Below are 72,089 nucleotides of genomic sequence, written 5' to 3'. Positions count from 1 at the left end.
TCCATTCATATCTTTTATAAGGCTCAGCTAAATTAACACTGGGCACTGAAAAGGCAAATCTTTTCATATCCTCCTTATCCAGAGGGATAGACTAGAAACAGTCCTTAATATCTATGACCCAAAGAGGCCATTCTGTAGGCATTTGAGTAGGAGATGGAAGTCCAGGCTGAAGAGTTCCCATAGTTTCCATCTGTTCATTCACCTTTCTTAAATCTGTTAACATCCTCCATTTTCCAGATTTCTATTTTACAACAAACACTGGGAAATTCCAAGGACTTAGAGAAGGTTGTAAGTGTCCTTGGTCAAGCTGGTCTTATACTATATCTAATAAGGGCCTACCTAAGGGCCACTGTTCTATCCAAACTGGTGTATCCATTTTCCATTGGATAGAAACAGGTAAAAGTGTTGGCAGACCTTCAACAGCAGCCCTGCTTAAAAAACCGAAGTACTCATTTTTAACCCTAATTGCTATAAAATGTCTCTTCCCCACAGATTGATGGGGATTTTTTCAACTACAAAAGGAGTAAAAACTCCTGTTTTGCTTTTAAAAGTCCATCTCATGGGCAGCACTAACTTCAGCTGCTGTTGATCTTCCTACGCCAGATGTGTAGGTGTCTGCTTTAATCTTTGGCCAGTGACTAGGCCAATTGGCACCTCTAATGACTGTACAATCTACACCTGTGTCTACCAATCCTTCTAATGGTAGGCCATTTATATTGATCGTGAGCATAGGTCAGTTGTTACAGCTGCTGTCCAGTATATTTCTGGATTTTCTTGTCTTGTTCTCCCACCCTGTTTTCTCACTCTGTCTCTATACCAACATTGAGCTTTCAGATGCCTTACTTTACCACACTGAAAGCATTGACAAGTCTCTCTGGAAGTCTCTTGCCAGAAGGGACCCTGTCTTCCCATGTTGGGATCTTGGGAAGGCTGCATGATAACCTGGCTATAAAAGGTATTTGTGCCCACTGTGGCACATCTTATGAACTCCTCTAAAGGAGCATCCTTGTGCAGTCCTAGTATAATTCTTCTGCAAACCTCATTAGCATTTTCCTTAGCAAGTTGCCTTATCAAAATGTCTGTTGATGCATTTTCACCATTAGTTCTTGTGATAGCAGTATGCAAACGTCCCACAAAGTCAGCAAAGGGTTCGTTTGGCCCTTGTGTTATTTTTGTGAAGGCCTCACCCTTGTCATCTTTATTGTGGAACAAAGCCCACGCTTTGATAGCATGAGCAGCAATTTGCTCATATGCTGCTATGGAATAATTAATCTGTACTGTGATGTCTGCATAGGGACCTACACCTGTTAGTAGGTCATAGGTGATTGAAGCATGAACTACACTTTGACTATTTTGTTGGGCTTGTATCCTACAGAGCTAACTAACTATACTCAGAAAGCAACAAGTAGTTTTGTCCAGGTTCTAGGCATACCCTTTCTATAGAGTTCCATTCATTAGGGGTCAAGATTTCAAAAGCCAAATTCTGTAATAACATCTTAACATAAGCTGATGTAGCCCCATAAAGAGTGCAAGCCTTTTTCAGGTTTTTGAGGATTTCTATGTCAAAAGAAGCATATCTTTGACTTTCTTGACCTAAGAATTAAACTGTTGTATTACAGGAAAAATGTGGTGTTGGATTTCTGCTACATCTCTCCCTTCCACTTTGGCCTTAATTAGTTCCTTTTGCAATCTAGTCATAGGAGCAGCTGGATGCTGGGGGGGAGGTGCTGGTGCTATCACTGCCCCCTCCCCACTACCCCTCCTCTCTCCATCCCAGAGGGTGAAGTTGATGGAGGAGAGTCAATTACCTGCTCCTTAGGTGAAGCTGCCCCAGATTCACCACACCCTTGAGCCTCACTTAAGTCTCCATGCCCTGTGGGGATATGGTCATTAATCTCTTCATTGTCTTCTTCCTTTATCTCAGGCTTCCCCATTTGGCTATTTCTAGAGGGTTTTTTCTTTCTTTTATTAATTATAGGGTTTTTTAGGGCCAACTGTATTATACTATATAAATAGAATGCCTCAATGGAAATTGAATGAGAACCATTTTCGTTATAATATGCAGAGAACTGTTGCCCAATTAATGTCCAATTATCTCAAGAGATTTGCTCTTCCTCTAAGAACCAAGGGGAGGTGCGTTTTAATGTACCCAGAAGTCTAGCTGTCTGCTCCCAAGTTATAAATAGCCCTTGCTCTTCTGTCAGCTTAAACATGCTTTCTATAGCGCCACTCCTGGGTGTGGTTGAAGAGGTTGGGGGGAGGGGGAATGGAGAATCTTTAGCTAGCATCTGTCCCATTTCAGCCAAAAAAAAAGATTACTAGTTTAGTAATAGCCTCTGCGTTATTGCTATGTGCTTGTGTAATACCTCCCATGCTGATGGGTTTGTGCATAAGAAGACCCTTCAGTCCAGAAACCCGCTAGCAACCCCCACTTCCCTTTGGTGCTTTTCATCTCCCTTCCTGAGATGTCAGGAAGGGCGTTATCATCTCCTTTTTAGTGCTTTCACCTCCCTTCCTGAGAAGTCAGGGGGGTCATGATCACCTCCTTTTGAGTGCTTTCACCTCCTTTCCTGAGAAGTCAGGGAGGGTGTGATCAGCTCCCCTTGGGGGCTCTGACCTCCCTGAGGAGTCTGGGATGGCATGACCACCTGTGTTCTAAAACAAAAGAAAGCAGGAGATGTAATGGGCTGAGGCTTGAGTTGATGCACTGAGGTCCCAAGCACGTGAGGCTAAATAGTTATTGGACCATACTCTATTAATATATATGCTTGGAGAAAGAATGGTCCCCATCCACTCTCTGTGCAAGTCCTGATGTGTTGTATAGGAAATGATGATTTTGGTGGGTGGAGGCAGAGGGGCAGGAAGAGAGGAAGGGAAAGATTGCTGGCTGGGTTCTGCTCTGGTGACTTCTGGTCTTGTGGCTTCTGGTCTAGCTGGCTTCTTGACATGGCTTCTGACATTGCTAATCTCCCTTTACCTCCGATTCCCTTTTACCTCCGATCCTTCTTCACCTCTACTGAGAATAAAGATTGAAGATTTTCCCTTAAGCTGAATTCCTAACTCCAGCTGATTTTTAAATACACGGTCATCACACAAGGCATGAAGGAAATAAGATTTGGCAACTGATTGGCTTGGTAGAGGAAGGGGAGATTGAAGAAAGAGTTGAGCATGAGACCAAGGTGGTGAACCTGGGTGACTAGTAGGGCAGTGGTATCCTTGACAGAAATAGGGAAGCTTAAAAGAGAAGCGGGTTTATGGAGGGAAATAATGACTCTGTTTTGGATGTCAATGAGTTTTAAATGCCTGTGTTATCAATTTTGAATGTCCAATAAATAGTTGATGATTCAGAGCTGGGGCTCAAGAAAAAAAGACTAAGGATGAATATACAGATCGGGAAATCATCTACATGAAAATAATTTAATCCAATGGAATTAATTAAAGCATTTAAGTGAGAAAATATAGAAAGAAAAGAATATGTAAGACAGAGCTTTGGGTGTAGAGGGCCAGAAGATAAAAATCCATTCCAGGTCTTAAATCTTACAGTAACTTGGCTCACCAAAATTCCCTTTTCTTATTGAAATAGCAGAGACTGCTTGTCAATATAATAAATTAATAATCTAGTGACTGAAACAAAATGCAAACACTACTTTTCAGATTAAAGGCAAACCTTTGAATTTAGGACAGGAAAAACAGCCTATAATAGAGACTAAAGGCATTTGGGAGAAAGATATTTGAGACAATGGTATGATAAACTTTCCCCTGATGTATATCTCAATTATTTGCATCTCTGTCTAAGTAAGCAAGATCTGGGGCTTAATCATTTACATCTCAGTAGATCTTGTTTGTTAGAGAAAACTATAGGAACGTCAAAGCATGTGCTTTGTATCAAGTCTATGAGCATTTGAGGTATATATATTTGTCTCTCTGATCAATAAACTTTGAAGAGTTCTAACTAAAATTCTTTTGCCTGGCCTCCTGACTGTCACACCGTTCATTCACTTCAAGAGTGTGACTCCAACATTTGGGTACACTCACAACTGGGAGATGTGAAGCAGATGATGAGGCAGCAAAGAATATTAAGAAGGCACAGTCAAGACAAATAGGGAAATTAAAACTATTTCTAGCCATATGAAAATATAATAATAATGAAAATCATTATTAATCAGAGAAATGCAAATTAAGCCAACTCTAAGATACCACTACACACCTGTCAGATTGACTAGAATGACAGGGAAAGATAACATGAAATGTTGGACGGGATGTGGGAAAACAGGGACACTGATACATTGTTGGTGGAATTGTGAACACATCCAGCCATTCTGGAGAGCAATTTGGAATTATGCTTAAAAAGTTATCAAACTGTGCATACCCTTTGATCCAGCAGTGTTTCTATTGGGCTTATACCCCAAAGAGATACTAAAGAAGGGAAAGGGACCTGTATGTGCCAAAATGTTTATGGCAGCCCTGTTTGAGGTGGCTAGAAGCTGGAAAATAAATGGATATCCATCAATTGCAGAATGGTTGGGTAAATTGTGGTATATGAATGTTATGGAATATTATTGTTCTGTAAGAAATGACCAGCAGGATGAATACAGAGAGGATTGGAGAGACTTACATGAACTGATGCTGAGTGAAATGAACAGAACCAGGAGATCATTATATACCTCAACAACGATACTGTATGAGGATGTATTCTGATGGAAGTGGATTTCTTCGACAAAGAGAAGATGTAACTCAGTTTCTATTGATCAAGGATGGACAGAAGCAGCTCCACCCAAAGAAAGAACACTAGGAAATGAATGTAAACTGCTTGCATTTTTGTTTTTCCTCCCGGGTTATTTATACCTTCTGAACCCAATTCTCCCTGAGCAACAAGAGAACTGTTCGGTTCTGCACATATATATTGTATCTAAGATATACTGTAACCTCTTTAACATGTATAGGACTGCTTGCCATCTGGGGGAGGGGGTGGAGGGAGGGAGGGGAAAAAATAAATCAAATCAAATTGCAAGGGATAATGTTGTAAAAAATTATCCTGGCATGGGTTCTGGCAATAAAAAGTTATAAAATAAATAAATAAATAAATAAATCAAATCAAATCAAAAAAAAAAAATTGCTACCACCTTACAGAACAAAATCTGAGGAGGAGCACCATTTTTTATTAGAATGAAATTCCAAACCATTTTTAGAATAAAAAAAGTTGAATTAGGTATCATTTCTAATTTTTCATATGTAATCCCTGATTCAGACTATCTCTTGATATGAAGGATTTCACTATGCTATGAAGAGCTCCCATTTCTCTGACTTGTTGCCTTCCCTAATATGAGACTTGGGAACTTTAGTATCTAGCTCTTTCCCAGAGTGGCCATATCTCCTCTTACAAGCAAGCTCACAAGGCTTCAAAGTTTAGAAAAGTTTTATTTACATAGTTAAGGACTCTTATTTGATTTCTGAGAGAAACTGAAATACCCCTTCCTTCTCCAATGGAATATCTTTCACTAGGGATCTGTAAAGTACTTTGCAATTCTTAAACCATAAACTGTTATCAGCTATTATTATTATTATAGTATCTGTGACTTATAATATTAGCCTGAATTAGATCCTAGCAAAGGGAAGATACTTCTCCAGCTCATTTTACAGATAAAGAAACTGAGATAACCAGGGTAAGTGACTTACCCTGGATCATACGGCTATTAAATATCTGAGGCTGGATTTGAACTCAGAAACATGAGTCTTCTTTACTATAAGCCCAGCACTTTATCCACTTCAACAATCTATCTGATTCTTGTTAAATTATATTCTCAGCAAATATCATGGGTCCTTTTTTTTATTATAGCTTTTTATTGACAGAACATATGCATGGGTAATTTTTCAACATTATCCCTTGCAATCATTTCTGTTCCAACTTTTCCCCTCCTTCCCTCCACCCCCTCTCCTAGATGGCAGGCAGTCTCATACATGTTAAATATGTTAAAGTATATCTTAAATACAATTTATGTGTATATATTTATACAGTTCTCTTGTTGAACAAGAAAAATCGGATTTATAAAGGTAAAAATAAACTGGGAAGAAACAAAAATGTAAGCAGTCCACATTCATTTCTCTGGGTGTAGCTGGTTCTGTTCATCACTGATCAATTGGAACTGAATTGGATATTTTCATTGCCAAAGATATCCACTTCCATCAGAATGGATCCTCTTATAGTATTATTGTTGAAGTATATAATGATCTCCTGGTTCTGCTCATTTCACTTAGCTTCACTTCATGTAAGTCTCTTCAAGCCTCTCTGTATTCATCCCTCTGGTCATTTCTTACAGAACAATAATATTCCCTAACATTCATATACCACAATTTACCCAACTATTCTCCAATTGATGGGCATCATTCAATTTCCAGTTTCTAGCCACTGCAAACAGGGCCGCCACAAACATTTTGGCACATACAGGTCCCTTTCCCTTCTTTAGTATTTCTTTGGGGTATAAACCCAGTAGTAGCATAGTTGGATCAAAGGGTATGCACAGTATGATAACTTTTTGAGCACAGTTCCAAATTATTCTCCAGAATGGTTGGATCCATTCACAACTCCACCAACAATGCATCAGTGTCCCAGTTCTCCCACATCCCCTCCAACATCCCGCATTATCTTCTCCTGTCATCTTAGCCAATCTGACAAGTGTGTAGTGGTATCTCAGAGTTGTCTTAATTTGCATTTCTCTGATCAATAGTGATTTGGAACTCCCTTTCATATGAGTAGAAATAGTTTCAATTTCATCATCTGAAAATTCTCTGTTCATATCCAATTTATCAATTGGAGAATGGTTTGATTTCTTATAAATTAGACTCAATTCTCTATATATTTTGGAAATGAGGCCTTTATCAGAATTTTTAACTGTAAAATGCTTTCCATGGGTCCTTCTTACTGTCTACTCCTATCTAATCTCAGAAGCTCAATCAGCTTTGCTGGTCTATACTCCATTTCACACACACACACATTGTTCCTTCTTGCTTCCAGCTGTGCTCTAGCAGATTGTGCCATAACCAGTTCTCAACAGCTGACCCTGGCAGGTTCACCTGAAGTTTAATCAACACTCAGTTCTTCATTCATTAAGGTTCAGATAGTATCTACTCTTTTGGAACTTCTGTTGTTTTGCAATAAGATCCCACAAGCCCAGCACCACTAAATACAAAGGACCTCTCCAGATGGCTCAGAAAATACCTCTTTCTAATCTAATCAAACTATTATTTTACATTCCATATTGACACATGCTGAGTCTGTAGCCAATTATTCCTTCCTGGACCATGTGTCTTATTCACATCAACACCTCTCAAGAGTCTTTTAGGGGTCTCTAGATCTTTTTCCAGTTACCTTTCCTTCTCCAGAAAATTGAACCTTTTTTTTTTTTTTTTTTTTTTTTTTTACAAATTCCTGCAGGCTCATTCTTGGAGATCTCAAAAAAAAAAAAAAAAACAAAGAAAAAAAAAACAGAAGGAAGAGCAGAATCATGATTCTCAACAGCCATTCTTAGTAAAGGAAGCTGCATTATTTCAGGGCATGTTGGGGTCCTCAGCTAGTGCAGACCTGCTGACACCAGCTGGAGTCTGAGCACTTACCCACAATTATCGTTGCCTCTACGACCTTTGGACGTCTCCAGATACAACAGAGTAGTCAGACACCATTTATGCAGTTCAGAGAAGCTTTATTGCTTGGTTACATCATCTTGTCCCTTCTTCCTCTCTCTCTCTCTCTCTGCGGTCCTGTACTTATTCCCCTCTCATCTTTGCTGCCAACGTGCCCCAACAACAAGTATGTGTTTAGCTTGTGTATCCAGAAGCCCAACTCCTGAGATGGTGGGGGTGATCTCGATCTGGTGTGTGCTCAATGCCTGTCCTGATGTGTCTACAGGGTGTGCCCTGTACCTGTAATCAGCCAGATAGAACATATACCCGAGGCCTCAACATCTATTCCCAAGAGTGAGCTGACTGAGATCCAACCAGCCAGAGACCACAAGGGTCAGGTTTGCACAAGACTTGTTTTTGCACAGATTTGTTGCCTATGCAAATGGAGCATTGTGTGCAAGGTACATGATGAAGGGTCACAAGATTAATGCAGACTCTTGTTATTCTGTTCCTTGTTGCTAAATTGTTGCTCTTGTTGCTAAATTCCCTAGCAAGGGCAGAGATTAACAATACATAAATGCCTCTAAACCCCCAGCATAGTGATTTTATTTGTTAATTGTTATATTTGTAGCATTTGGCCTTTTTATTACTTATTTTCATATTGTTTTTAATTGACCACAGCAAGATCAAAATATATTATCTGGCTGCCATGGTTTTAGCACATTTGTAAACAAGCAACAAGGATAAAATATATTAAACATTCCCATAAGCAAAATTGTATTTTAAAAATCACCCATCCTGAGTTTAAGGAAATAGTTGTTATGTATATTATAATTTGTAGTTTATAAAGCCCTTTACATGTATTATTTCATAGGACCTTTAATAGTAACAGTATAACAAAAGTAGGCAATAGTGTTATTCCCATTTTAAAGATGCTAAAACAAAAGTTCTGAAAATTTGAGTGATATCCCAAGACCCCTGAGAATCCCAGGATTCCCAAGACTCATAAACCCAGAGTCTACAGTGAAATGCAGATCATTTGCTTCCAAATCTCTCCTTTTCTATAATTGGGGCAGCTAGATGCCACAATGGCCTCAAAAATGGCTCCATTTCACATCCCCCATCAAGCCTTGCCTAATTGCTCTTTCCCATATTGATTTCTTTCTTTTCTGAAGCCCTCAGGAACTAATTATTTGTATCATTCTCTTGGCACTTAATAAATGCTATCATATATTGTTGACATTAGAGTCAATTGTTCTTCAATTGTTCAGCCATGTCTGACTCTTTGTGATCCCATTTGGAGTTCTCAGCAAAGATACCGAAGTGCTTTATCATTTCTTTCTCAGCTCATTTTCATATAGGGAAACTGAGGCAAACAGGATTAAGTGACTTTCCCAGGGTCATACAGCTACTAAGTGTCTTAGGTCACATTGGAACATATGAGGAATTGTTGAAGTAGCTGGAAATATTTAGGCTGGTGAAGAGAAGACAAAGACCACATGGCTCTAATATGGAGTTATCTTGCTAATAAGAGATTCAGAGATCAGCATTAGGACTATAAGGAGTAAGATTTTATATTAGTCTTTGGCTTTTATTTTAATGAGGTTTCTTGAATCAAAGGAAGTGCTGGAGGTCATTCCACAAAAGCTCCAAGTTCTCTGGATCAGAAGAATTGTCTTTGAAGGGAGACAGTAATGACAAAACAGAATTCAAACCTAGATTCTTTGACATGAGTCTCCAGAGTATCTCCTAAGTTTTTTCACTACATTTTCCTGTTACATTAGCTTGTGCTCAATAAATCAGCAGATTACATACACATTCAGTTGAAAAATGCCAACATTATCCAGCTAATATTAAGCATGAATGACTAAGAGGATGATGATAGCATCAACAGAAGTAGAGACTTTGGGAGGAGGAGTTGATTTCAGGAAAGAGTGTTTACCATTAGTCAGGCTGAGTTTTAAATACCATTGGGATACCAAGTCAAGACAAGTAAACAAGTAAAGTCAAGAAGCGTTTATTATGTGCCTACTCTATTCCAGGCACATAACTAAGCACTGAAGAAATAAAGAAAGGAAATAAATGCTCCCTGATCTCAAGGAGCTCCAAGTTTAATAAGAAAGAAGTTCCACACTGCTTTGTACAAACAAATTATGTGTAGAATGCTTTGAATGAATAATCACTGAGGGAAAGCACTAGATTAAAGAGAATTGGGAAAGTCAATTTACAGAAAGTGGAATTTTATCTGAGACTCTGAAGGAATCCAGGGAAGCTAAGAGGCAGGGAAGTTAAAAGGCTAGAGATGTGAGATGAAATGAACCCATTTGGGTGAGGAGCAGCAAAGAAGCCAGTATAAGAACATAAAGGAGGGAACTCACACATGGCAACCACTCATATGGAGATCAGAAAAAGCAACACAAGGACACTCTCAAGGTCTCTCTGAAGAACTTAGGAATCAATTGTGAGACATGATTGATGCTAGGAATACCCAGCATGGTGCATCTGCACCAAAAAAGGCATTGTGTTCTATGAGCAAAATTGAATTAGCTCAAAAGAAACTTGAGAATTCGCTACAAATATTCATGTGAACTATTTGTGTCCAACCTGTGGCAGAGCATTCTGAGCTCATATTGGTCTGATCAGCCACTATTGGACACACTGTACCTTGACTCCAATTTCGTGATATTTTGGTCCTCTGAGAATGAAGGACAATAACCAAAAGATGTGGAATAAAATAGGGTATAAAAAGACCTACACCTGGAAAAGTAGGAAGGGGCCAAGTAAAATTTTAAAAAGCAAGACCAGAGAATTTTATATTTGCTCCTGGAAATAATAGGAAGCCACTGAAGCTGACTGAATAGATCACACCTACACTTCAGGAAAATCAATTCAATAGCTGAAAAGAGAATCAATGGGAGTGTAAAGAGCACCGAAACAGTTCAGCTATGAAGCAATGATGGCTCCCATCAGGGTGGTGACAGTGCCAAGGAAAAGAAGCATGAATATTTGAGAGATGATATATGCATCAAAATGGAATGATGGAATTGAGTATTATATCTGAGAGACAGGTTTTATATCTGAGGGACAGACATAAAACTGCCATCTGTGTATGGCAGTTTCTTTGATAGTTATAGGAAAATTAGGAATAGGAAAAATTGGGGGGAGGATGAGGATAATTAATTTAGATTTGAATATGTTGAATTTAAGATGTCCATGAAACATGTAGTTCAAGATATCCAGTACTCAGTTACAGATGCAAAACTGGAATTCAGGAAAGATGTTATGACTGGACAAATGGATCTAAGTGTCATTTGCATGGAGATGATAATTAAAATCCATGGCAGCTGATGAGACCATCAAGCAAAATAATATAGAGGAAGAAGAGAAGAGAACTCAGAACAGAGCTTATGGGGGAGCTCATATTGGTCATGCTTGACCTGAAGGAAGATGCAACAAAAGATCAGATAGGTAGGAGAAGAACCAGGAGAGAACAGTATCATGAAAACCTAAAGAATAGATATTATACTCTCCCTTCAAAAAAAAAAGGTGGCAATGTTAAAAACTGCAGAAGTGTGGAAATAACACGTGGAAATGAAGTGATTGTTGGTAAGTTTGGAGAAATCAGGTTAAATTGAATGATTGTGAAGTTGGAAGCTAGATTGCAGAGATTTAAAAGAATGAGAAAAAAGGAAAAGGAGGCTTCTGTTGTAGATGACTTTCTCAAAGGATTTACCATAAAAAGATGGAGATATAAAACAATATAAAAATATTAAAAAAATATAAATATGGATGGACCAAGGAAGGTGTTTTGGATTGTTTTGGTTTGGTTTGGTTTTTGAGGATGATTATCTTTATAGGCAGTAGCAAAGCAGCCAGAGAGGTTGAACATAATTGAGAAGGTTGGGATGATGGAAGGGCCAATCTGATGGAGAAGACAGGTTGGAATGGAATCACTTATGTATGTAGAGAGGTTTGTCTTGGCAAGGACATGTGAGATAACAGTAAGCAATGGTGAAAGGTATCCAAGTGTTGTGAGAAGAAGGGGTTCTCTAAAAATGTCCAGATAGAGATATGTATCAAAGGATTGAAAATGTATAAGTATGACTGAAAAGAAAGAGTCACATAGGAAACAGAGATTTCAGAGTCATCCAAAAAGAGATAACCTGACATAGTATTTAGAGTCCTAAACATGGAGTCAGGAAAATATAGGTTTATACCCTGACTTCCACATTTATTAATAACTCTCATATCTCTCATATCCTCAATTTCTTCCTCTGTAAAAAATGATAATACTTGCATTCCTTGCTTTGAGAGGTTCACTAGTAAAGTAGATAAAAGGTTGGCCTTAGACTGAAGATAATCTAGATTTAAGCCATACTTCTGATACTCACTGTAAAATTATAGATAACGCACTTAACCTCTCACAGTCCCCAGACAATTACTTAAGATTATAAATTACAGAGTAATTGTCAATATGTATTATTGGAGGGCATTTTATGCTGGGAGTTAACATACACACACACACACACACACACACACACACACACTATAGGTGTGGACCAAAAAAAAAAAAAAAGAGAGAGATATACTCATTTCACAAGGTTTTTGTGAGATTCATATAAGATGATGTATGTAAATCACTTTGTAGGCTCTAAATCACCATATACATAATATTATTATTCACCTGAAGGTGGTATTTCAAAATATGAATAAATAAGCAAAAAAGGTGGTCAAAGAATATGAATAAATAGTTCTCAAAAAATTATAAACTTAGCAACCATATGAAAAAATCACTAACAAGAAGAAGAAATGCAAATCAAAAAAAAAGTGAAGTTTCACTTCACATACTTCAAATTGGTGAAGATAACAAAAAATGGGAATAATCAATATTGGAGAGGTTGTGGGAAGAAGGTGTATCAGAGCATGGAACTGTGAACTAGCACAGCTATTTTGGTAAGCAAATTGAAATTATGAAAATAAATGATTAAAATGGGCATAACCTTAAATGAAGAGATTCCACTACTAGACGTACTCCATGGAAACCATTGACAAGAAGAGTCTTCATATACACCAAAATACTTAGAGCAGCACTTTTGGGGATACCAAAGAATTTGAAAGAAAGTAGATGTGCTTCAATTAGGGAATACCTAACAAATTGTATTATTTAAATATAATGGATTATTGTACTGGAAGAAATGTCAGTGATAAATACAGGAAAGCATGGAAAGAGCTACATGAACTGATGCAAAGTTAAGTAAATAGAATTAAGAAGACAATATATATGATTATCACAATAATATAATTGGGAAGATCTACAGAAAAAAATCAAAATAATAAACATATTGTAATCTTTCATTTTCTATATCTCTCCATGAATTGTATGACTATGAAGATATAACTGGAGGGTTTTTAAAAAATCATTTACAAAAGCCTGGATGTTTTCTTCTCATTTTTCATCAAAGATATTCTCAATATCTTTATCCTTTTATAATATAATCATAAATATTATAAAGAGATTTAACAAAACAGCAATTTACCTCCCTAGTTATCTTTTCTTTTGTGTATTGTTGGAATCTTTACAAACTGTTATGGGCCAGAAGAAACAGCCTATTCAGTAGATGTGGTACAAAGAATTGCCACAGCTCAAATAAAATGTGCAGCTTCTAACATATTGATGCTCTTTAAGGAACTTCAAGAGCAAGTGAGAAAGCATCCAGGCAAGATTTATATCTTGCATGTCCACTCACATAGTGGACTTCCAGGTCCTATTTTTGATGGAAATTCAAAGGCAGATAGCCTTTAGTTAAAGGCTATGTTAGCTAGTACTCCTTTATTTCAGGAAGCCCAGGAATCCCATTCTAAATATCATCAAGCTGCTCGAACTTTGCGTTTACAATTTGGGATAACAAAAGAGGAAGCTAGGAGCATAGTAAAAAGCTATACAGTTTGCCTTCCTTTTCACCCTCCTATGCTCCCTCCAGGGAAGAATCCTTGTGGTTTGAGACCCAATGAAATCTGGCAAATGGATCTGACCCATTATAAATCTTTTGGTTGTCTGTCTTTTATCCACGTTGTGGTAAATACTTTTCAGGATTCACTTTTGCAATACCAGCAGCAAAAGAGACAGCCCGAGTAGTCACTGAATTCCTCATACAAGCATTAGCAATTATGGGTGTGCCACAAGAAATAAAAACAGATAATGGACCTGCATATATTTCCAAACATTTTGAACATTTTTGTGCACAGTATCAGATTTTACACACCTCTGGCATACCCTTTAATCCTCAAAGTCAGGCAATCGTAGAAAGAAGAAACAGAGACATTAAGACACTCCTCCAAAAACAAAAGAAAGGGGGAGCCACAGGTAACCCTAGAGAACTTCTAAATTTGGTTCTCTATACCATTAATTTTTGAATTTTTGATAAAGATGCACTGGCTCCAGCAGACAGGTTTTATAACCCACCAGAAGAGCAGTGTCCAGTGCAAGCAGCTCCACTATCTTTAGATAATTGCCAGGTGATGTGGAGAGATCCAGAAAGTGGTAAATAGAAGGGAATTAGATAGGTTAACTGCTTGGGGAAGAGGATTTGCTTGTATCTCCACAGGTGGAGAAGGAATCAGATGGGTGCCAATGAGCCATATTCGCCTTGTCCATCAGATAAAAACAGAAAAAGAGAAAAATCTGGAAGCAAAGGGGAAGACCTAAAAACAAAATCTTCAGAAATCATTGGATTTCCTAACACAAAATGAGACTCTTTCAGTTCTTGAAAACCAGCAAGAATCATTGGATTCCCTGAGATGAAAAATTGTTGATGAGACCGTTGCAGTACTTCAGAGCTTACAGGAATTATTGGATTCCTGGTACATGAATTAATGGACAGTGGATTCCTTTAGGACTATTTCTAGAACTTATAGACATGGATAAATTCTCATGTTGATTCATGTTATTTGTTACATTACTACTAGCCTGTGTTATATTGCTATGTACTTATGTAATTATGTGTAATGCCTCCCATATTGATGGATTTATGTATACCTTCTTTCATACCTGTTTCAAGTGAGCCCCTTTAGAAACCCACTAATCTGATTTGATTTTCTATTTCCTTTGGTGTTTTTATCTCCCTTCCTGAGATGTCAGGGAGGGCATGACCACTTTCTTTTTATGTTGTTTTCACTCCTTTTTTGAGCAGTCAGAGAAGGCATGATCACCTTCTATTGGGGGTTCTCACCTCCTTGAGAAGTCAGGGAGGTTATGACCACCTATGTTCTAAATCAAAAGAAAAGGGGAGATGTTGGAATCCTTATGAAGTGTTAAGAGACAATAATTATCTAATTTAGCATGGCTCAGTATGATTGATCTGATCTTAGAAGGAGATGTTATGGGCCAGAAGAAACAAGGTACTAAGTAGAACTAATAGATAATAATGCTTGTGTTTACACCTTTAGAGAGCTCATATAAGCAAGAAGTATTTAAGTACTCATTGGAGTTCACAAGTATGGGAGATTCACAAAAGTTAGCTTTGTAACTTTGTGAATTCACACCTCCCTTGAAGCTCTTAGGGCCAGAGAGCACTCTGGGAGAAAACCCATAATCCCATTCTCTCAGAGGAGGAGTTAATCTTTGGGAGATCATATATAAGAAGTGGACAGAGGCTCAGTCAGGGGAGTTGAGCTGAAAACATTGAGAGGGGAATGTCAAGTCAGTTCAGGAGAAGCCCACTCTTGGAGGCGCAACCAGATTCACTTCATCTCACACAGTTGTGGTGGCTGGGCTCCTGCACTTCCCCCACTGAGACCAACACTGGTCTGAATGGCTCTCCAGAAAGTTCCCCAGCTCCAGGCAAGGAGGTGCTGGCTGGAGGCTGAAGAAAACAGAGGCAAAACAAGGGACAATCTGCAAGAGCTCTTGGAACCAAGCAGAGAGATAGGCTTCTAAGAATCTAGCTATCCGGGCCCAAGAAAGAGACAAGACTTGGAAGGAGAAAATAAACATTTGCATTTTATCAGCTGGCTGCATTTGGGGTGATTATTAATTTTAACTGAAACTAAGGCTGCCTCCAGAAAATCTCCCCAAGAAACCTGCTCACAGAGAGAATCATATATATTTTAAAGAAGAAAAAAAAAAACAAAACACCACATTTTGGCGCCCTGCACGTGGGACTGACAGATCCCTCAGTAAATTTCAGTGGAAAAGCCTCCGATCCTGATTTCAGTGGAAAAGTCTCTGATCCTGATCCAGTGGAAAAGTCTTCTTGACCCAGAAATTAGGATGAATACAACAAAGAAATTTTGTTAAAAGAGTTAAAGTAGAATTTCAGCTAAGATGGGACAGATGTTTAGAAAACAGCCTTCTGTTTCTGTTCAAGGAAAATGTTTAGAGAGCATTGTCAAGATTGTGGAAAGCCAAGGTTTGATTATAATTTTGCAGCAGATCACTGAACTTTAGAAACTGCAAAGAAAATATGTCCTTGTTTCTTCTATTTACCACTGTTGGGATTTCCCCTCATAATCTGACAATTACATTGAAGCTGTTTGCAGTGGACACTGCCCTGTTGGGTTAAAAGACCTGTATTCTCCCCAACTGCCCCAACTGCCCCAACTGTATTCTCCCCAACTCCCCAAAAAAAATTGTTACCCTTTTATCACATATGCAGAAAGTGCCAAGATGATCTTATCAGTTGTTTCAATAAAATACCAACATAAAAGGACCCAGATGAGACTTGTAAATAATTAATATGTTATTACAGACTGTCTGGCTATTTTAGATTAACACCATATTAATGACTTGAATGTTGCCATAGAAACTCTTCTACAGATTAATGAGAAATGGTGGCATAAAAAACCAAGGTGAAGAACTGAAAAACAACAGAACTCGGAAGTAGACATATATTAACTTTCAAGTATCTGCCACATATAGATTACTATTATAGGTGCTGAGGGAGGTACAATGATAAATAAGACACTGTGTCTACCTTCATGGAGCATAATTTAGTAGTAGGATATGAAACATACATCATTTGTGTGACAGTTCTTATCAATACAATGATCCAAGTCAATCCCAAAGGATTCATGATGAAAAATGCTATACATCTCTACAGAAAAAAACAATGCTGTTTGAATACTGATCAAAACATATTATTTTTAAACTTTTTTCCTTCTTTCATTTTTTTGGTTTAAATTTTCTTCCACAAAATGCTTACTATGGAAATATCTTTTACATGATTGTACATATATAACATATCAGATTGCTTACCAACTCAAGGAGAGGGGAAAGAAGGAAGGGAGGGACAACATTTGGAATTCAAAACTTTAAGAAAAACTGAATGTTAAAGATTGTTTTACATGTAATTGGGAGAAAATATAAATTATTTTTAAAAGCAAAAGAAACATATCATTAGCAGAAGATGTCACAATATCAACACATAGATGTAGGAGTCTAGGAAATCCTAAGGATGCTACACATTATTCCATTTTCTTCTGGCATCAAGGGGGATCCCACTGCAGACTAACATAAAACAAGCACAATTTCTATTCTACCAGGGTCCTAGCAACACCCATCACTATTATCACCCCACAAACATACACAAACAGTCCCATCACACACACAAATACCCCATTCGTTTTTTAATTTGTTAGGAAGGTTCTATAATTGTCAGTGTAAGCCCATGCTACATGACTATGTTGTTTATAATTTTCCTGAAAGTCAATGAGTCCTCCATTCTCCAACCTTTCTAAATAAATGAGAGTTTACTATATATATCATGTATTTCAATGCCTCAGGGAGCTTCTATTTATTGTTTCACTGATTGCACAATCATAATCAACATTTATATGGGGATTTATAATTAGCAAAGCATTTTCCATATGCCATCTCACTTAATAACATAGCAAGTGTCAGAAGCAGGATTTGAATACAAGTCTCCCGTAATATCTGGTACTCTATTTACTCCATTACATGACTTTTTAACACACACTATTCTCACTAATTGTTTGTTCCCTTAGTTGCCTTATCAGTGGAGATGCCTTCTTTGGTCACCATTAGATGCTTATTTTTCATTCAACTAAAGAGAAGAAAAGACTTTCATTTGAAATTAAAAGCTGGATGAACATAACATGTCAGAAGATTATTTGATCAGTGCAGGAGTCTGAAGCCGCTCTATCTCCATGAATGCTATCATTTCCAATCCAGTTTAACCTTCAGTGATGTTACATATACTAACAGATGCTCTAAGGATCATTTTTCTGCCAGCTACAACATGATGTGTCGTTACCTTTGAAATGACAACATTAATGTAGAGAAGAAATTGATAAATTTCCCTTCCTTCCCCCCCAAAAAAATCTGGAGTTTGTACAATCATTTCAGTTGGGTCCAATGCTCTATGGTTCCATTTGGGATTACTTATACCTCAAGCTGGATTTGAACTCAGTTGAACTCCAAACTCAATGCTCAATCCAGTGCTATCTTGCTGCCAGTAGACTCTATATTTGAAACAAGAAAAACTAAAAGTCCTAATGATGGATCTCTCCCAAGCACATATTAGGGATAAATCAATGATCCTACCATAGTTCATTTTCCCATGATTAAAATCGGCATTTTCTCCACAAAGAGCTTGTACAGTCCTAGCTCTCCCCTCTGCCTCACCCTGCTCTGTTATAATTAAATGAAGGGCCTTCATCTAGGAGACATTACTAAAAAAATAACTTCACACCAAAATTCTAATTTATAGAATCATAAGATTTCAAGCTGAAAGAGATCTCAGAGGCCATCAAATAAATCAAATAAAAGGCCATCAAAAGACGCCTTTTATTGAGGAAGAGAAAGTTAAAGGAGTTGCCCAAAGACATTCAGCCAGTAACATTCTACAGCAAGATTTGAACTCAATTCTTCCCTTTCCAAGCCTAAGCACCCTACTATGTAGGTGATTCAAGTAGGTGTCTCTTAAAATGTTGGGATTGTTGTAAGATTTCCAATATTATATCAGTGTTGTGAATCAATGAATGGACTAACAAATGAAAAAATAAATGAAGAGTATTAAGTGCTTTCTATGTACAAAGTACTATGCCAGTGTTTTAAGTGCTAAGCATTAGAAACACAAATTGAAAAATTAAACAGTCAAAAGAATCTAGGGAATGATTTGTTCTATAAGGTTTTCCAATTTTGTGTCCTTTCCCTATAGCCAACTGTGGTTAACATCTAAGCTCTGATGGGTGGTGAGGGTGGAGAGTTAATATATATACATGTACTTTTATGCTTAATCTGCAACATTAATAGTTTCTTAAGTCTATACAATAAATAAATCAATAAACAAAGTCCCAATTTCTAGTGATTGATAATTTCCGGGGCACAAATGCTCCCACAGAAAATTTAACATTGGGCTCTCCTGATTAAATCTTAGTCTAGGAACTCCTGCCTATAATTTACTTTTTCTCCTTTGGCTAACCTCTGTGACTCCAAACTAGCCTGAACAGAAACAAAAAGAAAAAAAAACTTTTTTCCTTTCTGTCTCTCCCCATATTCTTTTCTCTGTTTGATCTTGCGTCTGGTAGCTAAGACTAGGCTCAGCCTACTCAAGGAATTATCTGGCTTTGTCTTCTTCTGAGATTAAGTCTTAGGCTACCCATATATTGTCATCCTTCTGACATGAATGGGGCCTCTGGGTATCCCTGAACTATGTTCAGTCACATCTGATTCTTTGTGACTCCTTGGACCATATTAACCATGATGTTTTCTTGGCAAGGATCCTGGAATAGTTTGCCATTTCCTTCTCCAGAAGAAATTATCTTCTACTCTGATCCTATCACTGGTCTTGGATAGTATTTCCTTGTGTTGGGCTGAATACTAGGCTCCTATAGACAATTCTTTTTAGGAGTTTAGCAGTAGAAGAGTTGAGAGATAAATCGCAAAGATAAAGGGTTAAAAGATCAAAAATAAGGGGAGGAGATATAGTTCTTCCCTATCACTACCTCAATGGATAGTCAGGGGATGTATTCACAGATAATGAGATTTTAACTGTTATCTTTTCATAAAACATAAATAACCTCTATAGTTCTGTCTATCTGGAGTGTGCCTTTGCTCTCTGTTAGATTTAGGGTCTCTTACTGGTTGAGTAGCTTTGCTTAAAAGCAATGTTTTTGGAGGAAGAGAGAGAAAGCCTTCTCCCCAGAAGCAATTCTCTCTCAGGCACTGGATTTCTGGTTTATTTCTGCTCTAGGCTTATTAGGCTCCCTGAAATTATTCATTTCCCTCCAAGACTTAGCTATTTCAAACTCTGTCAGGGTAAGGCTCACTTACTTATCTATTTTTACTTGACCAATGATGATGATGGTTTGATTTAATTATAGAGATGTACATAATTTTTATATACATAAAGAATGTTAATTGATTGATTAAATATTCTTCAATTAATTGATTAAAACTCGATTACCAGTTATCCTTTCCACATCACAACTTTCTCTATAATAGTTTCTACATATCAGAGCTTGGAATAGGAAATTAAATGGGAATTTTGGGAAAGTTTTGTGGAAGCCACAGATGACGCATAAAGGCCAGCAGATGATACAGAAAAAGTTTGGAAACTCATGAATTCATAAAATATGTGTGTAGTATTGTATAATATAAACATATTTTATCTTTTAATATCATAATAATTTAGACTTCTTCTCTGGTACAGAGGGCCAAAAAATTTTATATGTTCCAGATCACAAGAACAACACACCCCTAACCCCAATGATGTGAAAGGATTAAATATATCAGTTATACATCAGTTGAGCTAGAGAGTAGGGGGAAACCAAATCCTCCCTCTTAATAGCTTGAGGGCTAGAAGAGAAGAATTTGACCCAAACACAAACCCAAAATCCAGAAACTAAGACTGAAGATATGAATAAATAGGGGAAAAAAAGGTCAAAGCACAATGGAAAACAGACTAAATATACAATAAATTCATATAGAGCCAGGGGGTGGGGGGGAGAGGGAAATGTCCTGTCCATAAAAATATAAAAGTACCTGGAGAAAATTAGAGACACAAAATTGAATAGCTAAGGAGGAAAAAATAGCAATGAAAATTAATGCCTTAGAATAATAAATGTTGATAAATCTTATATAAAAATTGTGGTCCCTGAAAATTAGAATTGGTCAAACAGAAAATTAATCCATAAAAAAGAATATCAAAACAAAATCAACACTGGACTCACTTGGACCAAGTTAATCTGAGGAAATCTGAAACTAACAAAAACTTTTTGAAGAAGTGATTGCATTTTCTTTAACAACCCAAAAAGACCACCCATCAATAGCAAAAGCAATAATAAAAGCAGTTTTATTTCAAATTCAAGTTAAAGAACCCTTACCTTTTTTGCCCATTTGAGGAAAAACAAAATACCTCAAATGAAAAAAAAAATCTAGGAACAAGTGCTGTCTTAAATATTGATGACTTTTCATTTGATAAAACTTGAATATTTGTATCACATTTTAAGGTTTGCAAGATATTTTATGACTATTATCTCATTCTGATCTCATAGTAATTCTGAAAGGCAGATGTTATCATCTCCATTATACAGATGGAAAAGCTAAGGTAGGCAGAGGTATTAAACTATATCCTTGGCTTCAGTTCCAGGGCAGTCCCCTTGAAGTTCCCTTCAGTGAATTCGTTAAGCTTTGAGTCTTCTTTGTGATTCTGTTTCAAACTCTTCTGGCTTCCAGCTTCAAGAGAAAAAATGAAGTGGAAGCCAGTCCACTTCAGATTACTGAAAGAAAAGGTATTGAGAAAACATAAAAAGAGCAGGCAGTCTCTACCATGTCTCTACCCTCAACTTGTTGCACTTGGGACCTTAGGTAGTTTACCTGGGGTGAGATCCAGGATCCCCTTTCTTGATTCAGCTGAGTTATATTCCCAATGTGAGACAGTGCCTTCACTTTATGCTGTCTAGTATGTATTCCCATATGTTTATCTTCTCTGATTTCTGTTTTGCTATAATTTGGATAAAAGGCTTCTTTGCTATTTGGTGCATATGTGTTCATTGTGGAACTGGTATTAGGTGGGGGAGGGATCAAGCCTTGGATATAAAGATTGGAGTTCTCATTTCTCCAAAAAAAAAAATGACAACGTAATGAAAAATTAGTTCAAACCTGATTATAGATGAACAATACTTAGGTGAGCAGAGAGACATAATTCTACTCTGGGACCCCTTCTCTTTAAGGAAAGCAGAGTATTAGCCAGGAAGTATTCCACTTCCTACCCCCTAAGGTAGGAACAAAAGCTCCCTTGGAGAAGTGGGTAGAGAAGAAGCTAGAGATGTCCATTCTGCCTCCCTTTTTCTGAGCCAAACAATGACAACCTTCCTCTTGCTATAGGTGGGCCAGACTATACATATAAGGACCCTCTGTCTCTTGCTATGTGTAAATTTAGTTTTAATGTAACTGTTTGCTTTGTTAAAAGAAACCTCTCACCAAGTGAGAGTCAAGTAAAAATAATACAATATAAAAATAAAACATTAAACAACCAAAAATATCCTTAAAAATTTATAACTTATCTCTGTTTCCCTGAAAAGTATGAGATACCCTATGCACAATGTGAATTCGGTTAGAATAGTCTATTTATTCCTAAACAAAAATTAATGACAATCCTAGAAGAATCACAGCATGCATTGACAGAACAATTTTAAAAAGATTCAATGACATCCTTTTGTTGAAATCTGATGGGTAATTGTCAGTCAACAGTCAGCAAGCATTTATTAAATTTATTAAATACTATTTGCTGGATAATCCAATGGAGCTCACAGTCTATTGAGAGAGATAACATATAAACCAGTACACAAACCTAAATATCAACAAGACATACACAGGATAAATTAGAGATGATCTCAGAGAGAAGGCAGTGAGATTAAGGAAAACTGGAAAAGACTTCTTGCAAAAAGTGAAACTTTAGTTAAGACTTGAAAAAAGCCAGAAAAGCCAACATGTGGAGATGAGTATGGAGAGTCCCCTGATGAGGTACAGTCAGCAAAAATGCTCAGAATCAGCAAGAAACAACAAGGAAGTCATTGTCACACAGTATATGGAGGGAGGTGAGGTGTCAAAAGATTGGAAAAGGTCCAGGTTATGAAAGGCTTTGAAGCCAGAGAATTTTATGTTTAATATTAAAGGTATAGGAACCTACTAGAGTTAACTAAATGGAGGTCAAGAAGGGTTTGGGGGATAGAGAGGGTGGTCAGTGTCTAGTAAGGAAATTGCATTTAATAAAATGAAAATTAAATTTAAAAATAGGACAGTGAGGGGGTACAGCAGATAGAGTGCCAGGCTTGGGGCCAAGTACACTTATTTCCTTGAGTTCAACTGTGTTTGCATAAGTTTCCTCATCTGCAAAATGAGCTGGAGAAGGAAATGGAAAACCTCTTTTCTGACAATGTTGCTAAATTGATAAATTAAGAAAATAATATGGATATAGAATAGGGGCAGCTAGGTAGCACAATGGATGGAGTGCCAGGCCTAAGGTCAAGAAGATTCATCTTCCTGAGTTCAAATATAATCTCAGATACTAACTGTGTGACCCTGGGCAATTCACTTAACCCTGTTTGCCTCAATTTCTTCATCTACAAAATGAGCTGGAAAAGGAAATGAAAAACCATTCCGGGATCTTTTCCAAGAAAACTTCAAATGAGATCATAAAGAGTCAAATACAACTGATTGATAATTTAATAAATTTTTTCTTGATTTACTACCTCAAAAAATAAAGTGAGGAAATAAAGTCATTAGATCAAAATACAATAGGTTAGAACTAGATTCTGCTCTCAGTTTATAATGTAAAATCCTTTGGGCTAAGGGTAAAAGAGAGATTTTGCTAAAAGAAAAAAAAAAAAAAACACCCTATCTTTTACATTAACTTAGCAGAGGCCACCAAAACCAACCCTCTCCTTATTACTTGACAATTGGATGCTGCATTTTACACCAGCATAATTCTCACATTTGTTCTAGAGTTGATTATTGTTGCTGAAGATTAACAAATGACTTGCTGAAATTTAGGCCCCATTAACTCCACCTGTTCTGCTGTCATTTATTATGCTTGTCAACTCCCCTTCTCACCCTCTTTCCAAAAGCAATCATATTTGTCTGAAAAAAATTTATCCTTTAGAAACCTCTTTTGACAGCCACTTCATTTACACTTCCCTCCTTGCATTTTATCTTTGCCTAATTCTGTTATTTTCTGGAAAAAGAAAATCTAGCTACTACCACGATTGTGGGGGCTATAAAAACAACTCTAAAAGGGGCCCCTTTACCATACAGGGAAGATTTGTTCTAACTGAAGCTGTTATCAAACTACAAAAATTTATTTTCAGCTCTAAAAACCTCTGAAAGGCCAATTCTCCCAGAAAGGATTACTCTTTATGCAAGGACTTGAAGTTTCCACTTCATCACCACTAACATTTAGCTTGTAAAATGATCCAGGTTTATTGGAAACAAGAAAGTCACATTCTTAAAAATCTACATATTTTTAGTTTCCATTTCCCTTGCACTGGTAAATCAGAGTTGAGAGCACTTTATTTGAGGACATATTTACATGTTTCAGGAAGATATCTTAATTCTGAAGCTGACAAGGACCAAGAATGCATATTATATTGTCTTGGTCTTTTATCTTTAAAAAAAAAAAAAAAAACAGCTATTACTTCCCATCTTCTATTCCAGCAAAGGAATTAAGTTGTTGCAATATTAGTGATCCATTTTTATTAAAAACTACTTCTTAAAAGCCTTATGTTTCATGTCATGGTGATGGGAAGCAGAGAGCTAAAGGAAAATCCATTTTCCAGGTTTGCACCATGTTGGACTTGGGGAAGAAAGATTGAGGAATTTTTCCTATGGTCACAGACCTTAACATGTGTAGTGCAATATGAAAATGAAGAAAGATGGAGCAAAGAAAATGCCCAAGGATCTTGGAAGAACATCAAATGACTTTGACCTGATTCGTTACATAATTTACATCCTTGGCTGAATATCAAATAGCTGTTTGACCTGATTTATCACATAATTTACATTAACTTTTGCAATTTATGTGGTAGATGGTATTTAAGCTAAGTTTTGAAGATTAATGACTACAAAAGGGAGAGGTGAGGCAGATAAGTATTCCAGGCCTGTGGAAGACATGGAGACAGGAGGTGTAATGTCTTGGTGAAGAAAAGGAAGTAAATCAGTGTAGTTAGATTGCAGAGTATGAAGACTGAATAATTTTTTAAAGGATTAATAACAACTTAAAATTATGCTTAACATCTGCTGACATTATATATATATATATATATATATATGATATGATTTAATAACTGTTAGTGAACAGTGAAGAAGTAGTTAGTAAGTACCTACTAAGTGACAGGTTGAGATATACACGTATCCAAGGAGAATTAGCATCTCTGGTGTGGGGACTTTCCAAGCCTTTTTCAGGACTTCTCATCCATCTTTGGTGTCCATTTAGCACTCAACTCTCATCTGTTTAAACTTTATATAATACATAAACCTCACAGAAACTCAAAGAGGCAGTCACACTTTCCTCTAATTCTATTTGTTAAATCAACAATACAATTCTTTCTACGATGTTTTTAGGTTTGGGGATTTGTTTTTAACCAATTTTTTTATTTGAAAAAGGGAGTTAGAAAAGAAAGAGAAAAAATTAAACTTAATAGGAGGGAGGGAGGGAAGAAGGAAGGGAGGAAGGAAGAAGAAGGAAAGGAAAGGAGGAAGGAGGGAAAAGAAGTAAGGAAAAAGGGAAGGGAAGGAGGGAAAAGAAGGAAGAAGGGAAGGAAGGAGGGAAAAGAAATAAGGAAGGAAGGAAGGAAGAAAGGAAGGAAAGAAGGAAGGAAGGAAGGAAGGAAGGAAGGAAGGAAGGAAGGAAGGAAGGAAGGAAGGAAGGAAGGAAAGAAGGGAGGGAGGGAGGTAAAAAGGAAGAAAGAAAGGAAAAGAGAAAGGAATGAAGGAGGGTGGGAGGAATGAAAGAAGGAAGAGAAGGAAGGAAGGGAGAGAGAAAGGGAGGATGGAAGAAAGACAGGAAGAGAAGGAAGGACGGGAGGGAGGGAAGGAGGGTGGCAGAGAGAAGGAGGAAAGGGAGAGAGGGAAGCAGGAAGGAAGAAAAGGAGGGAGAGATGGAGGGAGGAAACACCCATATACATCAAAATATTTATAACAGTATCCTTGGAGCAGTAGCAAAGAAAAAAGATACCCATTGATTTGGGAATGACTAAGCAAATTGTGATTCATGGACATAATGAATATAATGTAGTATTACTATCATATAAGAATTGGCAAATGAAATGAATGAAATGAAATGTGTGAATGAAAGATGTGGAAAGACTTACAGAAAATGATGCAAAGAGAAATAAGCAGAACCATGAAAATAACACATACAATGATTACAAGAATATAAAAAACAACAAACATAAAACAATCAAAAGGAAATGTTGAAAAATTACAAAGAACAAGATATAAGAAAGCATTTCCCCCTATTCCTTTGCAGAGATTGGAGCAGGGAAATTTTTTGCTTCCTCATTTTCTTTTTCTTTAATTTTTTTGTTATAAAGTATGGCTCTTTTGTAAAAAGAAGGAAAAGGCATAGGGTCAAATTTAGGTAGTTAAAAAATAAACTCTAGTAATACAATTATATTTTTAAAAATAGAAAGTTACAGGTTGAATTTATTATATACTTAGAAAAGCAAGAAAGAGGCTATGTGATTATAATCAAATCATCTGTAAAAGAGGGGTTGTGAGAGCTGAAATAATATATTAAAGTATTTTGTAAATTAAAACAAAAATAAAAGCAAGCTTTATATAATGGTAAATTGTACATTATCTTTTTCTGTGATGCTTTTAAAAACAACAACCTTTCTACCATGCCTTGGATCACGCTATCTCCTCATCTCCTGCCTGTTGAAATTATTTTTCTATTTCAAGTGCCAGCTCTTTGTCCATAAATCCTTTTCTAATCTCTCTAAATAAAAATCATATATTCCTCCTCATATTTCTTACATAGCGTGCTACGTAAATCCTTTCATTTTCTTTGCTGATCCTACCTTCCATCATGGCTATGTGTGTACATTTCATGTCTTCTACCCAGACCTTTTTAAGAGTATAGAGCAGGGATTATGTCATTTTCCATCTTTTTCTCCAGTCTAGTACAATGTCTTACAAAATTAATAAATATTTATTGATTTGACTTGAACTGAACTCTCTGGTTCCTGTCCATGGACATCCTTCTATCCCAAGTCATTTAAGGGAGTTTTTTTTTTTTTTAATATATACATTCACATAAATTGTGCTCAGAAAATCAACTACTGTACCTTCGCTGTCATTATTCCTCTTGAAATAGCTATCAAAAGTAGCCTTCTATCCCCATAGCTCTACTTAATCCAACAAATTGTTTAGTGTCTATTTGAAATTGTCATCATTTATATAAATGGTGGATTTTGCAAGCTTGATCATGGTAAACTGGCCTATAAAATCTTGATGGTTTCTGTTATCATAAACATTATAAAAATAAGTTTGGCAGGTTTACAAATATTCCTAGAAATGAAGTAAATGTGCATGACTTTTCCTAATATCAGGCTTAGAGTGAGTTCTCCAGGTTTCAAGTTGCTTTCAGTTTTTGGTGATTAATGCATTTACAATAATAGCTAACCTTGCTCTGTACTGACTGGCAATGTGGAATTCATTGAGAGAGATTTTCCTATAGTTTTTGACTACCTGTTTCTAAAGCAAGTTTAACCCCAAATAGCTGGCACTGCTAGGAATTATAGCCTGTAAAACCTGAACTCCATCACTAAAATTTCAGACCAGTTTTACTCTCAATTTCCAAACATTCTACAAGGTACAATAAGTTTTATACCTATCAGTTTTAAAATAGATTCTCTTTTGGAACATTCCTAATTAATATTAGAAACTTAGATTTCCATGAGTTAGGATTTCTCATTCCAAATCTTCAACCAGACATGTAGACAAAAATCAGTTCATTAGTAAATAAGAAACCTAAGATTGCCTTTGAATTTACCCTCCTGAAATCAGAACTGGAGCAGATGGGTACCTGCTTCAGACACTTACTTACTAGCTATGTGGTCCTAACCAAGTTATTCAACCTTTCAATCTCAATTTCCTTATTCAAATGGACACAGTAATAGTACCTGTTTTATAGAGATTTTATGTAGAGAAAATGAGATATGTTTTGCATATCTTAAAATACTATTATTTATTAACTATTATTATTAAATGGATAGGATGAAAGCATGAAATGTCTCTCATGTGGATCTCATCTAAAACTAGCTATAGAACAAAGAGATATGGCTTCTTGAGGGTCCTTTGCAGTGATAAATCTACAATTTTATAACCAAAGGCCTCCAGGTTTCCCTCTAGCCCCAAGTTTTAATCATATGCCTTTTTTTAGGGAAAAGATTAGAATTTACATGATTTGAGGGTGATATTCTAAGTAATATAACAAGTATTATTATACCAAGGTGGATAAACTTAGCTGGATGTTCTCTGAGACCCAGCTTTGAAAACTATGACACATTATCAACTTTTCCCCACCAATCAGAATTTAGAAATATGAGCTAAATAAAGCCTCATCATATTTTAAATGACTTTTAAAAATTATGACTCTTTCACCCTTCAGGATTTAGAAATATATCCAGTTAAACAAGCCTCATCATGTTTTTAAATGACTTCCGTAATATGCCAGTATTGAGTATGTAGGGTAGCAAGATGACACAGTTGAGGGAGCTCTGGGCCTGAAATCAAGAAAACCTGAGTTCAAATGTAGCTTCAGATACTTCCTAGCTCTGTGACCCTGAGCAAGTCACAGAATCCCATTTACCTCAGTTTATTCATCTGTAAAATGAGATGGAAAAGGAAATAGCAAATCCCTCCAATATTTTTGCCAAGAAAACCTTAAATGGGGACATAGATAATAGCTATAAAGTCACTTCAGACAAAAACTATCCCTGAGCCCTGACAGGGAGGACATGATAAAATATAAGGTTTTAATACAAATAGTTACTTTGTGGAATTTAAAATTAGAATCTGGGCCTCTGACTTCTGGTTTAATATCCTTTATTTTTAAGTGCTTTCAGAAAGGACAGTGAGGAACTTTCTAGGGTAGCTGGCAATCTTTGACATTGAAGTGTATTTAGAGAGAACAGGTAAGAGCTACCTCAGAGAGGGAAGTGGTACTCCCAGGGTAAACAAGGCAACTTAATCAGCTTTTGATCTAAGTTATGAAGAGCTGAAAAGGATTTTTCAGAGAAACTTGTGTACCAAGAGAAATAACAGAGTAGGCAGTTCTCTCATGGAAAGGCTTGAATCTTTTTTGTGTCACGGATTCTTTTGTCAGATAAGCCTTTTCTGAGGAAAAAAAGTTTTTAAATGTCTCAAATAAAATACATAGAATTGCAAAGGAAACTTGTCATATTGAAATACTGTTATCTAATTTTTTAAAAAAGAAAGAAAAGATGTCTAAAAAAAACCCTATTTGTCTAGAAAAGATGTCTAAAAAACCCTAGAGCACCTATTCTACTACATGAATTACACACTAAAAGAAGATAGAAGAGAAAGGGACCAATGCACAGGAGCAAGGAATAGTTAGCAGGGAGGTCCTCCCAACAAGTTAATCAACCTCAGACATGAAAATCATTCCATGCTGGGTATTTTATGGCGGTTTTGACAGATTGCTGTTGTTTTTTAAAATGGTTCCAGTCAAAAACAGAATAGATCGAGTTTCTTAATCCTTGTGGGATTTAAAGTGTGGATCAGCCTCAGAGTCTATTAGTCAATGTGGTCCATCTTAAAACTCTGGACACAAAATATTTTATGAGTTTCTGTTGTATTAAAGGTTTGATGACTTTGATCAGTGATGCAGGGAAATGTCCTGTGCCTGTGTTTCTGTGGGAAAGTAGCCTCTGAGAGTTCTTCCAGTTATAACTTTGTAGCTTCAGCAAAGGTAGTTACTAATGATACATTATTAGCAAGATGACTAAAAATGGAGATACAGTGCTTAGCATATGTTGTTTAGTTATTTTTTCGGTTGTGTCCAATTCTTCTTGGCTTCATTTGGGGCTTTCTTTGCAGAGATACTGAAGTGATCTGCCATTTCTTTTTCCAGCTCCTTTTATAGATGAGAAAACTAAGACAGAGGTAAGTGATTTGTTCAGGATCACACAACTACTAAGTGTTGAAGATCTGAACTCAGAAAAATGGATCTTCCTGATTCCAAGTCTGGTTCTCTATTTAGTAAGTCACAGGACTTGAGTTAAAATCCCATATTTATTACATACTATCTGTGGGATCCTCCCTTAGCCTTGGTATTCTCAACTGTGAAACAAGGGAATCGGCTTAGATCCCAACTTAAACTGTGATTCGGGGTCTTGTAACTGAATGTGGGGATTGTGAAAATATGGTTCCTTATCAGTAAATGTTTGCATATCTGTTTTATATACCTATATATCTGAGATTGTGTAAAAAATTTCTTGGGCAACAAGGGGTCACAAATGGAAATAGTTAAAGAACCTGTGGCCTCTGAGAACCCTTCCAACTCCACATTTAGAATTCCAGGATTCTCTAATTCACTGGGACTCTGAAAACAGTGGATCTAGGAAGAGAAGTTTCCTAGAAAAATAACAGCATCTAAAAAAGTTGACCAGTAAGCCATGTTTGCTGCTTGCTGCATGTAAAAAGTCTCTTTCGGTGGAATAAAAAGAAGATAGTAAGAGGAAAGCTAAGAGGATATTGAAAGAGAAAGAGGAAGAGTTTCGGTGCCACAGCAAGGGAAAAACCTAATTAGAAATTTTCCAGCAGCCGAACCCAGGCTGATTCTGCTTATTCAACCTGAAGTTTATTGTATAGGGAGTGGGAAAATCCTATGAGCTAGCAGCATATTTCCCCAGGCATTAAAGGATCATAGATATAGAAGTAGAGGAGACCTTAGAAACCATCTAGCTAACCCTCCTTAGTTTTACAGATAAGGAGGCTAAGATCTAGCGGGTTTAGGTGATTTACCCAACATCACATAAGTATAATATGAATTCAGGTCCCATGGCTCCAAGTTCTGGATTCTTTCTTCTATAGTCCAAAGCCTTCCTAAATATCTAGCGCTCTACAAGGGAGAGACGTTGGCCAGAGCTGGGGAATTAAAGGAATGAACATTGAACAAAAAAAAAAAAATTATTCCAATCCTTTCTTTGAGGAAGTGTTTTTGAGAACTGAAATAAGAAGGAAAATAAGAAGCAAATATAAGGATTCTTTAATATTTCAAATCTATCCCAAGATAACTAAGTATATGAGACTCTACCTTAGTTGTACCCATCTACCCCTACCTCAAACCATTCTCACATTGTAATAAAGACCATCTATATGGTTAAATTGACTGCAGCGGGGTAGATTCTGGGAAGTAGGTCAGAGTAGGTCAGAAAATTTCAAGCTCTCCACATTTCCCCCACAAAAAGAATAAATTTGCATCTCAAAGTAAACTTGGATTGGTGAAACACAAAGAAAACTTGGGGCAGAATGAGGGTGGTCCCAGGATAACCTGAAAAGACCTGAAGAAAAACCCTAGGCTAAGGATTAACCAGTATAAAGTGCAAACAGGTCAATTTTGCAGTAACAGCCAGCAGAAACCCTGAGGGGAGCTGGGTTTGTCTGGAGTCTCAGCCCAATCCCCAGGAATTTTCACCTCCTGGACTGTGTGAGGAGTTAGGAAAGTGAGTCCAGGAAGACAAAGGGAAACTCAGCTGATTAGGAACACTAGGACCAGCTATGCTGCAGGGACCAACCCTGAGGGAGAAGGAAACAGTCCACCTGTGGGGCAGAGGGCAGGGTTGCTACTAGCTGCCAGCACTTGCAGGAGGGGGGAGATTTTGGTTTGGGATTCCAGGTCAAAGATGAAAGCTGAAGGGCTTTTTCCACTCCATGATGACAGGTGCATACATTAATAGTTCTTATTTAAAATAATAATAAAAAAATGAACAGGCAAAGAAATAACCCAACATAAAAACTTACAGTCAGAATAGGGAAGACTGGAATTCATCTTCAAAAGAGGACAGTGAAGCAAAAAGAAAAAAAATTTCTTCTACTTCAAAGAGTAATGTTAAATGGCTCTCTTCCTAGGAAGAACTCAGAAAAAAACTTTAAAAGTCAAGTGAGAAACATTGCGGAAAAACTAAAAAACTTAAAAATAAAAATCATCCAAGAAAAACAAGATTCTGGGGGGGAGAGGAGGAAGTGAAGTTAACCAATTATAAAAGGAGATAGAGTTTTAAAGAAGAAAATTATTCTTTGAAAATTAGAATTGAGCAAAGGGAAGTCAGTTAAGCTATGGGGCCAAGAAATAGTGAAACAAAATATAAGGAATGAAAAATTGGAACAGAATGTGAAACATAAGAAAAATAACAGATCTAGAAAACAGATCAAAAAGAGAAAATATAGGAATAATTGGACTACCTGAAAGCTGTAACCAAAAAAAAAAAAAAAAAAAAAAAAAGAAAGGCCTAAACACAATAATGCAAGAAATAATCCAAGAACATTGTCCTGAAGTGATACAACATGAAGGGAAAGTAGAAATTGAAAAAAAAATCTACCATTCACCACCTTAAAGAGATCCTTTATGGAAAATGCATAGAAATATTATTGCCAAATTTGAAAAACCCCAACTCAAAGAGAAAATTTTCCAAGAAACAAACAAAAAATAATTCAAATATGTTGAAGCTACAACTGGAATTGTACAGGACTTATCAGCAGTCATAATAAAAGATTATAGGCCCTGGAATAGCATATACCAGCAATCAAAAGAATTAGACCTATGGCCAAAAATATCATATTCAGCCAAATAATCCATAATGTTGAATGAAAAAAGGGACATTCAATGAACTTGCAGATTTCCAGGACTTTGTCTCAATAAAACCTGAATTTAATAGAAAATTTAACATATTAGAGCCTATTAGAATGGGTTAAACAGGGAACACCATTTTATACACACACACACACTTATATATACCAGGAAGAGTATAACCCTCCAAAATCTATAAGGCAACAAGAGTGAGGTACTAGGATAAATAAGCAAGGGATAAAGAAGGTAGGGGCAGAAGACAAGTGAAGGATCTATGGGTAAGGAGGAGGTTAAATAATAGGAAGGTAAATTAAAGATCAGAATTAAAGTAGAAGATAGCAGGAATGGGAAATAAGAGATATATACAAATACTATAACAAGGATCAGGAGTAAAATTTATTAGAAAAAAAAGAAGAGCTAGTAATCAATCTTAGATAAAGACAAAATCTTGAAGATTCAATCAAGAGAGAAATCTACATTATGTCAGCCATATTAATATTGTTTTAGATGCATTTTTACATATGAGTAAATGCATAGAAGACATTTTGAGAAGCCAACTTCCCCTTTCAACCTGTAGCTTCTCTCTCTATCCACCTGTTTGGAGTGAGTCCCAAAGACTATCAGGAGTCCTTCTTAAGCGCCCCCCACAAAAAAAAAATTTTCTACAAAGCTCTCATACCTACTCCAGCCTCACACAGAAAAGCAGCTTTAGATCAACATTTTCTCCCCTAGTCTAGATATGTGCAAGGGCTTAGTTGGAGAACTAAGTTATATCTGTTTTAATCCTGGGCTTGTTTTTAAAATTAAATGAGACACTCTAAAGAGGCCCGATGGAATAGTTCAATAATCTCTTAACTGACCTTTTGGTTTCAACTCTCTCCTCTCTAGATCATCCTTGATCCTACAAGATGACAAAATAATCTTTCTAAAGTCCAAGTCTTACCATGTCATAACCCTGTTCAAAAAATGTTCAACAGCTTCTTTGAAATTCAAACTTCTCAGCTTGATCTTGAAAGCCCTCCACAGTTGGATTCCAACCTACATTTCCAAATCTATTCCACATTTCTTCCCCTTGTACACTCTATCTTCCAATCAAACTGGACTACTATGTCTCCCCTATAACCAACCTTCCATCACCTACCCTTGTGTATTTGCAAAAGCCACCCACACCTGAAAATACTCTGTCCTCACTTCTACTTCTTTAAAATTTGAATCCTTCAAAACTCAGCTCCCTGTGAAGTCTTCCTTGATCCCCTGTTTGTTCATGCTTTTCCCTTTTCAAATTATTTTCCAGTTATTTAGATGTGCATATGTCTCTCCCAATAAAATATCAGTTCCTTTGTGTCAGCAATGATTTCATTCTAGTCTTCATATATCTAGAGCTTTTGAATATGGCAGATATTTAATTCCTTGAACTAAATTGAATTACAATATTGATAACAATATTGTAATGTTTGGTGACAGTAATAATGAAGAAAATGTCACACAACTTACCTTGAGGTCTCTTCCATTTCTTCCAAATGTGCTATAGCAACCACTATTCAATAGCAGAAAACTGATGAGGTTTTTTTTTTAAGTGGGAGCAAAGGAGATGAGAATTTTTTTAAAATACACAATAGAATGACTTGGAGTCACAAGCCCAAAATGTTTTTATGCCTAAACTGTGTGCATGTGTGTATGATATGTATTCTGTTTCATTTAAAGGTCATTCATTGGAATAAAAATCCTCTAATGGAAAGGAAGGCAGTTAGTGCTAGTGCTGGTGAGATAGAGAACCAGGCTCAGAGTCAGAAAGACAACTTCCTGGGTTCAAATGTGGCCTCAGACACTTATTAGCTGTGTGACCCTAGATAAGTCACTTAATACTGTTTGTCTCAGTTCTTCATCTGTAAAATGATCTGGCAAAGGGAATGATGAGGGCCCTGCAATTAAAGAAATCATGAAAAGCCTACTGTAGATTGTGGTATTTAAGCTGAGTTTTGAAGGAATTAAAGATTCTCAGAGATAGAAGAAATACTTAACATGAATTTTAAAGAAGGAATATATTTCCAGCATGAGACAGAACATGTGCAATGATACAGAGATGGGATATTGAATGTCATGTGTGAGGAAAAGGAAGAAAACTAATTTGTCAGAATCTTAGAATATGGGAAATAGCATACATGCAATAAGTCTGAGAAGGTCAATTGGATCCAAATTGTGAAGGGCTTTAAACAGCAAACACAGGAGTTTGAGTTTATTGATCAGAGAGTGTCATGATCAGGAATGTGCTTTAAAATATCAATTTGGCAGTGGTATGAAGAATGCTTGAAGAATGCTAGAGAGGGGAGAAATTTAAGGCAGAGAAGTCAATCAAACAACAACTGCAATAATCCAAGAAAGATATTTTAAGGGCTGAGTTAGCCTGATGGTCTTGTAAATAGAAAGGAAAGAGAAAAGGGAAGAGATTTTGTGAAAGTAAAATGCCAAATTTTTATATATTTTAATATATTATTTTATATATTTTATTATATTATATATATTTTATATATGTTAATATATTAAAACAGATATAACAGCATTTTTTAAGCAAGTACTATACTACTATACCCAAAGCACCATACAAAGTGCAAAAAAATATTCTCTGCTCTCTTGGAGTTTATATTCTAAGGGAGAAGAAAGTATTTCTCTAAATAAATATATACACATAGTAGGTAGGAAAAGAATCAATATGAAACAATATTTATGAAACATATATATTATGTTTATTTGTGAAATAAACAATTTACAGAACATTCATATAATTATATTTTAAATTATGTTAATTAAATTATTAAATGATTGTGCAAAACTAAAGACACTCATAGAAATAGCATTCATTATAATAAAAATCTAGAGATGAACCATGTATTCAATGATTAGGGAATTGTTGAACAAATTTAGAATAGAATATTATTATTTTTATACCATAAGTATTAACAAATATCAAAAACACAAAGTTGTGTTCAGTCATTTTTCAGTCAGTCTTCGTGACCCCCTTTGGGATTTTCTTGGTCAAATTGAAGCAGGTTGTGGTCCCTTTAAGAAACTATTTCTTTCAGATGGATTTATTCCTTTCTGATTCCCAGCCCCTCCTGGCTGATGCATTATCAATTCAAGAAGGAAGGACCTTTGATTCAAAAATCCTGGTCAAAAGCACCTCTTTGAATTCCAATAGGAGATCTGGTTAAGCCTGTACCAGATCTGAGCCAACTTGGGACTCCACCCACGGGCCCCTTTAAGCTAAATCTCTCATTATAAAAAGAGCCAAACTAAAACTTCTCTTTGCAGAGATTCCAAACATGCCAGCACCATGCTTGGCACCCCAAGGAGCTTCTGCCCACTGGAATACTGTTTCCAGTGCCATCTTCTCTTTATCCTCACCTATTTCCTTAACTAGACTTTAACCTTACTTCCAATCCCCATAATAAATCTTTTATCAATCTAGGTTTTTGGGTCTGTAAATTCCTTTACAGAGGATCTTGTGCCGCCACTAGACCTCATTTAACACCCTGACCACCAAAAACTCTAATTTCATTTGGGTACCCCAAATCTAAACCTCATCAAAGTTATTGAAGTATCTTATTTCTTTCTCCAGCTTATTTTACAGTTAAGAAAACTGAGGCAAATAGGGTTAAGTGACTGGCCCACACAGCTAATAAGTATCTGAAATCAAATTTGAATTCAAGAAAATGAGTTTTCTAGATTTTAAATCTATTATTCTGTGTACTATGCCACCTAGCTATTCATAATAAATGTTTGATAAATATTTATTAATTATATAATTAATTGTTTGAATATGTGAACTCTTTATTTTCTGTAGCAAATTGCTATTGTTCCTACAAAGAACAAAGCAGAAGTAAAAGACAGTTTGGTTTCATACTTAATATATGTTTATGTTTCTAATTTATAATTTATATTTGTAATGTTATATAAAAGGGCATCTTCATTGTTCATAGCATGCACAATTATATGCCTTCAAACTATAAGTTGTCTCTTCTCATGGGGATGTCTGAAAGTTTCTCTAGAATAATTTAATACAAGTATTAACACATTTCAAATCCTATTTCAAATGCAAAAAGAAGTTGTAAATAATAGACGTATCCCAAAAAGAAATGACATTTCAATAACAAAGTCTTGGAAATTTCCTTAGGTTAAATGATTTTCCACTTAACAACCTCTGACTTCATTTTAGAACAACTCAATGGTTTTCTGGGCCTTTATGGAAATTAGAAATCACAAGTCATCATCTTAGGCCTAATATAATGAGGACAAGATTTTTATACATTGTGGCTAGACTTATCAGTAATACTATACAAGAAGCTGTAAGAGAAATGGAAAAGGAGAATTCATTTATGCTACTACATTTCCTAGTCTCACAAAATTCTAGAATTGAAGAAACACCCAATACACAAATCCTATTGATAACATCTTAGAAAAATGACTATATATCTACTACTTGAAGACTTCCATAGATGGGAAATTCATCCTTCCATAAATCAATTCCATGCTCTGGGTGCTATAATGAGTTGGAATTTACTTTCCTGTAGCTTATACCCAGTGGTCCAAGAAAAAATTTATTACCTCTTCTGTCTCAGATAAAGAGCTAAAAAAATTCATTCCTTCTGTGAAATTTTAGCAAGTAAATTAGATGCACTTGGCTATGTCCTATTGGAGTCCTTAGAAAGTCACAGTTAAGCACAGGATGGGCAGCAGGTGGTAGGACATTACCACAAAGGTGGAAGGGAGCCCAAGACAGGTGTGGAAGAATTCCTACTATAATGAAAGTAATCTAATAAAGGAGGAAAGTGGGATGAAGGAGCAAGATGTGTCCTAGTAAATCCAGTGGTCAAAGACATTTGGTATCCCCTTAAAGAAGGCTTTTTTGAGTCAGAAAACAATAGCACAGACTCCAAGTAAATGAGATTGGTCACAAAATAATGTTGTTTAACCATACAAGTTAGTTCAAGAGAAATTGTATGAGTGTCCAAGGCCTCAAGAGAGTACTTTGGATTTGAATTTAGCATTGGAGATGGAAGGAGCAAGATAGCCTCTAAGCTAAGAGTTTTTTGGGTCTAATATCCTTATTGAGGAAGGCTCTTAGCTTAAAGGAATGAGAGGTTGCCTTTGACCCTAACAGTTCTAAGTGAGGAGAGTAGAAAGGTGGGCATGAGAGAAGACTTCATCTAACACACTCCTGTAATCTAATATTTATTTAGTCTTAGTGTAGCAAATACAATATGGCATTTGCTCTACTTTAGTGAATACTCTTATTTTCTGTGCATCCCTGAATGGATTCCTCTGCATCCCTCTGAAGGAGCAATAATGGTTATGTTCCTGCTTAAACTAAGTTAAATTTTTGGTTCCATATAATTTTTACTCATTAACTCTGGGTCTGCCATGAATAGCCAATGGCTAGGAGTGGGGGAAGGAAAAGAAAAGGGGAAAACTGATATTCCCTAGTACTTTAAGACCTAAAGAGAGCTTTGCAGTCCTTATTTCACTGGAGCCTCAAGACAATCCCATCAGGTATAATCTCTATTGTTGTTTGGTCATTTTAATCATGTCCAATTCTTTGTGGCCTCATTTGGGGTTTTCTTGGCAAAGGTACTAGAGCAATTTGTCTTTCTTCATCTCATTTTACAGAGGAGAAAACTGAGGCAAATAGGATTATGTCACTTTTCCAGGACCACAAGTATTTCAAGCCAGATCAGAAAATATCCTTCATCATGCTTCTCTTGAATAAACTATGGTTGATTATAGCCCACCAGAACCTAATGAGAACTTTGAATAATTTCCAATTTTAATTCTTCAGAGACAGAGATTCTATGACACAGTCATATAGCATTATCAGAAGAATATTGATATCTAAAAGATGGGTTTTTGTTTCAGTGGGCATCCTGAAGTCATTAAAAATTACTGTGCAACTTTCCAAAACAAGTACAGAGAGAACTGGACAACTATGGGGTCAAAATTATACAGAAGTGTAGTGGTACATAGTGAATAGAATATAGTCCTTAGTGTCAGAGAAATCCATATTCCTTAGGATCTCACATTAGACACTGCCTTTGGCCAAATTGATTCAAGTGAGGGGGCTCAGTGATGTCTATAGTTCAGGTCTACACCTAGGATCTCTTAATTGTATGTGTTTGTGATTAATGTTCTTTGGTTCGTTTTTCCTGGAGTCTCTGGGAGCAGCTTTCTTTTCAGTTCCATAATCACCACAAGAGTAGCCAGGGGTTAAAGTCCAAATCCTTTATTGTTTCCTGCCCTGGGACTGGGCGGCTTTCTTAGAGGCCTTCCAGAATCTTGGTTTCAGTGGAGGAAGTGAAGGAGGAGAGCCTGCCACCAAGGTGGTGTGAGATGGGATGAATCTGAGTCCAAGGGCTTGTGCTTCAGCCTCCAGACTTCTGTCCGCTTGTCTTCTCTGGCTCTGAATCAATCTGGCTGAATTTGTCCCAGCTTCTATGCTCTCGTATCATAGATGTGAATCTTGTAGAACTATATTAAGTACTAAGTACATGTACTGAACTAGAGAACTATTAAGCGCCATGCTAAACTAGATAACCATTGTGTTTATCAATTCCACTGACTTAGCATCTTGTAAAAATCCTTGTTTCAAGTTCAGAGTTCTGGCCCATAACATTTGTGTATAAGAAAGAAAAGTGGAACCAAAAAGTGTGATGGATGGAGAGAACAGAATGGAAACTTTGAAGGTAATGATGAGGAAAACAAAGAGGTTGAAGAGACAGTCAAGAGATACCAGAAAAGGGAAGGTCCGAAGTTCAGAGTTCAAGAGAGGTATTGGTGATGGTGAGATCTTCATTGTGACCACACACTGTAGTGACTTAGTCCCAGGGAATGATGAGGTTAATGAATTATATTGCAAACTGGTATTTGATGGGATGTCACTATATGTATGGAAAGAAAAGAACAATTGTAAAGGCAAGGGTGGAGAGGCACCCTGGTGCAAATATTGAACTGCCTGAGAAAGTAAAGTGACATAAAGACTGAAATATCATTGCAACAAAGATCTAACTGCTATCCTTGATAATTTCGACCCAGTCTTAAATCAGTCAATAAATCAATTGACCAGCATTTATTAAGTACAAATTGTGTGCCACACACTCTGGTAGGTCCTGGAGATTCACAGACAAAAATTAAATAGTCCCTGAGCTCCAGAGGCTTGAATTCTATCAAGAAAAACAACAAATACATACATAATAGAAACAAAATATATGGTTGGTTTTTGTTCTTCATTCTAAAAAAGGACCAAAATGATAATCACTTTTAGAGACAAGTTACAGTATGTCTGAATATGGCTGATCAGAACAATGTGATTTCAGAAGGCTCTACCATAGGTCAGGTACAAATAATCCATGTGAACATTTGGGGTGGATTTTCTATATTTGTTTATCTTGCATTTCTTTTGAGCTACTCTATTACTCAATCCTTCTGTCTTCTCTTTTCTTCCTTCTTCCTTATGTCAAATTGATTTATTTTGTTTTTATATCCAAATTATTAACAAATCTTTCTCAAGACAATAAATGTTCTCTTATAACAAAGAAATACAGTTAAGCAAGATCAGTGGGCAAACTCATAGTTGTCTGAAAACATACACAACATTCCATACCCACAATTTGCCCTTTCAACACAAGATAATTAGGTGTCCTGTTATTGGTAGAGTAGAAAAAGAACACTATCACTGCCTTAAATTGGAAAGCACAGGAATTCCATTTTAAAAAACACACACATTAGAAATATAGGTTTGTGGGGTTTTTTTTCCTTTCTCTTAATATAATGTCCTTCTTGCAAAAATATGAGAGAAAGAGCCCAGTAAAATTCAGGGAATTGATCTGGATCTTGCCAATGGACCCAGATGGCTCTGGAGGAAAAAAATTAAAGCTGCTATCTTTGCACAGAACACCCTCACTTAAATCCAATTCACTTGCATGTTTTGGCATCCTTGATGTCGTGATCCTTTTTGAGCACAAAGGACAAACAACAATAGTTTCGATATTTTTAAGTCTACTACTAATAATAGTTAAATCCACTTTACAAAACTCAGTCACAGTCCTGAATGAAATAGGGCTCTGAGGAGTTTCTTTGTGCATTTTTCTAACATAGCACCTATTGTAGCTCCCAGCAGATGGCACTATTGTTACCCCTCCTAGAGCTAGCCAACAGTGCCCAACATCATTCCACCTCCAGTCCTCTTGTAGTTCCCAGTAACTAATATCATTATCACCACTACTGCCTCTTTTCAAAAGAAACTCTCTCTATTGGGCACTGGTTTCATTATGAAAAAGGTGATTATTTCAGAGTTTCCTTATTGTATTGCAGAAGGACAGGCTTTTTCTGAATTATAGCTTAAATGCATTGCTAGACTATAGTGTCCATACTGTAAAGACTTTCCTCTAAAGTCAAACAAAAATCTCATCCAGAAGTCAGAAACACTCAGAGCTCTTTTCATCTCTAACTGTTGTCAATAGCAGAGTGGAAGAGGGTGACTAGGCAACCTGATATCCTCTTTTCCCCAATTCCCTATTCTTTTTGTGATTCATGTCAACATGAAAAGAAGGATCAAAGAGACTAATTTTCCCCAATTTTCCCTCAAGTCTTTTAGATCCCCCTGAAATTTACTGGATAGGGTTGTTCAAATTACCCAGGGCTGCTGCTTACAGAGTTGAGGATAAATTAATGTGAGAGGAAAACCAAGCACTTGCCCAATATTCCTGGGTGACAGGGTGGGGGGCGGGGGGGGGAAGTATCAATTACATTTATATTTTATATGAAAGAAAAAATTATTCTCCTAAATTGGACCAGTGAAAAAAAGAAAGGTATATGTGGTCTGGGAAGATTCAACTCCTCCCCCTCCTCCTTTTTTTCTTGGAGGAGGGAAGGAAATTGCTGTTGTTGTTGTGTCTTTCATTCTTGAAGTGATGCCATGACATGCAAATGAATTGGATGTAAGTGGGGGAGCTGTGCAAGATTGCCTGGTTCATTTTCCCCTCCAGAGCCATCTGGATCTAGTGACCATGTATAGATCTGGACAACTGGAAATGGTCCTGGATGCAGTGGGAGACAGAGTAAAGGACCTGTGAGCTAATTTTGCTCCACAGAGATACCTATTGGTTACAGGTAGCTGCCTATCCAACTGTCTTCAACTCATCACTCCTTACCTAAACCTTTGTACAATAATCATAAATTATGCAAACCTCATCCAGAGTTCTCTTCTGAGATTACTGGAGAGACCTGTGATTCCTGATTTCCTCCTATAATAACTTTATTGGAATTGGAAATTACTAAAAATGATTTGCACAAATATCTGAAAGCAACCTTAGAATAGGACTAAGTAAGAAAAATAAAAGAATAATCAGATAATTAACACAACCACTCCACTTTCAGCTCAATCAGGGTACAAACTCTACCCTTTATGAACCAGAGCCACAGTAAAATATCTTCCTCATTTTCTCAAATTATGGGACTTCTATGATAGTTCTTTCTTAGATTGGAAAAACTCTGAAGCTCTATCTACATAGTCACAAAGTAAGCTGTGTGAAAAGTGAAAAGAAAATCAGTTGATTCAGTATTTTTTTTCCATATGATGCCAAAAAACAGAGTTTGACTTTTTTGCTGTTGGGTGAATAAATGAACAAGCTTTTATTAAGCTACAACTGTGTGCAGGTGGCAGGTAGCAGTAAAAAAAATTTTTTAAAAACTCATTTATAAAATATATGGAGACCAGGTGGCTTAAAGCCATGGAGAATTTATGGGATTTTTTTTATAAATATAAACTCTACCTCAGAAACTGTCAAAATTTTAGCAGCCAAAAACTGCTAGCCAGAATCTGGCTATGACTTCATAAGACTCCTATAATCACCAAGCAATCAAGTTGTAAAAAAAAAATTACACTAGCAGAAATTATGCTAACAGAAATCATAAATCTATTTTAATCAATGTAATTTTGCATTTTCATTTGTAATTTATACATCTCTAAATATAGGTTTGTAATGGACATACTGGTGGGTGTAAATAGATTTTATGCATGATTTCCAATTGTCAAAGTAAAGATATTGGAGCATGGGGGTAGGGAAGGAGGGAAAACTGCAAATGAATAACTCTCATCTTTTCCTACCATAGAAATTGGCATCACTGATAGTTCATTTCATGATTTGATTTTATAAATATATATATATATATATATATATATATATATATATATATATATATATTTAAGAAGACTGAGAGTCTATTTTGTTGCTTCTAACAGATGAAACTGAAAGTCACCATGTTGGGAGGTCCTGAGCACAATATCTTTTAGAGTCCCAGGGGTCCTCAAACTTTTTAAATAGGGGACTAGTTCACTGTCCCTCAGACTGTTGGAGGGCCAGACTATAGTAAAAACAAAAACTTTGTTTCATAGGCCTTTAAATAAAGAAACTTCATAGCCCTGGGTGAGGGGGATAAACGTCCTCAGCTGCCACATCTGGCCCTCAGGCTGTAGTTTGAGGACCCCTGAATTTTAGACACATTAATTATATTATTATTTATTATTTATTTATTTATATTATTATTTATTATTTAATTATATTAATTATATTTATGTAATAATAATAGCTAGGATTTATACAGTGTTTTAAAGTTTGCCAAGTACTATGCTTGTGTTCAACTCTTCATGACTGCCATTTAGGCAGAGATATTGGAGTTCTTTGCCATTTCTTTCTCTAGTTTCTTTTTACAGATGAGGAAGCTGAGGCAAATAGGGTTAAGTGACTGTATCTTGCTCAGGGTCACATATCTAAAAAATGTCCAAGGCCAGATTTGAACTCAAAAGGATGTCTTCTTGACTCCAGGTTCAGCACCCTATCCACTGTACCACCTAGATGCCCACCAAACACTATAAATGGATATTATCTCTTTATCCCAACAATTTCTCCATGAGTAAGTGATATTATGATCCTGTTTTTACTGATAAAGAAACTGAGGCTGAGAGAAATTAAATGATTGGGGGCATCACACAATTAGTAAGCATATGAGTCAGAATTTTAACTCATTCCACACTCTTACCTGTTTTACCACTTACAACATTTTGTAACTCACAAATCACTTTGGGGGGGGGGGGTAGCTAGATGGTACAATAGATAGAACACTAGCCGTGAAGTCAGGAGGATCTGAGTTCAAATCTAGCCTCAGACACACACAGCTTACTAGCTGTGTTACCCTGAGCAAATCATTTAAGTCCAATTGCCTCACCAAATATTTTAAAAAGCATTTTTTCTAATGGCAAGCCTAAGAGTCAGGCAGTTAAGTATTATTTTCCCCATTTCATAAGTGAGAAGAGAAGCTTCTAAAATCACTTGCCTAAGCTCACACAACTAATAAGTATTAAAGATGGGCTGAAACCATGTCCATCTGATTCTTTTAGCTTGACTTTGTCTCATATAAATAAAATCAGACCTCATAGATTCCATGGGATCTAGAACTGGGAGAATATAGGAGTCATTTATTTTGCCAATTAGGAAAAAGAAGCATAGAGAAAAAGAGGAAATATAAACCATAGTGGCTAAAGGATTTGCCTAAGCTCATATAATAGTAAATGACAGAGCTGGGATTTGAACTCAAGTCTCATGATGCCACATTTATTCCTCTTTATGTCTATGTAATCTTGTTGAGTCTTAGATTATAAGCAAAGGAAAGTTTCTATAATAGATGCCATTTTATCTATAATAGATGTCATCCCCTTCACCGAAGGAGAATTTTTATTCTTATTGATGTTTTCCCATAAATCCCCAAAACAGTCTTGCCCAACATAGTGGAAAGCCTTACTATCATTCTTTCAATATTTCAGGAATATCATCAATGTACATAAGCTGTCTATCTGTTGTCTATCTTGTTCCATGACAGGCTCCTACCTTCTTTTGGTTTTAGAAATAGCATGTTTTATGTTGTTTTTCTCATTCAAAATATCTTTGGTTCCTGTCTTCAAGATGCTCATAATTAATTGATAAAATATATTGTATTACATCATATAGCTTACCGTAGATCAAATAAAATTAATGCTGAGCATGTAAGCAGGGGTGTGCTGGAGCTAGCTCATATCAGGGAAGAAGAAGGAGAAGGGGAAGAGGAAGAGGAGAAGTGATGATAGTAGTGGTGGTGATAATAGTCATAGTGCTGGTGGTAGTAGTAGTAGTACTACTACTAGTAGTCATTATGGTGGTCACAGTCATCATCATCATTGAGTTATTCAGTAATTTCTAACTCTGTCAGACTCTTAATGACCCCACATGGGGTTTTCATAGGAAAGATATTGGAGGTTTGACATTTCCTTTTCCAATGAATTAAGACAAGCAGGGTTAAGTGATCTGCCCAGATACAACTAGTGAGTGTTTAGGCTGATTTTGAATTCAGATGTCTGTGACTACAGGTCCAAAACTCTATCTCCTGATGAGCTAGCTACCTCCCATACCAGGAAAAGTGATTAAATTTTTGGTATGAGCATGTACATCAGTAATCAGCAAATATGACAAATTAATTTGGTTTATTGCTCTTTTGATTCTCTAGACTTAGAAAGTAATGGAGAAAATAGTGGCAATAGAGGTAGATTAAACTTAAAAATGTGTTCTGCATACATTTTCCCCCAAGAGCTGGTGTATTAACATGTACAGCACACCCTGGATGTAAAGCACCAGAGCAGAATGGATGGGGAGATATTTTTTGCTTCCACAGGGATCTTTCAAAATCACTAATCCTTCTCTGTGTAAACTTCCCATATCCCTTTGGAGCTTTGCACCCTGGGATTCTTCCTAACTCTTGTAATTGTTACAAACCCATTTTGAAGAAATGAAAGTTCACCTTTGCATTTCCTTCATAGATTAAAAACTCAGCAAATTTTCCTATGATATTCTCACTTCCCCACCTCCTCTCCACTCCCTTGCTAGTCTTCTATAATGCCCTTAGAGGAGAAAGGCTCTTTTGACTGAAATTATCCAAGGCAGAAAATGAGGGTTTCAAACAAGCCATTTTATATGACCTATTCAGAAAGAAGAAAATAAGACTGAGATCTATATTCCAATGACTAATTCAGAAAGATGAAAGTGCAATTAAATTACAGTAGCATTTACCAATTTAATCTAACATGAGAGACCTGACCACTTTTTTTAAAAAATTAATTTCACCCAGTGACTCTCCAGAGAACAGATGGAAAAATAGTACTATCCTTTACATAAACACACCCCTTTTTTCATAATATAGGCTTTTCATAGCCATGGAAATAGATATATTATAAAAGATACAATATTTTCCTTTTAATCTTGTATTTCCTCTTCCCAAAAATATTTATTTATTCTTCTTTTAGCAAACCTTGCATAGGACTGCTGAGCTCTGAAAAATATGAGATTAGGATTCAATCTTTCAGCACCTATAGGAAGAAACTGTCCCATGATGAAATTCAATAAACCTCTACCTTTCTAGACATCCATGTTACTGTGATTATGGCTGTGTAGTTCTACCAATCATGACCTCATCTTAGAACTTTTAGCAATCAGAAGGCACCGGGATGAAATTTTCACAGAAAGACCAATGTTCAAATACACAGTTCAGGAAAAGCATCTGTTTTTCAGTGCCTATTATGACAGTAGCTAGTGCATCATAAAAAACAAAATAAAACAAAAAAGAATCACAGCTAGTGCATCATAAAAAACAAAACAAAACAAAAAAGAATAACGTGTGAATGACAGAAATCATCCCTCTTGGGATGCATCAAGAGCAGAAGAAATATTGAGAGTTGGGTAGAACAAAAAATAGCTACTCAGATATGTTTCATTGGTAAAATTAGGAGTAGGAAGGAGTGCTTAATTGGAAAAGAAGGTTGCTGATGGATAGAAATAAAAACTTAAATTCACATAGTCTTAAGATTTGCAAAGCTCTTTCCATGCTCATTCAATATAGAAGCCTATATAAAAGGGCTTTGAAATTAGTTGCAACAAAAATGATATGTTATTCAGTTTAACCTCTGAGCTCATACCTTCAGTAGCATCACCTAAAAACTCATTCTTCTAGAGAAATCTAAATGAGCCTTCAGTTGAAGATTTGGTGTTGTTTAGTCATTTTTTAGTCATCTTTGTGATCCTGCTTAGGATTTTCTTGGCAAAGATTCTAGAGAGGTTTATCCTTTCTTTCTCCAGCTCATTTTACAGATGAAAAAACTGAGGTAAACAGGGTCAAGAGATTTGCCCAGGATCACATAGCTAATCAGTGTCTAAGGCTGGAGTTTAACTCAATTCTTCCTAACTCCATGTCCAGAATTTTATCTCCCACACTATCTAGCTACCCAAAGTTTTAGGTGTTTTCTTAAAAGTACAGATTTTAGCTAGTTCATGTCTGCTCCTTCTGTTCTATTTCTGTCCATGTTATCTCTTAAATACACTATAGAGAACCCTATGTTCAAAAAATAATGACATGTAGCCAAAGGGTTGTTGTGAAAATCAAAGAGATAATCTATATAAGGTTCTTTATAAATTTTAAAACTCTATACCAATATGAACTATTTCTACAAGGTGCTTTCTTTATGATTAAGTTAAGAAAAGAATTGTATATTTGAAATTGAAAGGGGCCCTAGTCTAATCTAAAAACCTTCATTTCTAGATTTAAGAAACTCAAGACGCAAACAGGTTGAATAACTTGCCCAAGGTCACACAGATAGTAAAACACTAGCATAATAACTCTTTTAATATGTTTTTAGCTTGTCATCTCTTATAGTTTGTTCCAATGTCTCAGAAAATTCTTTTGGATCACCAAATTATCCCCATTTGACTTAGAGACAGAAAAAATTATATAACTTATTCCTCTTCCCTGGGAAGCATATTTTAGATGAACATGAGTAATAGCTTCCCAAAAAGAAAAAAAAATGCCTACAAACCATTACTCAGATCCAAATCCAGGTCAGGAACTTGCAGAGCTCAGACCAAGTGAGCAATAATCTAACTTTTGCCCTGAATCAGATCATTTGGGGACACTGAAACCTTACAGGCCTCCAGTCTGAGCTGACCCTGAAATGCTGCACTTAGTATTCCAAGAAAACAATAGCAATATCAGCTCAGATATTCCCTCCAAAAGTGGCAGAGCCCTACCCTGACATAAAGTCCAAAATAATAAGTAGATTTTAAGAACGAGCATTCAAAAATAGTCCAAAATATCCACAAGCAAAGCCTCAAAGAAAAATACAGAAGGATACTCAACTACAATTTCTAGAACTGATGAAGCAGGTGGGGGAGGTGAAGTTAAATTTTTTTTAAATAAATGAAACAAGAGATCTAAAGGGAAAGAAAATAGAAACGAAATGCAAACTATAGAAGAAAGAATTGGGAAAAGAATTAACAGTTTGGCATAAATGAGTACAAAACCTGGCCTCAGAAAAAAAAAATACCTTTAAAAGAATTGGAATGGACCAAATATAAAATAATAACTCCACGAGATAACAAGAAATATTAAAGCAAACCCAGAAGACTAAAATATAATAAGAAAAAAATACAACATAGCACATAGCAAAAGCAATTGACCTGGAAAACAGATCAAGAAGAAAACCTTTGAATCATTAAACTAACTGAAAACTGTGATCAAAAAGCAAAAAAAAAAAAAAAAAATCTAGATTGTATTTCAAAAATCTTAAAACTTCCTATGTCTTTTAGAATCAGGGAACAAAATAGAAATAGAAAGAACCCACCAGTTACCTCCTGAAAGAAATCACAAAATTAAAATTCCTATGGAATATCATAATCCAAATCCAGAGCTTCTAGGTTAAAAATTAAGTGATTTCAAGAAACCAGGGGGAAAAAAAAGAATTCAAGTACTGAGGAGTCACAGTCCAGATCACACAGAATTTAGTGGCTAACATTATAAAGGAACAAAGGGCTTGAAAATGATATTCAAGAAAGTAAAAGTTGTTTACAGTCAAGATATTAAAAAATAATGTAATCTAATAATATAACATTATAATAGAGCAATATTATTATAATATAATAATAATAGTTAACATTAATGTAGCACTTGCTACATGCCAGGTACTGTGCTGAGTGCTTTTAAATTATTATCTCAATGCTGGAAGGTAGGAGCTACAATCATTCCCATTTTGCATATGAAGAAACTGAGGCAGAGGTTAAGTGACTTGTGCTGGGTTTTCTAGCAAAATGGAGTATAATTCTGCAGATGGAAAAAAGACCTTTAATTATATAGAAGACTTCCAAATAGACATGATGAAAAGGCCAGATTCATGTAGAAACACTGAAATGCAAACATAGAATTCAAAAGAAACATAAAAATGCAAACAGGAATGAACAATCATAAGGATTAAATAAGGATAAATTTCTTACTTTCAAATGAGCCTACTCAGAATTTTATTATCAGAGGTCATAGAGGGAAGGAATCATTAGACAGAAGGTCTGGAAGTTATTCTGGTAAGTGTTTATGACTTCAAAATAAGAGTGAAAAGCTAGTGGAAGAGAAATACAATAAAAAGGAAAGAGAGAAGAAGAATGGCAAAAAGTATCTCACGTAAGTGGGGTGTGCAAATATAGATATTCACGAACAAAGAATAAGGACTCGTAAAACAACTGACACTTGAACCTCATTCTCATCTGAATTGGTCAAAGGAAAGAAAAATATACATGCAGAGCTGGGTACACAAATATATAAGAAAACAGGAGGAAAAGGAAAGGACAAGAGGGAACTTGAAGGAGAAAAGATTAAGGAGAGGAATTAGTTCTAAGCAAAACAAACTACAACTATGCAAAAATATTTATAGCTCTTTACAATGGCAAAAAAAAATAGAAACTAAGAAGGTACCCATCAATTAGAGAATGTCTGAACAAATAATAGAATAAACATAATATAATACATAATATATTTACATCTATAATTATAAAATATGTAATAAAATCAATGCAATTGAACACTATTAGGCTCTCAAAAAAAAAAAAAAACAACAACAACTAAAAGGGATGATTTCATTGAACCCTGGGAACACTTGTATGAACTGATACAGATTGAAGTGAACCAAGTAAACAATGTGCATATGATGGATAATGACAACAATACTGTAAAGACAAACTTCTCTGGAAAAATTCAGGAACTCTGATTGAAGTAAAGATCAACCACAATTCCACAAAACTGATAATGCAACAAGCTACATTCATTTCTTGATAGAGAAAGGAAAGACTCAGGAATTCAGGATGAGACACCATTTTTTACATGGCCAATGAGGAAATCTGCTTTGCTTTGTAACAGAGAAAAAGAGAAGATAGGTTTTAAAAAATAATAATTTAAAAACAATAAAGTTCTTTGCAAATCCTAAAGTAGAATTTAGGTGCTAGTTATTGTTATTTCATGTTATCCTTACAACAGCCATAGCATGCAAGATGCTAAAATTACTGTCCCAAAAATAGATGAGGAAATTCAGAATCAGAGAAATTAAATGACTTTTTTGTAATCACGCAACTAATTTCAGTTGGATTTGAAATTCAAGCCTACATCTTCTTAACTCCAACTACAGCACTCCATCTACTATAGTAGACATATAATATCACTTTTATAGTTCCCATATGGAGTAATGGATTTTTTCATTCCTTACAATTCAGAAAGACTTAAGCATAGAAATGGACAGTGATTTATACCAGAGGAAGAAGCAGCTATATGAATGAAATTGTGGACTTTTAAAGTATTTATGTTCTGTTCATGCTGAATTTCAGTAGGAAATAGGGTGCTGGCGCTATCAATTTAGATCCCCAAGAAAAGTATTTTTCCATCCCTAAACTGTATCTTTGCTTTGAACAGCCTGCCAGTAACAGATAACAAGTACCTTTAGAGAGTGTTCCACTTGATCAAAATGACATTTCTGCCCCCAAAAGAGATTTCCTTATAGTCAGAATTGTAGAAATTCCAGGGGGAAAAAAGAGTAAATAGGAACTGCATAAAAATATGGATTGTTATAGCAATTATACTTGCAAGAGGACTGGAGATTAAAAGGCTTTGTTCCCTCCTATTTCTCATTCTAACTCTGGTTTACAGTGATAGTAATTAAAGATGAGTGGCTGACATTTCTCTAGCGTGAAAATAAGCTAAAATTTACCTAGGCAACTAAATTCTTAAATTTTGTGGAAAGAATTCAGTTGAAAATGTGCTTTTTATGATAATTGGATTTGGTTCCTTTTCCTAATCATGTTCTATTATTCTGGAATTTATTGTTAACAATTGACTAGGAAAACTCTACTCTCCACATTTGGGTCTTACTATTGAGAGATAACATAGAGGGAGGGAGTCCTATAAGCACAGGCTTTAGAGCTGAAAGGAGTTTAAGAACTTAATTAGTCTAACCTCTTTTTTTTTTTAAACAGTTAAGGAAATTGAAGCCCAGAGAGTTAGAGTGACTTTATATATAATTAATAAGTAGATCAGCATTCTTTCCCTATATCAAAGTGGTAGAATTGGTAGAATTCTACAGATGTGTATAGGGGTTGTTGTTGTTGTTGTTGTTTATTCATTTTCTAAGAGCACCAGTGACATCACAGGATGTCTTGGCTCCCACATGGATTTGATTTAAAAAGGCAGATTTGCACAATCTTCAGCTTTACTCTCTTTCAGAGTTATTGAAGTCCAGTGGCAAGACAAAAGCATAGGGCATGGAAATTCAGGGAGTGAAGTGGTCCAAAGTTGGAAGTGTCTTTTCAGTGGCTTTAATTCTACTCTCTCATTCTTGGACTTCCAAGTCTAACTCTTTCAATTTACAGATGAATAGGGAAAATTGGGATATTTAAAGATTAAAGGGTCATTCAGCTAGTATCAATTACAAGACCTGAATCCAAGTCTTCTTGATTCCAAGTCTAATACTCTATCTACCATATCATGCTTCTCAAATGAATGAATGAATGAAAAAGTATTTTTAAAGCATTTACTATGTACAAGGTTCTATGTTGAGGGTTGAAGATACAAATAGAAAATCAAGGTATTCCCTGATCTCATTTTTGATGATGGAGATGGTGGTTTCAATGCAAGTCAGTTGAAAAAGTCCCATGGTTTTTAGGGTGGATATGGCAGGAAATCAGATAATAATGCATCTTCTTTAATGTCATTTCCAAAGGAATTTCCTGTTACCTCCCTTTTTTGTCATGCCATGATCTTCTTTTTTTTCTATTCTATCTAATCCTTCTTCCATTTTCTTAAAAGTTCCATGGAGACAAAAACTACAGCAAACTATAAACTGTTTAAATTTCCATATGGCTAAGATATAGTGCCAGAAAACCAGCAAACTAGACTACAGGCATGGTTGTGAGAATGAAATGTTAACAGACATGAAACATTTCAAATAATAACTATGCTTTTAAAAAGGAAATGGATCATTGCTAGTCATGTAGTGAGAATGTGTAACATCAATGGACAGCCTGTATATACTATTCTTATCTGCACAGTGTCAATAGTTAGAGAACAAGGTTCCCAGGACATGAGGTGGACCCCTAGTGATAGACTTTTGGAAGAACATGGACAAGAATCATAAAGGATCATAAGTCACAGGTGGGTTGTGACCAATGTTACATAAGGAAGAAGCCATATCAGTGATTTCATAAACATATTGAAGTATTTTCTTTACTAGAGGCCTGCTTTGGTACCTTCTGAGGGATATAAATACAACACTCCCAAATGAGATATAGCCCATGGGAAATGCTTACCTGCCATTTCCTTCTTCAGCTCATTTTGCAGATGAGAAAACTAAGATATAGGATTAAGTGACTTGTCCAGGGTCACACAGATAGTAAGTATCTGAGGTCACATTTGAACTCAGAAAGATGAGTCTTCCTGATTCTAGTTGGATTTTCTATCCACTGTGCCACCTAGCTGCCCCTAAGCTCTGTTTTGTTACCAAAACAGAAAATTTGTTCTTAGGATATTGTGTCAAAGTGGATGAAAGGGTCCAAGAGTTCTCAGCACATTAGCAGGTCCCACAACAGAAGGTGCCAATCTTCCTGCCAATATTCCCTTCCCCCTCTCTCCTCTCAATAGGATATTAACTCCTTCAAACCTACTCCACTCTGACTTTCTAGCCAGTTCTAGATTAGAACACTTCTCTGCCCTCTCCTACCTGCAGCTAGGGTTGTGTAGGTGTAGCTTGCTGGTTGGATAAGCAGGGAGTCACCAAAACCAATACTTTTAATAAGATGGGGTTCCACTGAGCCTGATCATCTGTTCTATCACTACACCTTGTGGACTTAACCCTTTTTGCTTTATTTTCCTGATCTGTAGAATGATCTGGAGAAGGAGATGGCAAACAACTCTAATGTCTTTGCCAAGAAAACCCCAAATGGGGTCATAAACAATTTAATGTGACTGAAAATGACTGAATAACAACTTCCAGAACTTAGCACAGTCACTGGCACATAGAAACTGCTTAATAAATGTTTTCTTCAGCCATTCTCAAAGGGAATGCCAATATAATAATATATAATTAATATGTGCATATTAATTATATAGTAATTCATGTTAATATATTGTTATATATTAATTATATATATATGTTAACATATCATATATATACATATACATATACATACATACATATATATATATATATATATAATCAAGCTCCACTTGGCTGGAAAATCTTCAAGTTTGTATTAAAGCACAAGTCTAGAACTGGAAGAAATATTATGGATCTCTTAGTTCAACCCCTTCCTTTAACAGGTAAAGAAACTAGTGGTCCAATGATAGTAAATAACTTGTCCAAAATCCCAAAGATAAGGTTTGTATCTAAGGTCAAATTTGAACTTGTATTTCTGACTCCAAGTCCAATGCTGCCCATAAATTTAACTCAATAGAATTAAATTGAGTACTTTATACAGAGCACTAGGCTAAGCATTACAGAGCTATGGAAGAAGCAATAGGGCATATCCCCCTTTGAGGAATTGTTATGCACACATAAAATAAGAACATAAGGTAGTATGTATGAGTGATCCAGGCAATGCTGTCAAAGAGAAAGGAGAACGTGGAAGCAATTGGATGTGGGCTGATGCTTGAAAGCTGGTAGGAGGTATGTATGTAACAAGAAATAGAGAAAGCATTTCAGGCTAGATAAGTTTTCATATCTATGTTCGGTTTCTTTGAAATCATTTTTATTGACCCTTTGAAGTCATAATCCTTTTCTACCTGCTGCATTTTTCTGAACTGCACTCCATCATGGCCCCAGAATACCTCATCATCAGGAAGCTCTTTATTCTGTGAATTACATCAGCCTTGGGATTCACATCTTGTTAGTTTCCCTCTGTACCTTCTGTTCTTTTGATGGAAGGCTGAGCAACCAACTTTTCCCTCAGTCTCCATTTAAAGAAGTTTCTTAGGTCAGCCATCTCTTCATTCCCCACTATACTCCTTTGGACTAGACTATATCATGTCCCAGCACTGGTTACCTTCCCTCTGTTTTAGTTCTACTTTTCAACTTCCTGAAGTATGCAGTCTTCTCCCAAAAGAGTGAATTCCTTGAAGACAGAAACTGTCTTCTTTTAGTATTTGTGTTTAGGACAATAACTGGCACAAACACTAAAAAGAAAGATAGCCTTTGTCAACTCCAGGTCCAGTGTTCTATCCCCTGTTCCACCTGTCTGCCCCATCATCATCATCATAATCCTCATCAATCAATTACTAAATTAAGTTAATTATATATCCAAAATGTTTCTTGCTTCCATCCTGTTCTTTTCATTTTAATTACACTTCTAACCATTCCCTTTATCTTCCCAACTGAACTATTACAGAATCCTCTCTACTTCTCTTTCTGTCTGTAGGTTCCCTCCTCTGCAATCGATTGTGGATATGGCAGCTGAATCAATGTTCCTTAAACACTGCTTTCATCATGTCACTCTCTTTTTCAAAAAATGTTTCCTGGCTCTTCATTACAGATAGCACAGAGATTTGAAGGAAGTTTTCCATTGACATATGAAATTAATACTGCATTCAGCAGATACTTTCTCAGTGTGTCCCATTTACAAGCATATCCCCAAGCTTTAGGATTCATTTTATCCCCAATTCCCTTTCAGTAATAGTCATAATTTAAGCATCTGCCCTGCCCATCTGTATGCCAATACAATTTAATCCCCATAAGCCAATTCCAGAAGGGAAAAAAATTCAAGGATATAAGTGAATGTTCTTCAAAGTGTAGCAAAACCTAATCAGCAAAGAAAAATGATTCTCTGTGTCATGCATACAAATACATATATATGATTAAAATAATTCCAATAGCCCTTTTGAAAAACTCATTCTGAAAATTTCATTGCCACACTGAGCTGGTTATGACACATGCTGAAATCATGGAAGAATTTTAAAACTTTGAAATCCCATAGATTTCACCCATAGAAAGAGATTTTCACCATTTTGCACTTAGAGGAAAAAGAAGGGACTAAAATTGAGGCCTGAAAGACAATAAAGAGTAAGTGAGTAAGTGAATGAGAGTGTTTGAGGACTTAGCAGGATAGTAACTCAACAACCACATTTCATATATCCTCGAGCTAGAGCTAAAAAAAATTTAATAGATCATCTAACACAACACTCTGAAACCAGATGTGTTCAGTAACAGGGAAGAGAGGTAGATAGGTAGTACCATAGTGCATAGTTTGAAGTCAGGAAGACTCCTGGTCATGAGTTCAAATCTAATCTTAAAAATTTAAAAACTGTATGACTCTGAGCAAGTCACCTAATCCTGTTTGCCCCAGTTTTCTCATCCATAAAATGAATTAGAGAAGACTCCAATCTCATTGCCAAGAAAAATCCAAATAAGTCACCATTGAAAAACAACTGAACAAGGGTGGAGCCCAGATAGCAGAGAGGATACACATGTCTATCTAAGCTCTTCCTTATCCTCAGACTACTTCTTTTATGAAATAACCTGGAAATTAGTGCTTCACTGTCAAACCCACGAATATTGGGAGTACAACACATTACCAACAGAAGATATTCTCGAAATTCTCCAAAAAAGGTTTGTTTTTGCTCACAGGCAGGGATGGTTAGACCAGAAACAGCGTCAAGCAAGTTGGCAGTGAGAACACAGAAAGCAGCTCATGCTGAGCTAACTGAAGGGGAGCAGGATGTGGTCTCAGCTGGTGGAAAATTTTCTGGAAGTTTTACCACAGTGTGAGCTACTTTGCTCTAGCAGCAAGCCAGTAGGTTAGCAGAGAAGCTATAAATGCAAAAGGTAAAGACTATAACCCCAAAACACTAGAGTCTCTCAGAACCTGACCACACCCACCCAACACTGGGAGGGACTCAGCACTATCTTCTTGAGCAACCACTGAGCACAGTACAGATGCTGACCACAGCACATATGCTAATCCCTGCAGATGCTGATCCCAGAACAGCCATTGCTGTCCTACTACTGCTTCACTGCTACTTCCTGTTCTCTGTAGAAGAAGCTTGGTGACACCACACTGCCCTAAAAGCAGACTGCAGTTGTTTGTTTGTTTGTTTGTTTGTTTGTTTTTTCTTTTTTTTTTTTTTTTTGTCAAAATGAGTAAAAAGGTAATGCGGGCTCTAACTATAGATAGTTTTTATACTGATAGAGAGCAGACTTCAAACCCTGAGGAGACTAAAAACAGATTGTCTAGATGAAAGCCCAAAGGGGGATATGATCTGGTCCCCACCACACAAGGCTCTCATAGAAGAAATTAAAAAGACTCTTACAAGAGAGCTAGAAGAAAAATGGGGAAAAGAAAGGGAAGCTTGGCAAGAGGGTCTGGATCATCATCCTACTCATTAAAAGATAGAGTAGATAAAGAAATCAACTCCCTGAAAAACAGAATTAGTGAATTGGAAAAAAAGAAAATAGGTCTCTAAAAGTAAAATTGGCAAAATGGAAAAAAAGTCCATAGAACAAAACAACTCATTTAAAAACTTAATTAGACAATTACAAATAGGTGAATTCCATCTATTTCTGACGAAAAAAAACTGAACTAAACAAAAAGTCTGACCTCCAAATATAGGACTCAAGAGAAACATAAGAAGGTAAAAAGAAATCTGAGGAACTATATTTCTGTTATGAGTATACATAAAGAATACATGTATAATTCGGTTTTACTGTTATAATATAAAAAAGAAGCTAGAAGTTGAAAGGAAATTGTACTAGAAAAATGGAAAAGTGAAGGTACTACATCTCAGGAAGACACAAAGGAAACCTATTATATCTGAGGGAAAGAAAGGGGGGGCAGGGAGAGATGAACATAGTGTGTATCTTACTCTTATCAGAATTGTCTCAAAGAGGAAAACATTAGACATATTCGATTTACAGAGAAACTTCTCCCAACTCATTGAAAAATGAAAAGGGATCTCAGCCTTCTCCCCCACCCCCAGCTTGTCCCAGTTCCTCCCAGGGCCTTCCCAGCATAAGTTCGGTTTGGAAGCTGCCCCTGAGAGGATGGGAAGTAGGGCAGCCTTCCCAGCAAGGGAGTGTATTTGGAACTCAGGGCACCAGCATGGCTACTAGTCTGGCTCCAAAGGCTGGATGTGACCAGTATTCCCCTGCTCATCTCATGTCCCATCCCCTCTATACCTTGTTAGGGCTTAAGAACCCTAGTATATGCTAGGGTTCATGTTTTGGTGCCCCCAACATCTTCCCTTGAAGAGAGAATGTGTGTGTATGTGTGTGTGTGAACAGTGGTATTTTGTGTATGTGTGTGTAGTGGGAGCAAGGAGAGTGCTAATTCATAGTCAGATACTACCTTGTTTCTGCTGAGCAGATTCCTCAAGAAACTGGACTTCTAGTCTCCCTCTCTTGAGCTGTGAAAACTCAGTTTCACCATGCCACTAGCTGGACCCGTGTTGTCCTTCTTTGGAGTTTCTTTGTTAATAATTGTTGTGTGGTTTTGCTTTGGAAAAAAAAAAGTGGGAAGGGAAAAGTGAAAAGGGAAGAAATAAGATAAATAGAAGGAATACAAAAATTGTTTAAAAAAAAATGTTTAAGAAAAGGGGAGGAATTCTAAGGTGGGGGTGGCATCCTAAAGAGGGAGGGCTGTGTGAGGCAATTGGTCTCACAAGTTTAAGACTGGGGAGGGGGGTAAGGGGGAAAGAAAGGAAAAAAGCATAATCTGGGAATAAAAAGATGGTGGGAAATACAGAATAAGTAATTTTAACCATATGTGAATGGTATAAATTCCCCCATAAAGTAGAGGTGGATAGCAGACTGGATTGAAAGTCAGAATCCTACAATATGTTGTTTACAGGAAACACACTTGAAGAAGAAATATACATACAGAGTAAAGGTAAAAAGCTGAAGCAGAATGTACTATACTACAGGTGAAGGCATAAAAGCAGGGGCAGCCATCTTGATCTCAGATCAAGCAAAAGCAAAAATTGATTTAATTAAAAGAGATAAGGAAGGGCACTATATCTTGCTAAAGGGTAGCCTAGATAATGAAGCAATATCAATATTAAACATATATGCACCAAGTAGTGTAGCATCTAAATTCTTAAAGGAGAAGTTAAGAGAGCTGCAAGAAGAAATAGATAGCAAAACTATAGTAGTGGGAGATCTCAAACTTGCATTCTCAGAACTACATAAATCAAACCACAAAATAAATAAGAAAGAAGTTAAAGAGGTGAATAGGATCCTAGAAAACTTAGTTGTGATAGATCTTTGGAGAAAACTAAATGGAGACAGAAAAGAGTACACTTAAAACAAAGGATTCTTACAAGGTACTAAGTCAGTGGAATTGATGAGACAATAATTATCTAATTTAGCATGGTTCAGTATGATTGATTTAATCCTACAAGGAGATATTATGGGCCAGAATTTGAAACAAGGTACTAAGTGGAACTGAGGAGACAATGATTAAATCTAGTTTAGCATTGGTTTAATCCTACAATAAATAATGGTTTCCTAGTGATATAATGATTGGTTTGTACTCAGTGTGGAGCATATAAGCTAGAAGCCTCAGCCAGGGAGATTCAGAGATATTCGGAGAGAAGGCAAAGGACTGGCAGCAGGAGCTTAAGCTCTCAGAACCAAGGAGAGAAATTCAATCTTCGATCTTCCTGGTGGCTAACCTGGACTCCTGCACTTCCCTCACTAAGACCAAGGCCAGACTGAAAGGCTCTCAAGAAAGCTGCCCAACCCCAGGAAGGAGATAATAAAGGATCTGGACTATAAGAAAGCTAATAGGCCCCAGGAAAGGAGACAAGACTTGGAAAGAGATAATAAAGGATTTGGACTTTAACCCCTGGTGACTCTTGTGGTAATTACTCTGAACTGAAACAAAGGCTGCCTCCAGAGACCCCAAGAAAACCTCAATAGAGAACATCACATTTTAGAGACAACATTACATCTATCTGTAAGTTTTCTGTGACTTATTCTATTAGAATTGTCTGAAGCTCTAAGAATTGCATGTGACTCGATCAGGGTCAGAACCAGTATAAGTCTGAGCTGAGACTTAAACCCAGGAATTTTTTATCACAAAGATTACTTTCCTATTCATAATGCCTCTTTTCCAGAAAATATGTAGTGCAATCCCTCACCACCAAGTAAAGGTTTTTGAGCTATTTGCCAATAGTGTATATCCCATTTAAGAAAGGAATCCTCACTATAACATCTCCAACAAGTAGCTGCCCAACCTCTCCTCGAAGACCTCCAAAGAAGGGCTTCCCCTTCCCATCATCTCTCTTAGCAGCCCATTCCACTTCTGAATAGCTCTAATTGTCAGGAAGTTTTCCCTGGCTTCTTTGCCATTTTTATCTATTGTCCCTATTATAACAACATATCTTTCTCTCCAAATGTAGCCTTCCAAATACTTGAAAATAGTTCTCATCTCTTGCCTAAGCATTAATCTTCTTCAAGAAAAAAGGATAAACAACAACAATTTTCTACATGAAAGTTCAGTGGCAAAACGAAAGACTGGTGATGGCCCCTCTAGGTATTGGGGATATAAAAATGAGACAGGCTCTGCCCTCAAGGAGTTTATCTTCTACTGGAAGCTATTCTATTCTTATCTGAAAAGACACTTAATAAACTAAGAGATGGGATAAGACAGCAAGATATGAGACAAGGAGTTAAGGGTTTTACCATTTCAGCCTTCTTCACTTGCTCTAGATTCTTCCATGTCATTCATTTGTACTGTTTTCCCAACATCTCAGCCCCAGTTAAGGTGACAGCAGCAGTTTTACTGAGCACCCCAACCAGCTCCCCAGTCTCCTGTTCTATTTCATAATCTCTTGTGCTCACTGAGCATGTTTCTCTGCCCCCTCCTCACCCTGATTACATCCTCAGCTCCTGTATCTTGAGAGATTTTAACTTCCTTCTCTCATGGGAAAAAAAGAGATTGTATTTTCCTACAAATTCACAGAACTTAAATGTGAATTTATAGAGTTCATGACGGCTGTATTCAAATACTATAGAATTTTAGAGGTAAAAGTGTTATGCCGTAAATAAAATTATTATAGCTCTCTCCCCTCCTTTCTCCTTGCCATTAGGACAGGGAGAATTGAGTCAGAAAAGAAACCTTGAAATATCATTGAGTCATAAAACTCCAGGTGCCTTATCTCCATCCTTGCTGGGATAATTCTCCCTCTTTTTTGTCTCTCCCCTAGCTATCTCCTGCCCTCAGCCTTGTTATCTTAGACCCTTATCCTGTCAGGACTAAGTTATTGTCCTGTCCTGGAATTATGGCTTGTCCATTCATCTATTGTCTCCCCACCTACGCCCCACCTTATTTGCCTTTTTTTATATACTCAGGCTATATATCCTATTTAGCTTTAAAAACCCTATAAAAAGGTCCCTGCTTCGGTCTCTCAGGACTGGAATGATTTTTGGACATGAGTCCCATCCCAATTGGCTAACCTAAACTCTCCACAATTAAAAGATTAAAAACCAATTTCTGTCTTGTCTCAGTTTCTCTGGCATTACAAAAGGGGCCCAGCCCAACTTATATTTTAAAAGAGACTGTCCCCTTCAGCATATCCAATTAGCAATGCTAGACATTTGTTCTTGTTTTTCAGTCATTTCCAACTCTCTATGACCACATTTGAGGTTTTCTTGGCAAAGATACTAGACTTGGTTGTCCTTTCCTTCTCCAATACATTTTACAAAAGAAGAGTTAAACAGGGTTAAGTGACTTGTCCAGGGTCACACAACTAGTAAGTGGCTGAGGCTGGATTTGAACACATGAAAATCAATCCAATGTTCTATCTACTGTGCCAACTAACTGCCCTATCATAGACACTATATGTTTTATATTCATCTTCATGTATAAATTGGATTAGATGACCTCAGGCCTTTTCTAATTGTGATTCAAGAATCGCTTCCAATTGGGGCTTAAGTGTTCTCCAGAGAGTCACTGTTTCCAAATGCCCCAAATTATGTAGTAATTTTAGGAAAGTCCAAGAAGTACAGCACTGGGCACATGAGAGACCCTGGGGATGGAGGGTGGGAGGAAACAGGATGAGAAGGAGGAAAGAGAGATTAGAAGAAATAGAGAAAGGATCCATGATATAAAATGTCCTCTGTCTCTAGATAGAGAACTGAGGGACTCAGAATACAAATTGAAACATATTTTTTGCTTTATTTCTTTTTCTTGTTTTTGGGTGGGTGGACAAATGACTAATGCAAAAAATACGTTTTTGCATGATTTTGTGTGTGTGTGTGTGTGTGTGTGTGTGTGTATAATGGGCATTGTTTTCTTTCTTGAGTGAGAGAGGGACAAAAGGACAGAGAGAATATGGAACCGAAAACAAAGATAATTTTTTTTAAATGCGAAAGGGAAGATGATAAGGATGAACTTTACCTGCTTCAAAGTTTTGCTTCTGGCCCAGTCTGGATAACTGTGAATTAAAAAAAAGTGTGGGAGCAAGGAGGTAACACCTATCTGAAAACAGCTGTAAAATTCCATATGGTTACAATAGTCTTCAGATAAATTGCAACTGTATTTTCAAGCCTTCCTGAGCCTGACAAGATCTGGGGAAATTGCTCTAGGTTTAAGAGGAAATTAAAGTCATGTTAGAAACTAAATGTTAAGCCATGTTTACTTCACACATTGACTAAATCAGGAGGATCAGTAGGTTTATAGCTGTAGGGACCATAGAGATCGTATTATGTAACTTCCTCGATTTATAAATGTGTAAACTAAAACCCAGGGAGATTAGTTGATTTGCTCAGCGTCATACATAGTAATAAGTAACAAATCCAAGATTTGAACCTAAATTGACTCTCTCTAAATCCAGGCTTGTTTTGACTGCACATGAAATGGACTTCATTATCCTTTCTTTCTTTTTTTATTCTATTCAGGAAAGTTGGCTGAAGTCTCTCCTAGTGCTTAAAGTTTCTGATTCCATGAAATTTTAATATTTATCAAACATTTTTTAAATGATCAATTACCTACATGGTCAAAGTATATGAACAGAAAATTTTCAAATGAAAAAATTAAAACCATGTATAGTCATATAAAAAATGCTCTAAAAATGTGGCAGCTAGGTGGTGGAGTGGATAGAGCACCAAACCTCAAGTCAGGAGGACCTGAGTTCAAATCTGGTCTCAAACACTTAACACTTCCTAACTGTGTGACCCTGGGCAAGTCACTTAACCCCAATTGCCTCAGCAAAAAAAAAAAAAAAAAAAAAAAGCTCTAAATCACCACTGATTAGTAAAAATGCAAATTAAAATAATTACCTCCCACCTCTCAGATTGGCTAAGATGACAGGAAAAGATAATGGTAAATGTTTGAGGGAATGTGGGAAAACCAGGACACTAATACATTGTTGGTGAAGTTGTGAACTTCTTTCATTCTGGAGAACAATTTGAAACTATGTCTAAAGGACTACAGAATTGTGTGTATCTTTCAAGATACCAGAACTAAGGAAGCAATGAGGGGAAGGAGAGAGGAAAGGAGAAAAGCAAAGAGTGCAAGTTCCTTGAATGGACAAGACTTATTCTCAGATATATCAAATGATATCAAATGAAGCATAATAGGGGGAAAAATAGAATGAGAAAAGTACTCTAAGAAAATTAGAGGAAGGAGATATTATTGCAATATCTTCCATTCTCTGAGCAGTCTAAATGGCCAGTCACTCACTTCATGTGCCTTCTATTCCATGGATTTCATTGTCCTCTAAATGGGCATTTTATGATCTAGAGTGAAAGAACCCCATTTCTATAGTTCATTGATCCTCAGAGGAGCCTTCACCTTTAGGACTCTGAAACTCTGTCAGAGTTTTGGTTAAAAAGAGTATTTAGCTTTGTGTGTGTTAATTACAATTTTGTTGCCTGTCAGAAATAGGGAAAAAAGAAAAAAAAATTGCTATCATGAAACTTCAGCAATCTGTTTAGTTCAATATGTTGAGCAGGGAGAAAAAAATTACAAAAACATTGGGGAATGTGCCTTTAAATCAAATCAGTTCAGTTTGAACATGAAGGAATTATTCTTAATGGAATATATTGGAGAAATTCCTTCATGTTCAAGTAGCTAAAGAAGTTAACAGTTTTCAAAAGAATTGCAAACTATAAGTATCTATAACTATAAACAAACTATAAGAATCACAAGCAAGCTGCTCCAAATAATTAATATTTAGAAAATTTAAATTTTAATAAAATTAACACTTCTTCACTTTAACCTCACATCATGTACATTTGCAGAGATAATTTTTAAAAATGGTAGCAATGGTCAATATGGGAAGACCTGCTGTGGGAAGACAAACAAACTGAGCTAAAGTTAGTGGAGCTGGAAAGTGGTCAAAGCAACACAGATATTAGTTTTGAACTAAATTGTCTCTGCTCTGACCCAGCAATCATATTAGACACATTCCATAAGCAAGACAAATAAAGAAGCAAAGGGTCAGTGCATACCACTCTTTAGGGGTGATAAAATATTGTAAATAAATCTGGTGGAAATATCTATAGTACATGAATATAATCGAATTCTATTGTTCAGGAACAAATGATAAATATGAAGAATTTATAGAAGAAATATATGCTCTGATGCAAAGGGAAATAAACAGAATCAAGAAAACATTTTATATAATGATTGTAACATTACACATTAAAAGTAAGTTGAACACTAATGTTATAGAAAAACCAAAGAAGGTCCTAGAAAACAGATTTAAAAACATCTTCATCCCTCACAAAAGTAAGGTAGAGAACAGAATATTATTAACATTACCAAGCAAGGTCTTTGTAGGCCATGTTTTTTATTTAATTGGTAGCTAGTAATGAAAGACATGGATAAAGAATTTTTAAGAGAATTAATTGATCCCTCAGCTTCAAGAATGGACCATAAAGTCAAAGATCTAATCAATTCTCATCTTATAGAAAAAGAAACTGAGACTCCCAGAAGTTAACTTATTCAAAGTCACACAGATAGTTAATTACACAGCTAAGATTCAAAGCAGGTCCCCTGACTCCAAATCCTACACTCTTTTCTCCTTTTCTCACTGCTTCTGACTTCAAATATGGTGTTCTTTTCTATAACTCCAGATGGTAATTTATTCATCATGGGTTTTTTAGTGGCTGTCTACATGTTCAAAAGAAATAAACAAAATTACTTTTATTATTCACATATAAAACAGGATTTAAACAGGCTGGAGATATTTTTATTATAATTGTTAATCAGTCATTTTTTCATTTGAGTCTCACTCTTCATGACCCTATTTGGAAGTGATTTGTCTGGCAAAGATAGTGGGAGGTTTGCCATTTCTTTCTCCAGCTCATTTTACAGATGAGGAAACTGAGCAAATAAGGTTAAGATTAATGCCCAGAGTCACATGACTAGTGACTAGAGTTGGATTTGAACTTCAATCTGCCTGACTCCAGACCCTGCACTCTATCCATTGTGCCACTTAGCTGCCTCTCTTTTCTGTATACCATGACCTATAACCTTGCAATCAAATTGGAATTTTTTCAGTGACCTTCTCTATCCATTTGGAAGAAATAAAGAAAATTACTTTTATTACGTTTTCTCACACATGAAATAGGACTTTTAATAAACTTGAAAATACCTCATTTGCTACCCATATTAAATCCACCAACAAGTATTTTTGAGCAAGTGTTGTGATTAATTCTATGCCATAAAAATTTAGAACTCAGTTCATTCTAGTTTTTCCCAAGTTATTAATCTAATCAGTGATTTGCTAGTTAAATGATTCTACAGATGCCACAATAAAATTAATCTCTTTAAGAAAATCTCAGTACACAATAATTTTAAAATTTCTTGGTTGCCCATTTTTATTAATTTTCAGTGAAGGAGCAATCCTCTTTCTTTCCTACTATGGACCCCTAGATGGTATATCTTTGTTTGATTAACTACTGCCTGAAATGATACTTCTTTCTTATCTCTTTGGAGACCTTAGAACTGACATATAGAGTCCGCAGAAGTCCCTGAACTTAATAACTCATACACATGATTGAATAAATGGGAAATAACTACCAGATTTTCTTATGTTCTCTGTCACTATCTCATTTATATCTGCGTAGACACATGTTCATAAATTACTTCTAGGAGAATATTTAAGAGTTATATTTATAGTTGGGGAGGAAGAGAGAAAGATATCACTTTAAAATCTATCCTGAATAATTCTATCATGAGCTATTAAAACTTGCACTTGTTTTTAAGGGCACCTAGGTGGCACAGTGTATAGAGTGCCAGGTCTGGAGCCAGGAAGATTCATCTTCCTGAGTTAAAATGTAGCTTCAGATATTTACTAGCTGTGTGACTCTGGGCAAATAACTTAACTCTTTTTGCCTCAGTTTCTTATAATAGAAGGAACTAGAGAAGGAAATGCCAAATCAGTCCAATATCTTTGCCAAGAAAAATCTAAATGGGAGCATGAAAAGTTAGACACAGCTGAATAAAAAATATGTTTTTTAAATGTTTGCCATAATTACCTATCAATCTCAATAATAGATTCAGCAGCAAATGGTTAGCATAACTATCCACAATTGTGCATTCCATTTTCCAATGCATAAAACTGACTTTTTCACTGTAAAGCTGAGCCCATGGAGCACTTTTAGCAGATGGGATTAAAACTTCATTGTGCTGAAATCTCTAGAAAATCGAGATCAATTAAGGATGCATTGGCTACCCTACTCTACTGACATAAGTGCTATTGCTATTTTTAAATATTTATTACTCAGATAATACAGTGTAGTAGACCAAGAGCCACACCTGGATTCAGGAAGAGCTGAATTTAAGTCCTGCTAGCTCGAGAAATTTCACTTAACCTCTAAATGCCTAGGCAACTTTCTAAGAAGATAAGATACTGAAGAGTTCCTGATGCAAGTTGATTGAAAATATTTCAGATACTGATAAAATCACAGATATTGGAGAAGAAGGGAATTCTTAAAACCTTTTCCTAATGTGCACCATATATTAAATAATAGAATATTTGGCCTATATGCCAGTATTTATCAACTTGCTGGGCAATGCCTTGGTTCCAAAATCTTATATTCGGTCATTTTCCAATCATGTCTGAATTTGTGACACCATTTGGGGTTTTCTTGGCAGAGATACTGGAGTGGTTTCCATATTCTCCTCCAGTCCATTTTACAGATGAGGAAACTGAGGCAAGCAGGGTGAAGTGACCTGCCTAGGGTCATGAGTGAAGCAGTGTCTGAAGCTAAATTTTAACTTAGGTCTTCCTGACTCCAGGCCTGAGCACTCTATCCACTTTATACTACTCTCAGAGTCATGATATTTGGTAATGTCAGGACAACTAGGTAGTGCAGTGGGTAGAGCACTAGGAGGACTTGAGTTCAAATTTGACCTCAGACACTTAACACTTCCTAGCTGTGTGACCCTGGGCAAGTCACTTAACTCTAACTGCCTCAAGGGAAAAAAATTGGTAATATCTTTGGAGAGGCAGGGGGTATCATGCAACTAGGTGACAGTGGATAGGGGCCCAAATTTGAGAATTTGGAAGACATGGATTCAAATTTTGCCTCAGACACTTACTAGTTGTGTAATCCCAGGCAAGTCACTTAAGCTCTGTTTGCTTCAGTTTACTCATCTGTAAAATAGGGATAACCACATCCCCTACCTTGCAGAGTTGCTGTGAGGATCAAATGAGGCAAGAATTGAAAAGCACCTAACACTGTACCTGACACATAGTAAACACTGTATAAATGTTAACAATGATGAATAAGAAGAAAAAGGAAGAGAAGAAGGAGGAAGAGGAAGAAGACAAGGAGGAAGAGGAGGAGAAGGAAAAGAAAGCACAGAAGGAGGAGGAGGACAAGGAGGAGAAAAGGAGAAAGAAGAAGAAGGAGGAAAAGAAGGAGGAGGGAAGAGGAGGAAGAGGACGAGGAGGAGGAGGAGGAGGAGGAGGAGGAGGAGAGGAAAAGAAGAAGAAAAAGAAATTACATAGTTTTTTAAAGCTTTCAAAGTGATTATATGCTCAATTTTGTTTGGGTCCCACAATAACCCTGAGAGGCAGAAACTAAAGGCATTTATTAGTTTCATTTAAAATCAGGAAATTGAGAATCAAAGAATTTGACCTAGCTAAGTTCACATAACTAGTAAGTGCCAGAGTCAGGATTTGAATCCAGACTCATAGTTCAGTATTCTCCTCACATCTACCCCCCTCTCCCACTATTTATACTCTTCATTATTGACTCACACTAAAGTTTTGTGAAGTTTTTACATGATGATATCTTCTTTTTGACTGTTAGTTCCTTGAGAGTAATGATTGTCTTATTCATTTCAGTATCAGGATTTCTCACCAAGAGAAATATTAATTGTATCAAATGCGTTGAAGACACAAGAAAGGGAAAAACAGCAATTTCAAATAATAGGAAATCATATGAAGTCCAAGACCAATGCCCTTTAAGATGCTTTAATTAGTATTATTTTGTGCACTATGAATGGTATTCCAAGCCAAAGACCTTACCTGCTTCTCTCCAAAAGGTACTTTTAAATAGGTAACTTTTATACTATGCATTTCCTAGTGTTTGGCACATTGTAGATTCTAAATAAATACTGACTGACTAACTAACCGAAATCCTTCAGCAGCTATGGGTAAGGAAGGAATGATGTCCAGGAAACATACATATGCTCTAATAACTGAAAAAGCTTTAACTTTCTTCTGTCATGATAAGGATCATAACAGGCTCTAGACACCTGCATTTCAGTCATAGATGTAGTGTAAATATTCAATGGTTAGACTCACAGCATTACCAATGATGGATTGTTTCTATGAAAATAAATGAAACTAGCAAGTCTCCAGAAGGTATGGTGAGAAATCTAAGTGGTAAAATCTAAGAAGGGGCTAAGGGAGATAGCCAGCTGATAGACAATAAATAATTATAGGTAATACAATTTAATAAAAAGTCCAAGGGTAATTATGTTAAATAGGTAAAGTCTTCACAGAAAAGTTTTTGTGGAATAACAACAAGAAGAATTTAGTGAGTGCCTGCAAAGTACCCAGCATTTTGCTAGCTACTAGAAAAATAAAAAGTTTACCTAAGGTCTGATATTAGTCTCCTGAATAAAAAAAATTGTATGATATAATGCTTTTCTAAGAGAAATCTATGAATTTTGAAATGAAAAGCCCCTCATTGAATCCACACTGGGAAAAGTAAAATCCTCTTCCTTGATTAAATGATAAATATATTTAAAGGAAACCATGCCTTGAAACTTGTCAAGAGACATAGGTATATCTGTATGAAATCATATTTTGGTTACTTCCATCTAGATACATATTGTAATTTCATCTCTATCCCTTCCTCACTCCCCACAAACCTAATCTTCATTCTGAATATGCTTTCCTGTCCCTTCACCCTTCAGTATTTTCCCAGGCTGCTATCCCTAATCTGATCTCTCCTTCCCTTCCTAATACTCCATGTCTTAGCAAGCAAGTTCAAAATTTACACTATATTCTGAAATCCCTTGCTCTCTTCTATTGCCAGTGATATCTTGCCAAAGTCCAAATCTGAATTACTCCCAGAATTCACTTCCTTTGTGCCAATTTATGTGCTACTAAATGAGAGGAAATAACAAAACCATATTGAATTGATCAATTACAAATTTGTTACTTGATCCCAACTAGGTCCTTTCTATTTAACCCTATCTATTTATGATAGATTCTCTATCATACTAACTATATTGGCTATATTAAATCCTCTCTTCTCTTCTGAAGTTTTCTATTAAATCCCCTTACTTCATGCTCTCAAAGAAGGACCCCTCATTCTCTCATTTCATATTCCTCTGACTTTATCCCCAGTTATTATCTTCTTAACAGTCTCTCATAAAGAGTTGAAATCTATATTTCAGTGCTTTCCCTTTCCTCTCTCATTCTCTTCTATTCTTTTCTTTTTTTTCTTTTACTTTTTTGCTGAGGCAATTGGGGTTAAATGACTTGCCCAGTGTCACGTAGTTACGAAGTGTTAAGCGTTTGAGACCAGAATTGAACTCAGTTCTCCTGACTTCAGGTGGTTCTATCCAGTGTTCTATCCACTCGGCCACCTAACTGCCCCTCTCATTCTCTTCTAAAGCCCCTACAATATGACTTTCATTTTCATCTTTGAATAAAAATTGTTCTTTCCATATTTAATAAAGACTCCATAACATGGTGCAAAATCCTTTCAGTGTTTTTCTGATCAAATTCAGTAGTTAACAACAATCCATGACAAGGATATATTTATATCACTTAGCATGAGTTCTCCAATAACTGAGTAGTTACAGTGGCTATTTACAACAACAATCTTTTCAGGCTTTCAATCAATGAAGACTATGAAATTTTTATGCATAACATTTTATTTCTGTGTAAGAATAAAATGCCTGTCCCATAATTATTTCGTATTATACAGAGTTCCTTTCTATTTCTTCCATTGGGAAGAACTAGACTTGAGTCAAAACTTAAGTTTTCAATAATTTGTCCGTAGGATGAGAATTTCACAAGACAAAGTGTAAGAAATGGGAACTTAATCTCTACCATTTAAGACCAGACTACCCCAAGATTGAACCCAGTCTGAAATTCCTATATGAATTCAAAGCTGAGAGGGTCCCCTTGGGAAATAAAATAACAGCAGCAGCTTCTGGGCCCAGCAGGATGCTATTATTTTAAAACTGCACTGATGATTCCTTTGTGTAGAAATATAATGATTTGTGTTGTTAAAGAACTAAAAATAATGTTTTTCTTTGCTCTATTCACTCACCCACTGTACCAGAAATAGGGTCCCCTTTCCCTCTTCCACAAAAAAGAGGAGAAAATAAACAAGGTTATTGAGGGATCAACGGAGCATGTGTGCATAGACATATAAGTCTATATTATATAAGACAAATATACATACACATGTATTTTAGAATACTGTAGAAACTCATTGTTTCTACATTGTAGAAACTCATTATGATTAATGGGGAAAGAAGTCCAAACAGGGAAAAATAAGAATGAGGTTTAAGAGCAAGAGTAGATTTGGGAAGGTAATACTCACAAGTGAAAAAAATCCAAATTTATAAAATGGATTCTTTTTTAAAAAGAGAAATGAAAAGTTAAAACTCAGCAACTCATATCTGCACTGGATAAGAACAAATAAATGGATAGGCTCAGATCACGCCATTTACATTTAAATATTATTAATCTTAATTCTTTTCCTTCATCTTTTTTTCCCTCATAAAATGATAGGAGTGAAGAGCAAAGAAAGGAAACATTTATAATATGATATTATTAATAAAGAAATAAATAACAATCAATACAGTAAATAAAATAAACTCACCTACAAGATAGAATTAGAAAGCAGAATCTAAGGGGTATCTAGGTGGTACAATGGATAGAGCACCAGCCCTGAAGTCAGAAGGACCTGAGTTCAAATTTGACCTCAGACACTTAACACTTCCTAGCTATGTGATCCTGGGCAAGTCACTTAACCCCAATTGCCCCAGCAAAAAACGAAAAGAAAGAAAACAGAATCTAACAATATGTTCTTAACAAAAAAACATACTTGGAATTAGGAGAATCTGAATTCAAATCTAGCCTAAGATTATGTGAACCCTGAGCAAGTCCCTTAACCTTACAAAAAATACATGTACTTAAAATGCAACATTAGGATTCCAGCCCTTTGACTTAATTCTGTGGATCTTTGCATTTCAGGTATGTGTATTTATATGTATATATGGTTAAAATGAAAAAGCATAGATGGCAATCATGATCTCAAGGAAACAAAAAAATAGGCATTGCAAAAAAAAAAGCAACAAAAGATTACATTATGTTTAAAGGTAATATGGATAATGAAATGATATTTTATTTCACATGATATATTACATGATATAAATACAGGAAAAAGCTAATTGCCCTATAGGAAGAAAAAGAGAAAAAAAATCAATCTTTTGGGGGGACCTTAATATGTTGGCTTTTAAAATTAGACAAATCTAATCAAAGAAACAAAAAAAAATTGAAAGAATGAATAGGATTTTTCAAGAGTTAGTTATGACCTTGATGTGGTTTACACACCAAAATGTATTGTTATATAGATACCAGATGATGGTAGGTACCAAAAGTTGGTATTCTATCATGTGAAGAATTCATAATGACCATTTTCTTTGGCAAAAGTAGATTTATTTAGGGAAGAGGTTATAAACAAAATGAAGGGATACAACAGACACCAAGAATGATAAATAAGAAATAGAGTGGGAGAGCATAGGAAAGACAAGCTCCTCAGTAGAACTCACAATTATCCAGTGGAAAGGGAGCACTCCATGAAGTTGAGGCATGTCCTTAGCTGTCAAGCTAAATCCTGAGAGGTACTTAGCACCCTAAAAGAGTTAGCTGTAAGGAGGAAAAGGGGTTGGGAAGCATAAGTGGAGTTAGGAAAGAGACCACATGGCATGGGGGAGGGGAAAGGGGAAAGACACCACAAGGCAGAATGTTGTGGCAGGCTGACCCAAAGCAAGGCCATCGGATGGCCCCAACGTAGATTTTATAGGAAACATTTAACTTTAGGGATATGAGTGGGATTTCTGACAGGCCATGGCAAGGTGAGACTGCTCAAGACCTCTACAGAGGGTAGATCTCAGAGGTTTGACATAAATTAGATTTCAGAAAAAACTACCTCCCCAGAGGATGGGACCATGGAGCTAAACAGATTTTTCCCTGCCTGCCTTAGGGATTAATTTTTATCAGTTCCACACCTAACATTTAAGACACTTAACAATATGACTCTGAATATTATAAAATAGAAATGAAAATAAATATACATATTCTCAGCTGTATATTTCAAAGTAGGGAATTAACCAGGGCTTAAAAATCATAAACAAGTACAGAAAAGCAGAGATATTAAAGAAATCATTTACTGGCAAAGAAGGATCAATATACGTGCATATATATCATATATTATTATATGTTATATTCTTGCTATATTTTAAAGCAAGATTTTTGTCATAGGAAGATCTGTAAAAACAGGTGCCTATCAATTGAGAAATTTCTAAACTGTAAGTAATGAACACAATGGAATTTTAACTTCATTATATGAAATGAGAAATTTAACAGATTCAGAGAAATATGGAGAGATTTGTATGAATTGGTACAGAATGAAATTAATAGAACCACGACAATAATCAATCAATAAACATTTATTAAGTGCCTACTATATACCAGGCACTGTGCTACATGTAAGAGATACAAAAA

The sequence above is a fragment of the Sarcophilus harrisii genome, chromosome 3 (assembly GCF_902635505.1).
Source record: "Sarcophilus harrisii chromosome 3, mSarHar1.11, whole genome shotgun sequence".
Taxonomy (NCBI): domain Eukaryota; kingdom Metazoa; phylum Chordata; class Mammalia; order Dasyuromorphia; family Dasyuridae; genus Sarcophilus; species Sarcophilus harrisii.
The sequence above is the reverse complement of the archived record's forward strand: the minus strand, read 5'-3'. Positions refer to the sequence as shown.